Source organism: Silene latifolia, chromosome 10 (assembly GCF_048544455.1).
Source record: "Silene latifolia isolate original U9 population chromosome 10, ASM4854445v1, whole genome shotgun sequence".
NCBI lineage: Eukaryota > Viridiplantae > Streptophyta > Magnoliopsida > Caryophyllales > Caryophyllaceae > Silene > Silene latifolia.
In genome coordinates, this window is record NC_133535.1 from 92882168 (window position 1) to 92950172 (window position 68005).

The window sequence follows — 68005 nt, forward strand, 5'->3', positions numbered from 1 at the left end:
ACGGAAGGCAAGCCCATTCCCCACAATAAACAACCCGTGTTACTAAAGACCAACCCTATTTCACACCGAAGGCTCTTGTCTAACCCAAATCCATGGTAGCAATCAAATCCAAGATGATACGAGCCATGATCAAAGACAAAGGCTCAATCAAGAGAAATGACCAAGATCAATATCCAAGACAAAAGAGTCAAAAGAACAAGGCTCAATCAAATATGTCAAATACCCAAAGTCAAAGTTATCTTCAAAAAACCCGAATCAAGAATCTGAGCAATAAGCCGAGATATATTCCAGACCAAGAATCTGAGTCTAAATCAAGAACAAGCCTAAAATCAAATGTTATATAGAATACTGCTGAAGTCTATATGGTCAGCTAGCACCCTCACTTAGCCTTTCACACATCACACACCCTAAGTCCTTCTCGAGACCGTTACAGGGAGATAGTTAGGAATTTTGAGAATCCTCTCAAGCTCGTCAAGTATACCCATTCCTTTAGGGCCAAGACATGGAAACTTGATCCCACGTCATTTTAACCCACCTTTATGTGCTCAGGCTACATCAAGCCAAGAGACTCCATTTCCAAGCCATATTACAGACCATACCCCCATAAAGCCTTAACTCCACAAAATCAAGCTCCAGAGATCTTGCTCATTAAAGCCTCTCATTTCCGAGCTCCACATTCCAAATATCCAATCCAGTTTCACCTTGACCCATACACGGAGTCTTCAAATACTTTGCTACCTAGGACGGGACGAACCCATATCATCCTTAGGGTCCACTAAGTGTGCTCACACGACAAGGAAACTTTTACAAACTTAATTATACCTCTTTGGTCTATGATCAGAGGGAGTTATCTCAAATCAGTTCTTCGAGTTACCAAGGGAATATACTCTCCTTACCCATGAACTTTAAGGTCCTGACAATATAATCTTAGGCACACACCAGAACTACGAGCATGGTTTGATTTCACCTTTTCAGGTGGATACGTAGGCAGTCTTTTCTACACAAGAAGGATACAACCACAACACCCAAACAAAAATTAACCAAACCTCAGAACTACGATCTGGTTTGATTTCACTTCACGTGAATACGTAGGCAGTCCTTAAGGACACAACCATCCCCACTTCCAACTTTCAATCTCAATCATCAACCACCACAACCATCCCCACTTTCAACTTTCACCTCAATTAACATTCCTTCCACAACCAACACCTCTATACTGGGGGCTCTTTATTGTCGCCCAGTCTCTTTTTTACCAAAGTCTAGAGTCATTTTCTCATCCTGAGGGCTTCTCTTCCAAGATGCCACCCTTCCTTTATTCCTCTAAGTCTAGCTAGTGTGCGGTCAGGACAATGACAAAGATCTTAGATCAATTCTCCAAGTCATCGTGTCTCAAGAGGGGTCTCTTTTACATCAAACGGCAGCAAAAGATGTCCAAGTAGACAGTTGATCCATGGCTCATGCCTTGCCTTTATATGTCCTCATCATTCTTGCAATTCTTATGCCTTTAGAACTGATACGCATTGTCACCCACACTTGGCTAGGGGTTGCGCATACTTAAGCGAAGTTTGTCAAAGTCATCCCTGTGTCGCGTCAAATCTAAGTCAGTGTTGCGTCAGTCTATCATCTTGCATCCTATAAGGTCTACGTCATGTCAAGTCCTATGTCTAAAGCCCATTGAATATGCATAACGCATTACAAACGACAAACTTCTTTGAACAAGTTTTAAACGACTTTTAAAAAGAAACGACTTTTGCAAAACCTATGTGTTTCCTCATTCGAGGTCCATGTGATAATTGCTTACGTGCATATATTAGATTGCATTCTTGTGTGGCTACTAACCATGCAGGTAAGTATCAGAAGCAATACTTTATCAAGACCTCGCTTGCCACAACGAGCGAATATTCTTTGACACGTGTTTCGACACACCTCTATTCTGTTCCCCCAGTGAGAGTACACGGATAGACATTCCCTCTCGAGACATGGAGATTAGTTCCCGATTATGTTCCCCCAGCGAGAGTTCACGGACAGGCAATCTTCCCTCTCGAGACATGGAGATCAACATCAACCCCAAGACTTATCGAAGTTTGTTTGAAGACGACCCAAGTAGATTTCTCCCGGCAGTTTCTACCAACATTATTGTTTCCTTGCGGAGTTCAGCAAAGGTGTCGTTCTCCAGAAGTTCCCAAACCAGCGCCACCTTCCTTATAGGTTCATAAACCCAAAGTTAGGATTCTTACCCCTAGATTCTTAGATCCCAAAATGGCTTCCTTTAGGTTCATAAACCTTTAAGCTCCCACACCAACGATCTTAGGTTCATAAACCCATAAATCCTTTTGGAGTTCTCATACCTCAAAAAGCTTAAACGCACGCGTTTAAAACAAGAATTAGTAACCCATTAGTTCATAAACTTAACCCTACGATCCCATTCCTCTTAGGTTCATAAGCCTTTAAGTTCCCATACAAGTCGCCCTTTTAGGTTCATATACCCAGGTTCGCACACCTAGCTTCTTTTAAGTTCCCAAACCCCCTAGAGTTCACATACTTATACCCTTTAAGATCATATTCCTTAGGATCACCTTTACCCCTTAGGATCACATTCCTTTAGGATCACCTTTTCCTTTTAGGATCATATTCCTTTAGGATCACCTTTTCTTAGAGTTCCTACACCCAAACCTTGGTTACCCCTTAAATTGAACTTATATTTTACCTCCTTCCCGGCGATGCTTTCCTTAAGGGTCCCACACCCTAGCACAATCCTTATATATCTTTTAGGTCTTACCCTTAGCTCCTACGCTTACCCTTAGCTCCTACGCTTAACCTTAGCTCCTACGCTTACCCTTAGCTCCTATGCAACTCCGGAAACATCTCGAGAAAGAAGTCTTAGGTATGGTCTCTTCTTATGGCTGGCGAGCTTCCTTACGTAGTGTAATGGACTTTAAACGACCCTCCCCGATAGTCGACAGACTCTAAAATGTTCCCGACGACAGGTCCTTGGTTCAGACCCCTTGAGCCGCCTCGCGTCGCCATAGTCGTCAGGTTGTAATCTTCGATTGACCAGATAGATATACTTTGACTTTCGGCTTGTCCAAGCCTCAGTCAAAGTGGGGGCTCTATAGACACCTCGTTTCTGCACCTCCCGCAAACCACCCGGTGATGATTGGGCCGCATGTTTGGTATACGGAACGATTTGTGACAGTTCGTAAGTTTATCGTCAAGTGATCGCTCAAACATTTATGTCTACCTCATGGTTGTCATCTAGGTGTCATTACGGTCGTTTTGGCAGTAATTAGAGTTCATTTGGAGTCCGGGTCAAAAACCGTCTTCATTTCCTAAAACCGTCAAATCCCGAGTCAAAGCAATGTGCTTGTCTACCTAAGGTTAGGATGTCATAAAATGTTGAGATTATATCTCATTTTGAGTCACATGTCACTTCTTTGGGCTAAACTAAAAGTTTACATTACAAAATGTGCATTTCATTTAGCTAAAATGATAACCCGACCTTTAGGCCCATTTTACGAGGTGATAACAAGTTTTTTGGGTCAGGCCTATTTCACATAAAGTTCTAGATCTCTTTCTTAGCTTTCCAACGCCACCGAAATCACCTTATTCCGAGTCTTGTAGAGAACGTTATGCCTAAAATACGACAGGCTGTCAAACGCATTTTCTTATGCAGGAAGAAACCGCTAGGGAAAGGACGCAGCAACTGCTGCGCCTCTTCCAAGGGACGCAGTGCCTGCTGCGCCTTTTCCTCAAGGTTTTCTTTTTGTCCAAGTTTCCGTGTTTAACCTAAGTCGGTTGTTTCCGGATTTTTCCTTCCGTATCTTTCTCTTACCATAATTCCTTCACGTGATTAGTATAAATAGGAGCCTTCGCTCCTCATATTTCTCACGCGAGTGTCCGCCCTTCTCTTCTCCCTTTGCATTCTAGACCTTTGTTCTTACTTTTTGGCGTCTACGTGCTTGAACATTCGACCACGTAAGCTCGGATCCTTCTGAGTACCAGCCTCGTTTGCATGACCGACCAATTTGACCAACTCCACATCAATCAACTTAATTAACTTAATCGTTTTCCTCTTACGAGGGCACTTTCGTATTTGCATTATAGTTCGAGTCGAGCATCGCTAATCGATAACTTAGTTCATCTCGTTTCGTCAAACATGTAAGTCTGAGGGTGTAAATCCTTCTTTATTTATTGTTATTTATCTTTTGTATCATCATTAATGTAAGGTTTATGTCGAAAATACCTCCTTAAAACCGATTTCTAAAACCGTGCTTTAAAACCTCTTTTTGCGGATTTCCGTAAGACAAACCGTCGAGAAAGGACGCAGAATCGCCGCGCCTCTTCGAAGGACGCAGCACTGCTGCGCCTCTTAAATGAGGCCGCAGCCTCGCTTCCTTTCTTCTTCCTTCGTCCTCTGTAATTCGTTCTTTCGTTTCTTTTTTGTTTGTTTCGTTAATTCTTTGATACAATCATCATAATTTCATCTGTATAATATTGTTCATTCAGTAACACGTGCAATCCATCATTAAATTCGGCTTAAATCTCTTATAATCTCATATTTGCGGGTTTTTGTCATTAAACTCAATCCGGGTTGTAGAGATTCGATTTGTTCATATCAGGTTTCTGGAATTCGACCTTTGATATATTTCCATCTGTCTTTTGTCATATTCATCGCATGTTCGTCATTAATTCATCATGTTTAACCTAATTAATTTGTTTAATTCACCCATGTCACTAATCAATCATTCGTTCATGTAAATAATCCGTCTTTAATCCGTCTCATCCACGTTTTGTTGCTTTCATGACCATTTATCACATGTAAATAACCTGATAATCACTTCCATCCGAGTAAATATCGTAATCAATCCTTTAAATCATTAATTAATGTTAACAATTTGCAGTTCCGGCTTCACAGCCAGAACTCACCCTTGGAACAGACGCAAAGAATCGATGCGCCTCTTCCGAGGGCGCATCTGCTTGCGCTGTTCCCAGATGATTTCTGTCTCTGAACTCCGTTGTTGCCTGACCTAGTTTAATTATCTTACGTATAATCAACTATTATTCGTATTATCACCTTCTGACTCCTTCGTTAATTCTTTTGATTCATTCTTTTATTCGTTTTTTCCAAATTATCCGTTTTAAAGGTATTTTCGACATAAATCGCCTAATCCATTGTAATTATTGTAATTTTTATTATCGTAATTTTCCTATTGTATTTATCTTATTTTTTCGTATCATTTGTATGTGTTCACATGTAATTGAACATTAAATCTTACTTCGACCCAATTGTTTGCTAATTACGTGTTAACCGACTTAGCCTAATTCTCACATGCTAGGATTAAAACTTGGATGTTGCATTGCATGCATATAATCGACGATATATCAAGTATAGATGATGTCCTTAATCATTAGTAGAGGCCGCTATCGAGGCGGGCGGGATTAGGTGTTCGATCAAAAGAGCTTCCTAATACGTACCCTCACCCCTTACTCCAGATCTCTGTGAACATCCGTGTTCATTGGCATCCACGAGAGTCATTCTAGACATAGAATGCTAAGGGTAACGATTGCTTAGTGTTCATGTCACTACTTTGTGTCTTGACATGGCACGAGGTATTCGAACGGTTTCCAATTTTCCATAATAAATTGGTGGCGACTCCACAAATGCAAACGCTTGTTTACCCAAGCGCCCCCGTGGGCCCATGTCCACAACTGGACCTTCGGGCAGTCAGAAATGTATGGTTGATTGGAGGAGGTGGCGTGTGTGTGTTACTGTATTTGTTGTGTCTACTTTTATATTTAATCCTTCAGTTGCTGACCTTGTGTGGTGTTGTTGTGTTGTCTTCTTATGTTGTGTCTACCGTGATCCACTATGGTGAGCAGTCAGTCTTATCAGGTTGATGTTTGGATCATAGCTGGGTGCTTGGAGGGACGAGTCTACCACGAGTCATGGAAGAGATAGTTTTACATTTTTGATAGCAGTCACGAGTTGTATCTTGTTTTGTTTCAATCACTTGTAAGTTAATATAATTGTTCTTTTATCGACATTTGATTATTGCTGTCCTCGGGCAACCGAGATGGTAACGTCCTTATCTACTAGGGAATGTCTTGTTAAGTCTCCTTCGTAGATGGGGGTGTTACAGAAACCACGACCCCGATCGGGGTTGACCGATCCTATGCTGACTTTTTCGCTTCCTCCGTATTTGATTTATCCCGTCCCGTTTTTTGAAACTTACGTCCCCGAACGTGGTTTTTGCATGCGGAAGCGTGAATTTTCTCCTTTAAGCCTCCTTTTCTTCATTGTTCACCTATAAATCACAAAACAAACATCGTCAAGTCTAGTATTTTATTCCTAACTCTACGAAAAACAATTAAATTACGGAAAATTAAAAACAAAAATAAATAAAAGCAATTAAAAATCTTGGGTTGCCTCCCAAGAAGCGTTGGTTTAACGTCCCGCACGACGTAAGAAGCTTGAGTCGATTTAAGCTTTATTAAGTAGAGGATGAACGGTCACTTCCTCTATTACTCCAACGATCATATTCTCATGGTAGACCTTCAAATGATGGCCATTTACTTTGAATTTTTCGCCCTTGGTTGTCATCACTTCAACGGAACCGAACTTGTTGTCATTTGTGATGGTATATGGACCGGACCACCGTGATCGCAATTTTCCCGGAAATAGCTTATAGCGGGAACTGAATAGGAACACCTTATCACCGATTTTGAAATTCTTTGTTCAAGATCTTCTTGTCATGCCATCTCTTTTTTTTCTCCTTGTAAAGACGGGAGCTCTCATAAGCTTGTAAGAGGAATTCATCAAGCTCATTTAGTTGCAACAACCGCTTTTCTTCACTCAACTTTGGATCCTTGTTAAGCTCCTTAACCGCCCAATAAGCTTTTTGTTCCAACTCAACGGGGAGATGGCATGCCTCTCCATAGACCAACCTATATGGCGAGGTACCAATAGGTGTCTTATATGTGGTAGGGTAGGCCCACAAGGTATCATAGCGCTTCATACTCTAATCCTTTCGCGACTTGGCAACAACTTTCTCAAGTATGAAATTGAGCTCACGGTTAGAAACCTCCACTTGGCCACTAGTTTGTGGATGGTAAGCCAAGCCTCTTCTATGATAGACTCCATATTTCTCCAATAAGGCATCAAGTTGTTTCTCACCAAAATGAGTACCACGATCACTAATGACCGCTCTTGGAACACCAAACCTTGGAAATATGATCTTCTTGAATAAGTTGATCACGACACGGGCATCATTTGTTGGAGTACCAATTTCCTCTACCCATTTAGAGACATAATCAACGGCAACCAAAATATACCGATTCCCTTTTGATGAAGGAAACGGTCCTTGATAATCAATTCCCCAAATATTGAATACCTCGACTTCCAAGATACCATTTAAAGGCATCTCGTGCCTCCTTGATATGGAACCCGTCCTTTGGTAAACATCGCAAGCCATCACGAAATTTTTAGCATCTTGGAACATAGTTGGCCAATAGAAGCCGGATTGCAACACCTTTGCAATGGTCTTGGATGGTCCATGATGACCACCATAAAGAGAAGAATGGCATCCTTCTAGCACCCCTTTCACATCCCAATGTGGGATACATCTCCGGAATAGCCCGTCGGAGCAATGTTTGAATAGATATGGATCGTCCCATAGGAAGAATTTGGCATCATGTAAGAACTTATTCCTTTGTTGATATGAAAGGTTAGGTGGCAACTCTCTTCCAAATAGATAGTTGGCTATGTCGGTATACCAAGGAGTATTGGCTTCCAACATCATCAAAACATCATCGGCGAATGATCATCGATAGATAATTCAATACCTCCATCATTAAACTTCAAACGGGATAGGTGGTCGGTAAGAACATTTTCGGCCCCCTTCTTGTCTTTAATCTCAAGATCAAATTCTTGCAAGAGAAAGATCCATCATATCAACAATGGATTAGCTTCTTATTTGGCTAGGAGGTGCTTTAGTGCGGCATGATCGGTATGGACAATGACTTTTGAACCGATCAAGTAAGAGCGGAATTTGTCTAAGGCATAGACAATGGCAAGTAGCTCTTTTTCCATGGTGGCATAGTTAATTTGAGCTGCATCCAAGGTTTTGCTAGCATAGTAAATAGCATGGAGAACCTTGTCCTTCCTTTGTCCTAGCACGGCATCTACCGCATAGTCACTTGCATCACATATGAGCTCGAATGGCAAGTTCCAATCCGGTGATTGGATGATAGGTGCGGAAATCAAAGCCTTCTTGATCCTAAGAAAAGACTCACGACAATCGTTAATAAACACAAAGGGAGCATCTTTTAAAAGAGGCTCTGTAAGGGGTTTTGCAATCTTAAAAAAGTCCTTAATAAAACGGCGGTAGAATCCCGCATGGCCTAAGAAACTCCTTACATTCTTCACATTTACTGGTGGGGGTAGTTGCTCAATAACTTGGACCTTAGCACAGTCCACTTCAATTCCTCTTTCTGAGACAATATGACCAAGTACCACTCCTTCATTCACCATAAAGTGGCACTTTTCCCAATTCAACACCAAATCAACCTCTTCACAATGCTTAAACACTTGAGACAAGTTAACCAAACATGCATCAAAAGAAGAATCATAGACACTAAAATCATCCATAAACACCTCCATGATAGACTCAATAAAATCGGAAAAGATGCTTATCATGCAACGTTGAAAAGTGGCAGGGGCATTACAAAGACCAAAAGGCATTCTACGGTAAGCAAAGGTACCATAGAGACATGTTGTCTTCTCTTGGTCATCCGGGTGAATGTGTATTTGAAAGAACCCGAAATAACCATCTAGATAGCAAAAATATTTGTGACATGCCAACTGTTCCAACATTTGGTCAATAAAATGCAATGGGTAGTGGTCTTTCTTCGTGGCTAAATTTAGCCTCCTATAGTCAATACACATTCTCCAACCCATCACAATTCTAGTTGAAATTAGTTCATTTTTATCATTTTTAATTACGGTGGTTCCTCCTTTCTTAGGAACCACTTGGACCGGACTCACCCATTTAGAATCAAAAATTGTATAAATAATTCCCGCATCCAACAATTTAAGCACTTCCTTTTTTACTACTTCTTGCATGTTAGGATTTAGTCGTCTTTGACCTTGGACACATGGTTTATGATCTTCCTCAAGATTGATTCTATGCATGCAGAATTCGGGGCTTATGCCCTTTAAATCATCAAGTTTGTATCCAATGGCTTTCTTGTGAGACCTTAAGACATGAAGCTATTTAGACAATTGACTCTCATTCAATTTAGCACTAACAATTACCGGATACATCTCCTCATCATCTAGAAAAACATACCTCAAATTGGAGGGGAGGGGCTTAAGTTGGGGTTTTTTGTTGGAGCTTGTGTCCTCCACAAATTAGTGTGATAACATTTATAAATCTCTTATAGGTTCACAAGGGTATACTTCGTATTTTATCAGTTGATTAACGATTACCTAATAACGGTTGGCTTGCTAGAAAGTTTGACGTTATTATCATACAGATGGCGGTGATCAACTGGTCCCTAAAAGTCACACCTAAAGGATGTGTTTGAGAGATGTGGTTATGGAAATGTAATCACATTGATGCCTTATATGACTAAACAGTTAGTCAATGTGTTGATGAGATAATTATTTAATGCCGATTAAATAATATTAGTTGAGACGAATTAACTGTCAATTCATAAATTGAATATAATAAGTTATATTTAATTAATGTATATAATGTTAGCTTGGACGAATTAATATGTTAATTCGTAATTAAATGTAATCGGTTATATTTAATCAGCAAAAGATAATTATACGATATTGTCATAATAATTATTATTGACCCGTATTAATAAATCAACCGCAAGCTGTTGTGTGTAGACTTGTTAATGCGGAATAATATAAATGACAATTTATATTTAATACATTTTATACATTTTGCATACTACCAAAATAAGAAGATTTAATCTCCTTATTTTGGGTAAGTAGAAAAACCGAAAAAAGAGAAATTAATCTCTCTAATTTCGGTTCATATGGGCTGGAAAAATAAAAAAAGAAAAATCGACCCTCATCACTCCTTATACACGGTTTAAAGGGAGTGAAGGAGAGAATTTTTCTAACCTGATTTTCTAACTCATTCTTGCCTCTCATCTAAAACACAAAAACGAAAAACCCTAGCAAATGCCTTTACAAAATAAAGCGTTCTGTAGACGCGCAACCAGATACCTATAAGGCACGACTAGTGGCAAAAGGTTTCACTCAAGTGCACGGATTGCATTATGATGAGATTTTTGCACCTGTAGTCATGCTACGTTCCATTCGGATAATCTTAGCGATTGCCGCTTTTCATGATTATGAAATTTGGCAAATGGATGTGAAAACCGCCTTCTTAAACGGTTATTTGGAGGAAGAGTTGTACATGGTGCAACCCGAAGGTTTCATAGATCCTGAACATCCTAAGAAAGTATGCAAGCTTAAGCGTTCCATTTATGGACTTAAGCAAGCTTCTCGGAGTTGGAATCATCGTTTCGACCAAGTGATAAAAGAATATGGTTTCACTCGATCAGTCGAGGAACCATGCTTATATATCAAGTCGAGTGGGAGCAAGATTGTATTCTTGATATTGTATGTCGATGACATACTCTTGATTGGGAATGACATTCCTCTCCTATCTTCGGTTAAAGAATGGTTGAAGAACCATTTCCAGATGAAAGATCTGGGTGAGGCACAACGTATTTTGGGAATCCGTATCTACCGAGATAGATCACGACGGACGTTATCACTTAGTCAGGAGTCTTATTTGGATAAGATTCTTGAGAAGTTCAGCATGACCAACTCCAAGAAGGGGAACCTTCCAATGACGTCCTGGGATGCGGTTGAGCAAGTCTCGGTCACCACCCACGACGCCTCAAGGGATTGAGCGCATGAGTCGTGTTCCTTATGCATCTGCAATAGGATCAATCATGTATGCCATGATATGCACACGTCCAGACGTGGCATATGCATTGAGTATGACGAGTCGGTACCAAAAGAATCCAGGTGAAACACACTGGATAGCTGTTAAAAATATCCTCAAGTACCTACGGAGGACTAAGGATAGGGTATTGACTTATGGAGGCGATACTAAGCTATCTTGCAAATCGGTTCTGTGATGCTAGCTTCCAAACGGATCGAGATGATTCAAAATCTCAGTCCGGGTTCGTCTTCACTCTTAATGGTGCTGCGGTCAGCTGGAAGAGTTCCAAACAGAGTGTTGTAGCAGATTCTACCACTGAATCCGAGTACTATGCCGCTTCGGAAGCAGCTAAGGAATCGATATGGATGCGTCAATTCTTACAAGGACTTACGATAGTTCCTAGTTCGAATGACCCGATCACCATCTATTGTGACAATAGAGGTGCCATCTTCCAGGCTAAGGAGCCAAAGTCTAGCAACAAATCTAGACATGTACATCGGAAAGCTCACCTGATCCGTGATTACGTGGAGCAAGAAGAGATAGTGATTGACAAGATAGCTTCGGATGATAACATCGCGGACCCTCTCACTAAACCGTTGAATTTTGATAAGCATGAAGGGCACGTTATTTCCATGGGAATTAAACGTGTTCCTGAGTTGTAGTAGTTGATTATGGATTTGATACATTATCTTTTTCATATACTATTTATAACTTCATCGTTTTTATAATATTTTGTTTTTCATGTGGATTGTACTGACAACTTTGAACGCCACAAAGTGAACTGAATTACATTATATTTTGTTTGGTCCGTAATCGCCTTAATGAGCAGATAACTCTGGCTATTATATTGTGCAGTCGATTGATGGTGGGTTCAACGAGCCATAAGTCAAACGGTTGACTGATCGATCACAGATGCGAGATTATAACGATACCTCGTAGGACAAATTTTTGTGACAACGTAATGGAGTCCTAAATTTTAAAAACATTCAATGCCAGGTCGTGGATAGGACATCCATTGTGTTCCTAGAGTCGATTCTTTTGACTATCGACTGTCTCTTGAGATTAAGGCAGTTTTTGGGTGACTTTGGTTTCTTTCTCACGGTCTGCCGTAACTGGAGGCTAAGTAGATTTTTTTCTGGGTCATTTCATACTGTGCTTACATCTGCAGGATTCGAGTTGAGGAAAATATCCAACCTTTATCAGGTATAGTTATTTCTCAGGGCCACTCGAGGAGTTGTAACTGAAATGCATGGCCATGCTCGAATGATGATTCGTTTATCAGTTAAGTTACTCTCTAGTCGGGGAAACCACTCTTGATACAGAGCGCTTGTAAAATACGACCTTTGTGAATACGGATTTTGCAAATTGTTTTACATTGAGTGGGAGGAATTTTAGGATATGAGAATCGGTTATCGCACATACACTTGTGAGGACAAGTGGGAGTTTGTTGGAGCTTGTGTCCTCCACAAATTAGTGTGATAACATTTATAAATCTCTTATAGGTTCACAAGGGTATATTTCGTATTTTATCAGTTGATTAACGATTACCTAATAACAGTTGGCTTGCTAGAAAGTTTGACGTTATTATCATACAGATGGCGGTGATCAACTGGTCCCTAAAAGTCACACCTAAAGGATGTGTTTGAGAGATGTGGTTATGGAAATGTAATCACATTGATGCCTTATATGACTAAACAGTTAGTCAATGTGTTGATGAGATAATTATTTAATGTCGATTAAATAATATTAGTTGAGACAATTAATCACAATTAAATAAATTGAATATAATAAGTTATATTTAATTAATGTATATAATGTTAGCTTGGACGAATTAATATGTTAATTCGTAATTAAATGTAATCGGTTATATTTAATCAGCAAATGATAATTATACGATATTGTCATAATAATTATTATTGACCCGTATTAATAAATCAACCGCAAGCTGTTGTGTGTAGACTTGTTAATGCGGAATAATATAAATGACAATTTATATTTAATACATTTTATACATTTTGCATACTACCAAAATAAGAAGATTTAATCTCCTTATTTTGGGTAAGTAGAAAAACCGAAAAAAGAGAAATTAATCTCTCTAATTTCGGTTCATATGGGCCGGAAAAATAAAAAAGAAAAATCGACCCTCATCACTCCTTTTACACGGTTTAAAGGGAGTGAACGAGAGAATTTTTCTAACCTGATTTTCTAACTCATTCTTGCCTCTCATCTAAAACACAAAAACGAAAAACCCTAGCAATTTACAGAAATTAGGGATCGATTCTAGCAAGAACACAAAAAGGGCATATCTTATATCATCTTGGGTGCAACTGATAGAGAATATCATTGCGATATTGTTCTTAGGCCATATTTGCTAGGACCGAAGGTTATTTCTTAATTCTCTAATTTTGTTTATGTAATTTCTTTTATGACTAGTTTCATCATTATAAATTTCGTTATAATCCTTAATTTTAAGGGAAGTATACAGATTATTTCCCACAAGTGGTATCAGAGCAAAGGCCACGAATTTTATTTTGATGATTTTCATAAAATTGGATGTAAACATTTATTAGGGTTTCGAAAAAAAAAATTTCGGCTGAAATTTTTTTATGCCGAGATGAATTTTTTTAGCCGAGTTGTTTCGTTTTTTGTTGTTGTTTTATTTCCATTTGATTCTTTCATATTGTTGTTTTAATCAGTTAAGATAATAATATGATAATTTGTAGATGTTTCGATTTAATAAATCGAGATGTAAATGGAAATTGGTTTTGTCGGATTAATGAATTGTTTTTGCTGTTTTTTGGCATATAACGTAATTTAATAAAATTCAAATCAATTATGATAATCGGTTCTATCATGATTCAGATATTCTTTTAACAGGTTAAATTTGAATAATCTAGTTTGAATATGTATTTAAATTAAAAGTTGAATATGTCAATCTTGTTAATAGCAACTTTAAACAATTGTTCGTTTTTCCGATCGAAGGGTGCGGCTGTTTTTCAAAAGAAAAATTTTGAGTTTTTTGTTTAGGGTTTTTCAGCCGCAAAAGAAAAAAAAATTGGGCTGTTTTATTTTTTTTAGCCGAGACACAAAAAATAGGGTTTCTGTTTTTTTTGTTTCGTTTTTCAGCCGAGAAATAAAAAAAGAAAAAAAAAATTGTGTTTTTTTTTTGGGAATGCCGAGACCAAAAATAAAAAAAAGGGGTTGTTTTCGTTTTTTTGTTTTGTTTTGGCCTAGAATGATTATAAATTAAATTTACAATGTATGATAAATTATTGTGAAGCGGTTCATAATTCATAGATACCTAATTATTTTAAAGAGGTTTAAAATAATGATTGGATTAAATTCATATTACTAGTTTAATGTGAATTAAGATTAAAATTAATGTGATTAATTGAGGAATTGTCACTTAATTTGATCATTTAAATAGGTGGTTTGGATAAAATTAATCTACATAATTAAAGAATTATGTCTTGTATGTTTAATTTTTTTTAGTTGATGCGTTTTATTTTAGTTGAATGAATCGTTGAATGGTTTTATTTACGTATTTTTGCAATCGGTTGTCATTTGTAATACCTAGTGTGGCCTTAGTCAAATTATGTTTTCGTAATGATGGGAACATAATTTTTAATGTAATTTGAGATCTCGTATCTCCATTTTGGTTTTCTTTATTAATTACGGTTTTGAAATTAGAATGTAAATAGATTTATTATGTAATTTTTAAATTGTAATTTTTGAGAAGACTAAAGATGGAGATTGGAGCTCACTCCCGCTACATGGATCAAGATGGAACATCAAGACAAGCTTCTCGGGTCCATGGATGGATTCCAAAGTTGTATTAATGTTCATTTTGATAGGATAGGTCACACTAGGACTTTATTTTGTTTTACGTTTTACCGTTCTTATTGCTTTTCTTTCACATGCTAGTTAATGCATCATATTCCGCCTAAAACCAAACCACCTACGAAAATGCATGAAAATTGACACATATAGGTTGTATGTTAGTTTTCATAGACATACAGATGTCACATGTTTATTAAGCCATCATCTTAGTTTATTCATTCACGCATGCTAGATATTAGTTCACTTAAAATGAATTAAAATAAAGTTGATGGGATCTTCCTCTAAAACGGAAATTGAGATTAGTCTTTATAAGGGCAAACAACTATGAATCCCTTCTTCGTCCGTAGGCATAATATGACCCCTTCTACGTTGGGTAAGTAGTTTGTGTTGACTTAGTTTATCTCAACATTATAGTCCGAAGAGTTTCTCGTGATTATGATGGACTAAAGATAGAATTTACAGAAATTTATCGACCAAGAATTCTAACAGTAGAATTAGCCAAAAGGTTGGATTATCAATTTACAGATAATTGAGTCTTCGGATCATTTATATAATTCTTGAGGAAGGTCAATTGTATAAATGCATGAGTCTTCGCGCTATAACAGTATTGCATTAGAATTAAATTAAAATCGATGCACATGCTTATTATTTATTCTTCTTTTCGCAATGTAGAACACGTTTATTTTACTGTTACAACAAATGGCTGGAAATAACGAAATCCCAACGCCAAGTGCCACACTTGGACGCGAGTCCTGGCTGAAAGATTTTATGGACAATATGAATCAGTACACGCGACTGAAGAATGATGGGTCCAACTTTGCGGATCGGGAGGCAAAGACTACGGAATGCTTGCCATTGCTGACGGTAAGATCAAGTACTTAACTGAGCCAATACCGGTAAACCCAGGCCCCAATGCAGGAGTTAACGAGTCACTTGCTTATAGTGATTTCGTCATGGAAGCGGGTGCGATAAAGAACGTACTCATCTTTGCAATGGAAACCAATTTGCAGAGACGCTTCATTGCCCAGGGTGCAAACAAGATTTTCACCACGCTCACTAACGAGTTCTCAAAAGCACCGAGAATCGTTACTTATGAGCATACCTGTCGCTTCTTTGATGCGAAACTCCAAAAGGGCCAACCGGTTAGCCCACACATTCTTAACATGATTGAGAATGTCGAAAAATTGGAGGCACTTGATTGCAAAATCAATGAGAGCATTGTCATTGACCGAATGCTTCATTCTCTTCACGATGGTTTTGCCCTTTTCAGGGCGAACTACTACATGAATGACTTGAAAAAGAGTCCTCATGAGCTACACTCCCTTCTCGTACAGACCGAGAAGGATATGAAATTGAGTGGGAGCATGAAGCAGGATGTTCTCATGATTTCCAACAAGGGTAAAGGTAAGGGCAAAGCTCCAGGCGACCTAACTATAGGTAAGCCAAAATTCAAGAAGCCAGAAAACGGTAAGAGTGGGCCTGGTGAGACTAGTGGCTCACAGGGCAAGGCAAAGAGCAAGAGCGGTGACATTGAGTGCCACCATTGTCACAAGACTGGACATTGGAGGAGGAACTGTCCCGTGTATCGTGAGGACATTAAAGCAGGTCGCGTCGTTCCTGTTGGTATGTCATCTTATATTCATATGATTGAGATTAACCATGCAAGTTTCGGAACTTGGGTACTTGATAGTGGTTGTGGTTCTCATCTGTGTAATCATTTGCAGGGCCTAAGAAATATCACACCTCTCGGAAAGGGTGATGTGGACCTGCGAGTCGGGAATGGAGCTAGAGTTGCTGCTGTCTCGAAGGGAACATATGTAATCCAACTCCCTAGTGGTTTTGAGTTATTTTTAAATAACTGTTACTATGTACCCAGTTTGTCTAAGAACATTATTTCAATTTCCGTACTTGATAAAGACGGATTTTCATTTTTAATAAAGGATAATAGCTGTATTTTCTCTTTCAATGAAATGATTTATGGCAAAGCAGTTTCCATGAATGGAATTTACATCTTAGATCAAACCACGGAAGTATTACACGTGAATAATAAGAAATTAAAGGTTGGTGACAAAGATTAAACCTATCTATGGCATTGTCGAATGGGACACATAAATGAGAAACGTGTAAAGAAACTCGTCGATAATGGGACTATTCCCGCATTCGAATTTTCTACATATGGCACGTGTGAATCGTGTCTCATTGACAAAATGACTCGAATTTCCTTCAAAGGTGTTGGAATGCGCGCTAGTGACCTATTAGGACTCATACATACTGATGTTTGTGGACCTATGTCAATTACCGCTAGAGATGGCTATAGATATTTTATCACTTTCACGGACGATTTGAGTAGATACGGATATGTCTACTTAATGAAGCATAAAAGTGAGTCCTTTGAGAAATTCAAGGAATACTAGAACAGGGTTGAAAACCAACTGGGTAGAAAGGTTAAAGCACTCCGTTCAGATCGGGGTGGCGAATATCTTTCAAATGAGTTTGATCAACACCTTAAAGACTCGGAATCGTTTTGCGCTTAACTCCACCGAACACCTCAATTAAATGGTGTGTCCGAACGGAGAAATCGAACCTTACTTGATATGGTTCAATCCATGATGAGTCACACGGTAGTGCCTGATTCATTATGGGGTTTTGCTCTTTTGTCAGCTGCTCTTATACTTAACCGAAGTCCGACTAAAGCTGTCGACAAGACTCCATATGAAATGTGGAAGGGAACGGTCCCTAACTTGTCCTTTATTCGGGTTTGGGGCTGCGAGGCTTATGTCAAGTGGAGACACGAGGATAAGCTCGGCCCGCGATCGGTCAAGACATACTTTATAGGTTATCCAAAGGGAACATTTGGTCATTACTTCTATTCGCCTACCGAACATCGAGTTTTTGTTGCGGCTAGTGCGACGTTCTTAGAGAAAGAATTTCTAGAGAACAAGACAAGTAATAGAACCTTCGAGCTGTCGGAGATTCCAGAACCAACAACCGAGAAACAGATGGAGGAAGTGGTTCCTCCAACTGATGACACGGTTAATATTCCCGAGGAACCTAGGAGGTCGGGTAGAGTCTCTCATCCTCCGGACAGATACATTGGTATGGTCGAGGAAAATGACGTTTTACTCCTAGAGAGTAATGAACCCGCTACCTATAAAGGTGCTATGGCCTGTTCCGACTCAAAGCTATGGCTCGAAGCCATGCAATCCGAGATGGACTCTATGTATGAGAATGACGTATGGGATCTAGTTGATTTACCTAATAAGGTAAAACCTCTACAGTGCAAATGCCTTTACAAAATAAAGCGTTCTGTAGACGCGCAACCAGATACCTATAAGGCACGACTAGTGGCAAAAGGTTTCACTCAAGTGCACGGATTGCATTATGATGAGATTTTTGCATCTGTAGTCATGCTACGTTCCATTCGGATAATCTTAGCGATTGCCGCTTTTCATGATTATGAAATTTGGCAAATGGATGTGAAAACCGCCTTCTTAAACGGTTATTTGGAGGAAGAGTTGTACATGGTGCAACCCGAAGGTTTCATAGATCCTGAACATCCTAAGAAAGTATGCAAGCTTAAGCGTTCCATTTATGGACTTAAGCAAGCTTCTCGGAGTTGGAATCATCGTTTCGACCAAGTGATAAAAGAATATGGTTTCACTCGATCAGTCGAGGAACCATGCTTATATATCAAGTCGAGTGGGAGCAAGATTGTATTCTTGATATTGTATGTCGATGACATACTCTTGATTGGGAATGACATTCCTCTCCTATCTTCGGTTAAAGAATGGTTGAAGAACCATTTCCAGATGAAAGATCTGGGTGAGGCACAACGTATTTTGGGAATCCGTATCTACCGAGATAGATCACGACGGACGTTATCACTTAGTCAGGAGTCTTATTTGGATAAGATTCTTGAGAAGTTCAGCATGACCAACTCCAAGAAGGGGAACCTTCCAATGATGTCTGGGATGCAGTTGAGCAAGTCTCAGTCACCCACGACGCCTCAAGGGATTGAGCGCATGAGTCGTGTTCCTTATGCATTTGCAATAGGATCAATCATGTATGCCATGATATGCACACGTCCAGACGTGGCATATGCATTGAGTATGACGAGTCGGTACCAAAAGAATCCAGGTGAAACACACTGGATAGCTGTTAAAAATATCCTCAAGTACCTACGGAGGACTAAGGATAGGGTATTGACTTATGGAGGCGATACTAAGCTATGCGCAATCGGTTACGCAGATGCTAGCTTCCAAACGGATTGAGATGACTCAAAATCTCAGTCCGGGTTCGTCTTCACTCTTAATGGTGCTGCGGTCAGCTGGAAGAGTTCCAAACAGAGTGTTGTAGCAGATTCTACCACTGAATCCGAGTACTATGCCGCTTCGGAAGCAGCTAAGGAATCGATATGGATGCGTCAATTCTTACAAGGACTTACGATAGTTCCTAGTTCGAATGACCCGATCTCCATCTATTGTGACAATAGAGGTGCCATCTTCCAGGCTAAGGAGCCAAAGTCTAGCAACAAATCTAGACATGTACATCGGAAAGCTCACCTGATCCGTGATTACGTGGAGCAAGAAGAGATAGTGATTGACAAGATAGCTTCGGATGATAACATCGCGGACCCTCTCACTAAACCGTTGAATTTTGATAAGCATGAAGGGCACGTTATTTCCATGGGAATTAAACGTGTTCCTGAGTTGTAGTAGTTGATTATGGATTTGATACATTATCTTTTTCATATACTATTTATAACTTCATCGTTTTTATAATATTTTGTTTTTCATGTGGATTGTACTGACAACTTTGAACGCCACAAAGTGAACTGAATTACATTATATTTTGTTTGGTCCGTAATCGCCTTAATGAGCTTATAACTCTGGCTATTATATTGTGCAGTCGATTGATGGTGGGTTCAACGAGCCATAAGTCAAACGGTTGACTGATCGATCACAGATGCGAGATTATAACGATACCTCGTAGGACAAATTTTTTTGACAACGTAATGGAGTCCTAAATGTTTAAAAACATTCAATGCCAGGTCGTGGATAGGACATCCATTGTGTTCCTAGATTCGATTCTTTTGACTATCGACTGTCTCTTGAGATTAAGGCAGTTTTTGGGTGACTTTGGTTTCTTTCTCACGGTCTGCCGTAACTGGAGGCTAAGTAGATTTTTTTCTGGGTCATTTCATACTGTGCTTACATCTGCAGGATTCGAGTTGAGGAAAATATCCAACCTTTATCAGGTATAGTTATTTCTCAGGGCCACTCGAGGAGTTGTAACTGAAATGCATGGCCATGCTCGAATGATGATTCGTTTATCAGTTAAGTTACTCTCTAGTCGGGGAAACCACTCTTGATACAGATCGCTTGTAAAATACGACCTTTGTGAATACGGATTTTGCAAATTGTTTTACATTGAGTGGGAGAAATTTTAGGATATGAGAATCGGTTATCACACATACACTTGTGAGGACAAGTGAGAGTTTGTTGGAGCTTGTGTCCTCCACAAATTAGTGTGATAACATTTATAAATCTCTTATAGGTTCACAAGGGTATATTTCGTATTTTATCAGTTGATTAACGATTACCTAATAACAGTTGGCTTGCTAGAAAGTTTGACGTTATTATCATACAGATGGCGGTGATCAACTGGTCCCTAAAAGTCACACCTAAAGGATGTGTTTGAGAGATGTGGTTATGGAAATGTAATCACATTGATGCCTTATATGACTAAACAGTTAGTCAATGTGTTGATGAGATAATTATTTAATGTCGATTAAATAATATTAGTTGAGAAGAATTAACTGTCAATTCGTAAATTGAATATAATAAGTTATATTTAATTAATGTATATAATGTTAGCTTGGACGAATTAATATATTAATTCGTAATTAAATGTAATCGGTTATATTTAATCAGCAAATGATAATTATACGATATTGTCATAATAATTATTATTGACCCGTATTAATAAATCAACCGCAAGCTGTTGTGTGTAGACTTGTTAATGCGGAATAATATAAATGACAATTTATATTTAATACATTTTATACATTTTGCATACTACCAAAATAAGAAGATTTAATCTCCTTATTTTGGGTAAGTAGAAAAACCGAAAAAAGAGAAATTAATCTCTCTAATTTCGGTTCATATGGGCCGGAAAAATAAAAAAGAAAAATCGACCCTCATCACTCCTTATACACGGTTTAAAGGGAGTGAACGAGAGAATTTTTCTAACCTGATTTTCTAACTCATTCTTGCCTCTCATCTAAAACACAAAAACGAAAAACCCTAGCAATTTACAGAAATTAGGGATCGATTCTAGCAAGAACACAAAAAGGGCATATCTTATATCATCTTGGGTGCAACTGATAGGAGAATATCATTGCGATATTGTTCTTAGGCTATATTTGCTAGGACCGAAGGTTATTTCTTAATTCTCTAATTTTGTTTATATAATTTCTTTTATGACTAGTTTCATCATTATAAATTTCGTTATAATCCTTTATTTTAAGGGAAGTATACAGATTATTTCCCACATTTTTGTACCTCAAGGTCTTGAGGTGTAGAAACCAAACCTATAAAGTCTGAGCTTTCCTCCAATGATAGCTCTTCTCCATCCAATTCATGCTCCAAAGTATCTATCTCCTCATTTCCAATCTCATCATCACCTGCAAGTGATTCCAATAGCAAAAGTGCCTCTAAGGGATCTTTAAACAAAGATCGAAGTGTAGAGTCTTCTATGACAATGTCAACAACATCCAAAATATCAATAGAATAACAAGACTCTTCTATCATATGACTCTTCTATCATAGGACTCTTCATGGTACTATTCAAATTATATGTGACCTTATCGTCACCCACTTCCAAAGTGATTTTACCATTCTTGACATCAATTACCGCACCCGCGGCATGTAAAAAAGGTCTTCCTAAAATGATTTGTATTTGGGCATCTTCGGCCATGTCAAGAACAAGAAAATAAACCGGAATGAAAAACTTACCAACCTTCACGGGAACATCTTACAAAACTCCCAAAGAGCGTTTTATAGAACGATCCGCCATTTGCAATATGACTCTAGTATATTTTAAGACTCCCATATTAAGCTTAGCACAAATAGAGTAAGGAATTACACTCACACTAGCACCTAAATCACATAAAAGCTTTATTAATTTGATAGATGCCAATTGTGCATGGAATGGAAAAACTTCCGGGATCTTTTAACTTAGGAGGGGACTTGTTTTGAAAAAGAGCACTTACCTCGGCAGTGAAGGTTATTGTTTCAACTTCGTCAAAAGTCCTCTTCTTAGTTAAAATTTCTTTCATGAACTTAGTATAAGACAGAATTTGAGCGATTAATTCGGTAAAAGGAACGGTTACCTGGAGATTCTTCACAACTTCCATGGACTTACAGAATTGAGAATTCTTTTGATGCTTTGCCAATTTATGAGGGAATGGCACTTTGATTTTTCCCGGCACCTTTGTGTCAACATCCTTCTTTGGAGGAGCATCCTCCACATCTTTGACTTCTTCAACAACAAGTGGATCATCCACCTTCTTTGGAATATCTTCACCTTCCTTACCATTAGGAGAAATCTCCAACTCAAAAAGTACCTCATCATCTTCTTTAGGCATGGGTGGTCCATCATATTTCGTACCACTTCTTAAGGAGATGGCATTAAGGGTAGCATGTGGTTGCTCACCTTGAGGTGGTAATTGGCCCGTTTTCCTTGAAGAGTTAGATGAGGCTAGTTGAGCCATTTGTTGCTCCAACATCTTGATTGCGGCCTTGTGAGATTGGTCAATCTTTTGTATTTGAGCCAACATTTCCGATTGGGTCTTAGCCATTTGCATTACCAATGCCTCAAGTTTACCTCCTCCTTGGTTGTTTGGTTGGCCATTTTGAGGTAGTGGCCCTTGATTTTGTTGGTAATTTTGTTGAGGTGGTCTTTGTTGGTTTTGATAACCCGGTGGGGGATTGTACTTTTGTTGTTGAGGGACATAGGCATTTTGTTGTGGTGGAGGTTGAGGTTGAGGGTTAAGCACATTATTACTTCTATAAGACATATTTGGGTGGAATCTTGAATTCGGGTTATATGTATTTGAAAATGTACCTGGTAGATAAGAACTTTGTCTAATAGCTTGAAAAGCATTTACCTCCTCAATAGTAGCTTGGCATTGAGCGGTGTAATGACCCGCACCTCCGCAACCATCGCAAACAATGATTTGACTCGTAGAGGACATGTCATTGAGTTGTTGAAGAGAATCTCTAGCATCTCGTTCCGCCAATTGTTATTAGAGTAAGGCAATTTGAGCTAATAAGACGGGATTGTCGGAGGATTCTTCTTTACCTTTGAGTGGCACACTTCGGGAATTGACATATTGCGCGTCATGGATAGCCATTGATTCGATCGTGACATGAGCAATATTGGTGTCAATTTGATCAAACCGCCCATTGTTGGCGGAATCAAGAATCTTTCGGGACTCGGCACAACATCCATTGTAGAATGTTATAGCTAGAAACCAATCATCCAACCCATGATGTGGGCATTGTCTTTTCAACTCCTTATACCTCTCCCAAGCCTCATATAAGCTCTTAAGAGCTTGTTGACGGAATTCGGTGATTTGGCTCCTCAAGGTTTGAGTTTTCTCCGGTGGAAAAAACTTTTGATAGAACGCAAGAGCCAATTTCTCCCAATTTGTGATTCCCATAGCGGTGCGATCAAGGCTATTGATCCATAACTTTGCCTTGTCCTTCAAAGAGGAAGGGAAAAGTATTTCCCTTATTTGGGCTTGGGTGACGCTCGTTTTTCGGATCAAGGAGCAGTAATCGCAAAAATTTTGCACATGCAAATTGGGATCCTCCAAAGGACATCCCCCAAATTGCTTCCTCTCCCCAAGGCTAATGAAAGCCGGTTTGATCTCGAATTACGGCGCGGTAATTTTAGTAGTTGTAATACCGGCCGGAAGCATGGTCGCGGTGGGCTTTGAGTGATAGGAAAGTTTCACCATCTGTTTAGTTGGAAATGGTGGTGGTGGTGGAGATGATGAACTTGAAACCTCCTCTTCTTCAAGAGCTTTTAGATCGTCTAGGTAAGACTTCCTAGCACTTTCAACTTGCACGGGAGAAGCAGCTTCTTTCACTTCTTTCCAAAAACGTTGTCTTCTCCTAAAGGTTTTCTCGGGCTCGGAATCCGGTGAAAGCAAATCTCCACTACGAGAAGACCTGGGCATAAGATAACAATCTCTAGAAAATGATAAGTAACGGTCTCAAGGAACAAGTGTTCCTTAAGACAAAAGAAAACAAGATAAAAATCGACAAATCAAAACGCAATAAAACCGTGCTCCCCGACAACGGCGCCAGAATTTGATAGGCTATCGCACACCTATACAAAGATAATTACCCTAGACACAAATTAATGTAGTAATAGGGGTCGAACACAAGGAGACGAGGATTGCGTTATGAAATGCTATGGAAATATTTCTATCAAGGTCGATTACATTTGGTTTGGTTTGTTGGTTGGTTTGATGATAAGCAAAAATAAAGATGTAAACTATATGATAAAAGGAGTCTAGGGGAGTCGGGTCACACATGCAAATGTAAATATATGTTCATGCTAAACTCGATAATAGTAACATTGTCAATTATTTAGGCTTAAAGATACCCACCTCACGATATTAGTGTCAACCATAGACCGGGTCCTAGAGAAACTCTCATTTATGACTAGGTCGTCCTACTACACATGCTTAGTCTAATCCGATTCCGTGCCTCTTGACTTATAGAACAAATTAACAAACTTAATCTACGATTACGGCGAATAACCAAAGATTAAACGTTGTGACGCAAACATGTGGTAGAAACAATTAGACAATATTAAATCAACCTAATTTATCATTTTATATATATTAGATTTTGCATGGCTTCCCTAGTCCCTAAACTAAGGAATTTAGCTACTCATGGCGAAATATAAACTACAAACTATATTGTATGAAATGTTAGACATATTTATAGAAATGATATGAACTAAGTGGTAAAGCATATAAAGTAATAATAAACTATGTGGTATAAAGTTAATACTAATGATAAAATGATGTGACAACAATATGGAAATGAAACTAAATAAACAAGAATTAGAATTACCGAAATAGAAATGGAACTTGCAAGGAACAATTGAGAACCAAATGCTTGAATAAAATTAGAACCAAATGTTTGACAACCAAATGCTTAACAATATTAAAACTAAAGATGAAAACTAAGAGAGAATTTTGTGCTTAAGGCTATTAGAGTGTATAAGAGACGTAAAATAAGATGTAAAGAAGATATCCCTAATGACGGATTAAGACCCTTATTTATAAGAAAATAGGGGCATAACGTAAAACCCAAAGAAGGGGTCAACCCCGATCGGGGGCGTGGTTACCCGGCTATTTTCCTTCACTTCTTGCTTTAATGCTCCAAGGAATCCCATGCAACGTAATTAAATCTCCTTAATCACCCGGTTAAATGTGGTATCTAGCATCTTGAAACCTTCCAAAGAGCATTCTAAGCTGAGCATCTTATGTAGAATTTTGTGGACTTATAATGTGGGCTTCATTTTGTGATCATTCTACTTTTCACATTTCTTCATGCTTGGCCTTGTAATTTCTTCCATGGTCCATTTAGCTTTCATAATTAGCTATATGTTTTAGTGCTTGCAAATATGATAGAAAAAAGCCTCTAAATGCTTAGATTCCTACAAAATGTAACAAATAAAAACAATACACCTAGAACACAATATTAGCTCACAAATATACTAATTAAAGTATGATGTGCTATCAAAACTGAGCTAGAACGAGGGGTAAAAGTATATATAAAATGAACTCATTAACCAGAATTGTAGGCATGGCATGTCCTAGACTTCTGAGTAAGAACATTCAGCCTCTCTAATATATTGGGACATATGCCATCATCAGGCCAGGTGGTGAGGTATAGTCTCGTCGTCAAAGCTATTGTAATACCCCGTATTTTTATATAATAAATTAAATGGATATTATTATAAATTAATTATTATACAATTTGTATTACTAATTATATCGTGATAATTGTTGAGTCGATAATTACGCTAAACTATCGTAAGTTAATTAAGACGGGTTTATATTGAATTCGAAAGGTGAGCTAAACAATTAAATATCGACCCATTTGAGCTGGCCCAATAACATGTCCAGCCCAATTACCCTAAACCTAATAACCCTAACCCTAATAAGCACCCTAACCCTAATAGTACACTACCCTAAACAGCCTCCCTCAACCCGCCTCCCTCATTCACGCCCCTCCCCTTTCATCAACTCCAACTTCAACCCTCACGCAAAACGAGAGAGAGAGAGAGAGCAGGGGTGGTGACGGCACTGCAAGGAAGAGCTAGGGGTGTTTGGCGACGACCTAGGGTGGCCCTAGTGGCTGTTTTGGTGGCGGTAAAGGTAAGAACTCAACCTCTTATTCCTCTGTTTTGTATTTATGTCGTGGGTGTTGGTTGTAGTTTCGTGTCTTAAGGAGGGGATATGGGTGGTTGGTGTCGGGGTATTGGTAATGGGTGGTCTGAGTCGCCCCTTTTGGTGGTGGTTAGGTGGGTGTTAGGCGGTGGAAATGGCGGCAGAGGGTGCTGTCGACATGGGTAGCTGAAACGGGTTTGTGTATGGTTTCAGACGAGTTTTAGACGACTAGGTTTGGGGTGGCACCACCGTGGACTCGGGGGAGGTCGAAGTGGTGGTGCCACGGTGTCTGGATTCGTGGGTTGACGGAGTACAACACGGTGGCGGTTTGGGCAGGGGATAGGCAATAGGTGCGGTGGTTGTGAGTCGAGGAAATGGGATGTTTGGTGTTGCGTGGTGGTGAACCAGGTGTTTTGGCGGCCGTGGTTCACCTCGCCGGCGGGAGTCGACCCTACTGGCGGTGGTCTCTGGTGGCTGGGATGAAGTGGGTGTTGGGGCTAGTGGTTGTCACGGCCTTGTGGTGGCCGGTGGTGGTGCGTGGGTGAGAGTGAAGGGGTGGTGTTAGTGACGGGTTATTTTAGTGTTTGAATCGGGTTTTTTGTCATTGTTTAATCTTTAGAATCCGTTAAGTTATCACATGCTTAATTAATTAATTTAATTACCGAGTTAAGTAAATGATTAAAGACGGGTTTTGAGTCGGGTGTTGAGTTATTCAAATAATCGATTCGGGTTTTTATTAAAATCGCATATGACGTTTAATCCTTTAATTATCAATTGATTTTAGTTCCGAGTTATTAAAATAAAATAATAAGTAATCATAATTAATTATTCTGAGTCGGGTTTGTTAAAAGAGAAAAGTTACTATATCGGGAAAGTTTCCATTTTAAGAAATTCTACTTTAATAACCTTCTATTTTGGGAAATTGGGTCAGATACTAATCGGGTTATTTTAGTTACCAGTTGGGCATAAGTTGGTGTCGGGATTGTATTTCGGGAAAGCTTCTATTTTGGGGGATTGCTATATTTAGTAGTTAGTAATTATAAATATTATAATTGTTTTAGGTGACGGATTCGTGAAGGATCGATAGTCAGATTCATTGCTTTATTTCTGGACTGCTTAACTGCTTAATTGGATTGCTGGCACTTGAGGTAGGGAAATACACTTGTCCTATTATCGTTATTGATCGAATTGTGTTAACTTGTTTCATGGTGGTTGAGTTTCGTTATCATTTATATTCGGGAAGGGTGATTGATTGATTTGATCGTATCGAGTATGATATCACAACATCGGGTAAATCGGATGACTTTATGATTTATCGGTTCGATGATTTATATACATATTGCATTGCATTAATTACATGTGAGCATTTCATATGCATTGGAGTTGGAGGATGATGTGGCGGTGACGATGTTGAGATGCGATGTGATGTTGTGATAAGGCCCAGGCGGGTTTTGCAGGACTTGCCCTGGTGTCCTCAACAAGGAGTGCGCGGATCGGCTACGGTCGATATATATAGTCTACCGGGGATCGGTATGGCTGGGTTGTCCGGGTTATGAGATGTGTGTGATGAGTTGAGATGGAGATGGAGGTGACGGAGTATCATGCATATCATATTTTATTGTTTTATTGTTTTCCCTACTCAACCTCGTGGTTGACCCTGTGTATTCGTGAACACCTGTGATGAACCATTTTATGGGGAGCAGACTTGACAGGTTTAAGAGATAGGACGGGAGCTTAATGGGCGTGAGACACTGGATCAGACGACTTAGTAGCTAGATCATCATCTAGAAGACTTTCACTTTTATTTATGTCAGTTCTTGTAAATTGAGTTGAAAAGAGGATTTGTAATAATTAAGTTAAAATATTATATAAATTGCCTTGGAGTTTAATTTGTTATTCACTACCTCGGGAAACCGAGATGGTAACGGTCCGTTTTATTAGAGAATGTCTTGACGAGGACTTCTTTTATAAACCGGGGTGTTACAAAGTGGTATCAGAGAGAACGATCCTCAGGCCTAAACCAATGAGCCCAATGAACATAGGATGTGTCTAATTAAAATGAACCCCGGGATAGAACTGTTAGGAGCACACTACGGTAAGGTATGAGTTAGGGGCCCCCTCACACCGAACCAGTGGTCCTCTCAGTTGAACCGGAAACCATGAGTGTATACGAGAGAAAGGGTAGAATAGTTGCCTAAGGTTGAACCTGAAATTCATATATCGTTGCCAAAGTGTTAACTGATTGATACATTGATTATTGCAGGACAACGCTACGGTAAGTAATTTGTATGAATGATGTGTTGATAACACTATTATGACTAAGTAATATGCGGTTATGTGATCCCAAAGCCATGCTAGTATAGTCTTGTGATAGTAATTAGAAACACTATCGAATTGCATGTTTATAGTCATAACAATCGTGAGTTAGATATACGGAGTAAGATTGAGATGCGAAGGGATTCTATGGGGTAGATGTTACGAATTGTACAGTGTGAGATTTAAGTTATGATGGAGTAGTATCGATAGTATAGTTGTGAGAGTTTGGAACATAGGAAATGAAAGACTTAGTGATGAAACTTGTTTTGGTTGATGTTACTCTTTAATTGACCTTGTTGCCATTTCTTCTCTGTTTATTACCCATCGATGAAAATTTTATGAGAGATAGCCTCGTGAGTTAGTGTTCATTTGACGTTGGTTTCATGCTTATATGATATACGGGTTAGGAGTAATAAATACTTTAGTGAACTGTGGTTAGGAAGTTCCCGTGTCGTGATGTTTGACCAATGATTTTATAAAATCCTCATTTAAATTGTATTAATAATTTTCGCATAATCCCAACTCCATCGATCATAAAATTTGCATAAGTTTTCAAATTAATAAGCCACGAAAAATCTTGATGTTTCAATATTAAATAATAAATTTTGCAAACTGACCCAAGTTTTGAACCAATAACTGTCACATGTTTGTTTGGACCAACTGAGTTGTAAAATTCTTTAAAAAATGAAATTTTGTGCTGTAGACCTAATTATTTTTCCCCTGTGTTTTTAACTCTCTGTGTTTTATAAAATAATATGAATTAAGTTTTAATCGAACGGTTATTTATTCGTGATCCTTGAAAGTTACAACGTGAATCATGACTTGTAAAATGTGTGTTCTAGGTTGAGTTTTCAGATAGTTATTTGAGTAATTCATGAGTCTTCGTAATGGGAATTTATAATATTTTATATAACAATAGTAGCACGCATGTTCAGTAGTTATGTATCTTAACAAGTGATAAAATTAAAACTTAGTTGATAACATTGTTGGCATGATAGTATGAGTAAAATTGAATAAGCTTAGATTGATTTCTAATCAAGGGTGAAATATGTTATACGAGTCCAGTTGTTTGCATATTTTATATACATTTGGCATGTTGTATTATTTTATATCATATTTGCATAGTGGTCGGATATATATAAATATAAAACAATATTGTCATATCTTTGTAAGTTAATGGCGTTAAAAGTTAATTGATTGTTCTAATATACTCGCATGAATAATTATAATAATTATGTCTAAATGTTCCCACATGTAGGATGTCATCTGAGTTTTAAAGACTTTCATGTGAGTTGTGTGCCTAAAGTTATACTTATTACTTTCATTGCATTAAATTATTTCAATTGAACCTAAAACCTATAACATGATAATAAACAGTGTTGTTAATTCTTAGTGGATATGTTCATCATTATATCGTCATAAAATACTAAAGGGATTCTTGCAATTGTAAGAGCATGATATAAAGGAAACTGTTTGATATAATACGACATTTAGCATATCTATATTCCCGAGTCATCACTAACAATTATATTCTAATAAGGATTGTTTATGATAACTATGTTGACAATATTATAATGGGATAACCCTTTTATGATTCACATGATACACGTTGGTTAAATGATAGTTGTTATAGTTACGTTTAATTGAGCCGTGAATATAATTGAGTAAAGAAGTGCAACTAAAATCCTGATGTTGAGGTAATAGTCGTTCATTAGTAAAGATAGGAATGAAATGAATAAGACGAACCTGTAAAGTACGATATATGAGTCGACACCTAAGCTCGTTTGGTTGGAAGGAATTAAATTAAGTTATCTGATTTTAAGTTTCGTAGTAAGCTGTAAATGGATTCTATGACGGCCCTGTTATAAGATTTATGTTAAGAAAATTTTTCACCGTTCAGTATGAAAGTAAAAGTTTTGGAAATGAAATTAAATTTTGTCGTGTGAGTATAAATTCGGAATGAGATTCCAGCCAATGTCTGGTGGTATGGTTCCATGATAATTGCTAGTCTGGAGGAATGAAACTAGAACGGAGTCATAAGTAGTGGGATGATTTAGTCCTGTGGTTTGTTCATGTAGCGAGTTGGTGGGTTGTGATTAGTTACAAATGTCAAAACGGGAAAGGTAATGTGGTGATTTAAGGGAGTAATGTGTTAACATGGTAAGTTGATATTAGCATGACATATAATGAATATTGTAAAATTGGTATAGTTAAATACATCTAATCTTTTGTCATTGTGTTGGATACAGTCTAAATATAATTAACACCAAGAACGAAATTTTGTGTATAATAATCTTGTACGTTAACTTTCCAATATCGTTGTGTACTCGCTTGTTTGACTCGACCAATAAGTTGTAAAAATTGTCAATCAATATGCATGCGTCATTCGTGAATAAATCTCAAACCCTTGTGTTGATGAATAAAAATATTTCTAGGACGATAAGTACTACGAAACTGGTTGTCTTCATTTTATCGGTGATTCTGTGTCTTGACCTAAATCTGTACAATTAAGTAAAGGAAAGTCAGACTGGACCTATTAGGTTATAAATTTTCATAAATCGAACTATTAAGTTCGACCCTAAGATCCCCTATGATTCTAAGGTATGAGATTACAATGATTGGTAAAATGAATAATTACAAATGATTTTTACTGGTAACGGTAGCTTCCCTGAGAGAGTTTGTATATTGATTGTCTTTGGTAAGGATTAGTTACCTTGAGCGTGAGTTGTGAATGTTATATCCTCTTTCAGTTGTTAGCAGTAGTTGAGAACTTTGGTTATAATAATGAAGGTTACGAGGACGTAACCATGTTTTTAGTTGGGTAGGATTGTAAAATCTTAATGCTTAAATTGCACTTGTTTGTAGATTGTAATTTGACCAAGTTGATGTTTAGTTGTGGGGTACCTATACAAATGAGTTCTATATGTTTTGTTCCTACTTCGGTTAGTTGGTTGATGTGAAAAAGGAGAGTGTGATTAAACTACTGGTAATGAGTTATGAGTTGGCCTATGAGCCGAGTGATGATTACGGGAGTTATGTTTACGGTCCAGGGTGACCATGATTATTGAGTTACTTGAGTTGAGATCGGAAATTAGATGGAAGATGACGGTGTTCTCAGATGATTACTTAGTTGTTATACATTTGTGTTCTCAGGTAGTTATTAGTTGCAGTTAGTTGGGTTAAGAAAAGACGAGTTAAACTTCGGGACGAAGTTTATTTTTAGGAGGGAAGAATGTAACATTCCGTATTTGTTATGTTAATTGGTGTGTCAAAAGTGTGTGTTAACCGAGTTAGAAATACGTGACGTCCGTAAGTACGATATACAATACCCTTCTGTTGTTTGAGTATGGGAGCGAACTTCGGGACGAAGTTCATTTTAAGGGGGGAAGACTGTAATACCCCGTATTTTTATATAATAAATTAAATGGATATTATTATAAATTAATTATTATACAATTTATATTACTAATTATATCGTGATAATTGTTGAGTCGATAATTACGCTAAACTATCGTAAGTTAATTAAGACGGGTTTATATTGAATTCGAAAGGTGAGCTAAACAATTAAATATCGACCCATTTGAGCTGGCCCAATAACATGTCCAGCCCAATTACCCTAAACCTAATAACCCTAACCCTAATAAGCACCCTAACCCTAATAGTACACTACCCTAAACAGCCTCCCTCACCCGCCTCCCTCATTCACGCCCCTCCCCTTTCATCAACTCCAACTTCAACCCTCACGCAAAACGAGAGAGAGAGAGAGAGAGCAGGGGTGGTGACGGCACTGCAAGGAAGAGCTAGGGGTGTTTGGCGACGACCTAGGGTGGCCCTAGTGGCTGTTTTGGTGGCGGTAAAGGTAAGAACTCAACCTCTTATTCCTCTGTTTTGTATTTATGTCGTGGGTGTTGGTTGTAGTTTCGTGTCTTAAGGAGGGGATATGGGTGGTTGGTGTCGGGGTATTGGTAATGGGTGGTCTGAGTCGCCCCTTTTGGTGGTGGTTAGGTGGGTGTTAGGCGGTGGAAATGGCGGCAGAGGGTGCTGTCGACATGGGTAGCTGAAACGGGTTTGTGTATGGTTTCAGACGAGTTTTAGACGACTAGGTTTGGGGTGGCACCACCGTGGACTCGGGGGAGGTCGAAGTGGTGGTGCCACGGTGTCTGGATTCGTGGGTTGACGGAGTACAACACGGTGGCGGTTTGGGCAGGGGATAGGCAATAGGTGCGGTGGTTGTGAGTCGAGGAAATGGGATGTTTGGTGTTGCGTGGTGGTGAACCGGTGTTTTGGCGGCCGTGGTTCACCTCGCCGCGGAGTCGACCCTGCGGCGGTGGTCTCTGGTGGCTGGGATGAAGTGGGTGTTGGGGCTGGTGGTTGTCACGGCCTTGTGGTGGCCGGTGGTGGTGCGTGGGTGAGAGTGAAGGGGTGGTGTTAGTGACGGGTTATTTTAGTGTTTGAATCGGGTTTTTTGTCATTGTTTAATCTTTAGAATCCGTTAAGTTATCACATGCTTAATTAATTAATTTAATTACCGAGTTAAGTAAATGATTAAAGACGGGTTTTGAGTCGGGTGTTGAGTTATTCAAATAATCGATTCGGGTTTTTATTAAAATCGCATATGACGTTTAATCCTTTAATTATCAATTGATTTTAGTTCCGAGTTATTAAAATAAAATAATAAGTAATCATAATTAATTATTCTGAGTCGGGTTTGTTAAAAGAGAAAAGTTACTATATCGGGAAAGTTTCCATTTTAAGAAATTCTACTTTAATAACCTTCTATTTTGGGAAATTGGGTCAGATACTAATCGGGTTATTTTAGTTACCAGTTGGGCATAAGTTGGTGTCGGGATTGTATTTCGGGAAAGCTTCTATTTTGGGGGATTGCTATATTTAGTAGTTAGTAATTATAAATATTATAATTGTTTTAGGTGACGGATTCGTGAAGGATCGATAGTCAGATTCATTGCTTTATTTCTGGACTGCTTAACTGCTTAATTGGATTGCTGGCACTTGAGGTAGGGAAATACACTTGTCCTATTATCGTTATTGATCGAATTGTGTTAACTTGTTTCATGGTGGTTGAGTTTCGTTATCATTTATATTCGGGAAGGGTGATTGATTGATTTGATCGTATCGAGTATGATATCACAACATCGGGTAACTGGCATGACTTTATGATTTATCAGTTCAGTGATTTATATACATATTGCATTGCATTAATTACTGTTGAGCATTTCATATGCATTGGAGTTGGAGGATGATGTGGCGGTGACGATGTTGAGATGCGATGTGATGTTGTGATAAGGCCCAGGCGGGTTCTGCAGGACTTGCCCTGGTGTCCTCAGCTGCGAGCTGGCAGATCGGCTACGGTCGATATATATAGTCTACCGGGGATCGGTATGGCTGGGTTGTCCGGGTTATGAGATGTGTGTGATGAGTTGAGATGGAGATGGAGGTGACGGAGTATCATGCATATCATATTTTATTGTTTTATTGTTTTCCCTACTCAACCTCGTGGTTGACCCTGTGTATTCGTGAACACCTGTGATGAACCGTTTTATGGGGAGCAGACTTGACAGGTTTAAGAGATAGGACGGGAGCTTAATGGGCGTGAGACACTGGATCAGACGACTTAGTAGCTAGATCATCATCTAGAAGACTTTCACTTTTATTTATGTCAGTTCTTGTAAATTGAGTTGAAAAGAGGATTTGTAATAATTAAGTTAAAATATTATATAAATTGCCTTGGAGTTTAATTTGTTATTCACTACCTCGGGAAACCGAGATGGTAACGGTCCGTTTTATTAGAGAATGTCTTGACGAGGACTTCTTTTATAAACCGGGGTGTTACAGCTATCCACCAAAACAATATTTATAACTTCACAAACTACTCTTAGTAAGGAGGTAAGTAAAGGTCGGATCCCAAGGACGGGTATTGATGTAGGATTTTCAATTGCAAGTAGCGATGTCTTAGGGTGTCACAAATTGGGTTGAGATGAGGTGTAATCTAAACTAATCAACAAGATGAATGCAAATTAATGAAAACAAGGTAAAGCAATTAAAGGGGTTTGTAAACAATTGATTAAAAGCACTAGGGTGTCATGGGTTCATAGGGGATTCATGGAAATAGATCATACAAACATATTCTCAATTAAAAGCAAGCACTTATTGTTGTGATGGGATCGAGTTAGTGTATATCTTACAATCCCTAGGAAGATTTAGGTCCCGGACCCGAATCGTCTAGACTGTACAACACCTACAAGTCAACTTAGTCTCCTCCTATTTCACTCTATGCATGGTCTAATGAGGCTCGAGTTGGTTTATGTCTTACAAGCCTCATTGAAAAGATAAGGGATGGTAAAAAAATGCAAGGTTTCATAGTCTAGCATTTCATCAAACATAACATGTGCATAAATTGAAATCACAACAAGCAAGCAATTTAATTATGAAAACATATTAGATTAAGCATAGATCAATCCCCATGTTTGTTTCCCCTAATTCTCCATTAACCCTAGCTAAAGGACTACTCATTCATGATCAAGTTTAACATGCTAATAAGGTTGTCAATCATACTAACAAAGCAAAATATTATGAATAAATGATATAATTAACAATAATTAAACAAGGGTAAAAAGGGATTATACCTATATGAGATGATCCAAATAATAAAGCAAAGAATAATAGAAGTACTTGATGATTGATGGAAGGTTGTCAATCTTCCAATAAACCCAAATAATCTTCGAAATTACCCAACTAAACTAAGAACAATTGAGAAATTAAGGAAAGGTTAAGATGTGATTAATATTGAGAAATGTATTATAACTTTGATTAAGACTAAATTAAGAGAAGATTAAGATGATATTAAGAACTAATTGTTGTATGATTAAAGCTTGATATTAATCTAGGTAGTACAATGGGGTATTTATACTAAAATTAAGTACAAGGATTAGAGTTACTAAGGGCTTAAATGACTATTAAGACCCGCAGAAAAATTAACAATCTTGCTCATCCCGAGGGACATGCGCGCATCGTCATGTAACTCCCACTAGGATCCGCTCGTCCTCTCCTGAAGCACGGCCTGTCCTGTAAGAAGATCCGCTCGGATCACCATGGAGATGCTCGGATTGTGGCTCTTCAATCCGCTCGTCCCTAGATAAGGACGCTCGGATCCTGGCACTTTGGTATGCTCGTCCTGTGCTCAGGATGCTCGGATCCTGGCACAGGGTTCTCCTCTTGTTTGGCTAATTGGCAATACGCGGGGATCGTGTTGGGGATGCAAGGATCTTTTCATCATTGCCCATTACACTTCATTTGTTTGCTTAGGCCTCTAGTGTCGGTCTTCTCTTCGATGCTTGTTCATTGGATGCGATCCATTTAGCTCCATTTTGCTCCATAAATGCAAGGTTAGCGATCCTCTCATACCAAGGACACAAAACCTTAAAGAATATGCAAAATGGGAAAGTAAAGGTAAGAAATGACCCTAATATATGCTAGAAAGCATGAAAACGGGGCTAATTCGGGGACTAAATGTGCTCAAATATGAGTCACATCAAACATCCCCAAATCGAACCTTTGCTCATCCCGAGTAAAGAGGTGACTAAAACTATGACCTTTATTTAAACTAGCCTACTAATATAGCCGATATGAGATAATTAACGGGTCTCACTCCGCCCCTTCAACTCACAACAAGACATCCATGAGGTAGGGTGCCTTCTTGCAAGGCAAGGTAGGGCTTGCCAAAATGGCGATACATCCAAGCATTTGGCATACAAAATAAGTAATGGATGCATCTAAAAAAATGAATAGCCATTTTCCTCATCTAAGTGGCAGAAATTATCTAGAAGGGAAGCAGTCTAAGGGTACACACTCCATTATAGATATGGTTTCTTCAAGTCACTAAGCCTAGGAGGATACCAATAAATCACCTCCAAGTTGTGTCAAGCTAGGGTACCTTCGTCCTCAATCGCTAAATGATTTCGTCAAGAGTAGACTCCTTATGGTGTTAGAAACACTGTAAGATCGCAGAATTCCCTATGTGATAGAATTGGAAGATGGTTGCATGGTTTCAAGGCTCACCTTGGAATAAACGGTAGCCAAGGAGTTATCACACCACAAGGTACTCTTGACAAGGCCTTAGTCCATGGGTCAAACGATACTAGCATGACACATCCTAGGGTGTTTTAGAGGTATTCTAATGAGCAAAGTCTCAAGAAGAACAATTATCTACAAGGACCTTATATACACTTGTCAAGTTTCCCAAATAGATGTTTTCACAAATTGTTTTCCTAAAATGCAACTACATGCCATGATGCAACTAACATTTATACAATTCTAAAGCATATGCTTCTATCAACTAGTATGTCATATAAACTACATGCAACTCCTAAGATCACATTGGTTCATACCGCATCAATCAAAATAAAGCCACATAGTCATTAACATAGAAAGGAAAAAGGAAATAGGAAACATCATACCATGCGGTCTTCATATTCCTCATGCCTCGGATGTGGCGTAGTCGATCCAATGTGATAGGAGGACAAACAAACACAAGTATAAACACAATATACAATTCTATACTACAAAGGAATGAACATGTTTTTGGATTTTCAAATTTTTATGGTTTTTGTTTTTATGAAATCAAAGAACATATTTTTGTGTTTTTCGAAATTTTTCAATTTTTATCATTTTTGATTTTAAAAGTTAAGTTAGAATTTCCCATCCCCACACTAGTATGGGCATTGTCCTCAATGGCCAAAACGATAAGAAATTATGCAATGCAAGCTAAATGAAAATGCATGATTTCTACACTAATATGCAAAACTATATGACATATATAACAAATGAATACAATCTAATCTACCCTATATGATGCATGATTTTATTGGTTGGAGAGATAATTTAAATTAACTCCCATTCCTTGTGTTTGAACTTCCCCAATCCAATCAAAACACTATTTCTAATGTCAAAATAGGGAAGTTCATGCACAAGGCAAGAATGCAATGCATGATTCTAATTGTCATTTTGGATTTTCAAATGTGGGAATAATAAATGAGACACCTCCGTGGAACCGAGCTGGGAGTCCTTTAAGTGTTGCTAGGACTCAAAACTACCAAGAGTCAAGATTGACTCAACAAATGACCAAGATTAAATTTTAAAACAAGAGATATAAACAAAGCTAAAGGAGGTGTAGGAAACTCACAATGGAATAGGTTGAAGTCAAGTAGTCAACCCCGCATATGTGGTATCCTTCAAAAAAGCTTGTCAACCCTCAATTGTCGCTCATTGCGACATCCTCATAACCGGCCTCATCGCCGCCATCATCATCATCACTTTTATCATCAATTTCTTCATTATCTTCTTCATCATCCACCTCCATTGACCCGGAGGCTTCACCACTCTCATCATCATCATTGGAACCTGAACCTTGCTCTTCTTCTTCATGGCATGAATCACTACCTTCTCCGTCTTCAAAAACAACAACCTTCTTTCTATTAGCCACCCGACTATCCATTTCAGCATCTTGAGAAGCATTTGGGAAGAATGCCTCCTTATCCGCCTAACTTGGCAAAGGACATGAAGGATCAAGTAGTCCTTGCCTAGCTAGATATAGTAGGGGTGGATATTAGGCACGGTAAGCATTCACCCGATCTTTGTGAGCTTCTTTATTCATTTATTGCATTAGTTGGGTCAAATATGCCTACCATGACATTAGAGCCACTTAGTTTGAATTCTTGGTAGGCAAAGGGATATGGTAGAGTCACAATGGTGGAGGAGGAGGGCTTTGCATTTGGTTCCCTATGTTGCTTAATTATCAATTCGGCTTCCTCGGAGATGGGCAATAGGTAGTTTGGTCTACGGATAGAGATACGGCAAATCTTGCTAGGCAAGACAAAGGACTTAGCTTCTTTGATGAACCACTCATATTTGTTGTCAATATTGTAATTCTTGACCCAATGGAATTTGTTGATCATAGTACTTGTTGGGCCTGGAATTCCGCACTACTGACAGGATAGAATTCTACCCTCGCCTGACGATCAGGGCAGGTCCGTCAGGGTAGTCCAAGTTTGGCACCAGTTGATGAGCCTAGACTCCCGCATCATCTTCAGGGTCAAGTTCAACCCTGGCCTGACAATCAGATTGTCAGGACGTCAAGCCACCAGGGTGTCAGGACGTCAGGCTATCAGGGTACAAGAAGACAGGCGCCAGGCTGGAGAGGACAACGGTCAAGTGTAAGGTCAACATTTGACCAAGTCATGGATAATTATATATAATATTTCTACAACATAAATATGGTCATTAAGAGGAAGATTTGGTCATAAAGAAAGAGCATTAATAGGCATTAATGCGCAATCAAGACAGCAATTAAGGAGGAATATTCAACATTAACTACAAAGATTTGGCAGCCATTCAGCTTGGCTATATAAGGAGCATTTGAAGATCATTTGGCAAGAACAAGGCATACTCTAACATGCACAACACAACTTATCACATTACAAGCAAGACTATTATAATACTTAGAGAAAATATTATACTTTGTGCTCATTATATTATAATCCTCTTAAATCATAGTGAAATCCTCTCCTGGCTTGGTGCCCGTGGTTTTTTCCCATTCAAGGGTTTTCCACGTACAAATTCCTTTGTCATATTATTTACTTTATTTGCACTACTTTTATTATAATAATCAATCCTGCCTAGGTACTATTACGATAACATCAAAATAGGATAATACTAGTTAACCCCCATACTATTCTACCCTGGTCATATTTCCAGCCCTGCGCAAAATATGGACAAAACAATTGGCGCCGTCTGTGGGGAAAACTAGTTTATTAATCCCACAAGAATGTTCACAAGATTTTCTCTTCTCACAAGTTTGAGAAACTTGGGAAAGATTGATACAAGAGTTTCTATAATTCCCAATTCAAATGAAGAAATGCGAGATCCAAAGGAAAAATTACCAAAACAAGTCAAAATTCCTTCCAACGATCATAAGTATAACAAGCTTCAGCGTTGACCAAGAGAATGTGGATTTCAAGGACATATTTGTCACGAAAGACATTCAAAGATAAGTTTTTCCTAGATCTAATACAAGTTTTGCAAAATGTTAACAATATATCTTAAAATTTCGTTACTTAGGCTTTTATTTTACGGTGAATTTTCTTAATTCTAATAATTTGATGTTTTTAGGAAATAAAACCTTGAACTTTGAATATTCAAGCCTGGCAGGGCAATCCAGTCCTGATAGTGACAGGCTTCAAAGTCAGTTCTGGTCAATATCAGGGCAGGCCTCAACGTCATTACAAGCCTGGCCATTCAGTTCAACCCTGAACGGTTGTACAAAGCCTGAGATTAGACACAAGGAGATTTATATCACTCAACGTGGTACATTCTTAGTGGAATGAGATAGAGGAAGAAAAAAAAAAGTGAACAACATCAATGAAGAAAGAGCTCTCAAAAATAAAGTTTCTCGCTTAATCAAGCCTGACCGCCTTTAAAGATCGAATCAGGACCGACCAGACAGGGAATGCTGATTGACAGTATGAAATGAACTAACACAAAAATACATCATTAAAGGTATTAAGTAATATTCTTGCACAGGTAAGTCGTATCCTTCGCATAACTTATAAATAAATATGGCATCATAAGTACATATTCCAAGGTAGATATGAATTAAATATTTTTAGTAATGACCATATTACATATGATAGTTTTTGGACAGTCCTGATATGCCAGGGTCAGGCAAACCTAACCTGACCTGGCTGATCAAGGAAAAATAAATCGACCAAGCCTGACCTGGTTGAATTTTTGAAGGATGAATTAACCTGTCATGACTAGCCTGTCCTGATATACTTAGATCTATTATCATACTACTGTTATGAATCCTCACATGATTACTCATTAACTTTATCTTATTATATATCAAGCATGTCTAGCATGATTTTAGAATCTTTGATCAATAGAATTTTTATTATTAACATGTTACACACATTACACAACATGAACGTTTGGAGACATAATCTATCATGGCCTACTAGTTAACGTGGTTATGATTTATAATTCATGTGTATCATTTATAAGCTACTTGTGATATCCTTGTAAGATATTTCGGTCCTGCCAAGTGCAAATTTATGTGACATGTGGTAAGTTTATGAGTTACATGGTGACCAAAGGAGACATAACAGTCAGTCCTGAACGGATTAAAGCAATACTGGAGTTACAATTACCAATACTAGTCAGGGGCATCCAAAACTGACAGGCCGGATTCTGACCTGAACAAAAATCAGCCATGGATTGTTATATTGAAACCTTAAAGCCTTCTGAGTCAGGTAAGTTCCTCACCTAGTAATTATAGTACCCAGTTAGGGGCACATGTGTAGCATCATCCTGCATGGAAATAGATCAGGTATGAGTACCCTGACATGCATGTCCTAATAAGATCTCACTCCCCTGATTCTATCAGGCCTGAATTAGTAAGTTTCTATATATATATATATATATATATATATATATATATATATATATATATATATATATATATATATATATATATATATATATATATATATATATATAGCTTTGCTTGTTCTCATTTTTTATACAATTGAAGTAAATGCTAATGTTATCACCTATAGACTCAATATTGACACATCTTTGAAGTCTGTGCGGCAGAAACAGCGCAAATCCACCCCTGAAAGAAATATAAACATCTACGAGGAAGTTAAAAAACTCCTGAATACGAGGCAACATTATTCAAGGATTAGAAGCTATATTTATCATCGTCTCCATTTTTACTTGCCAAGCCAGGCAAAGGAAAACCCCTGCCGGTTTATCTCTCTCTCATTGACACTACTGTCAGTGCCTAGTTAAAGTACAGGAAGGTCAGCAACATCATGTCTACGATGTAAGTAAAAGTCTACTAGATGCTGAAATGAGGTATGATTTACTTGAAAAATATGTTTTAGCTTTAATTATATCGTAAACCAAGTTGCACCCTTATTTTGAGTCTCACCCTATATTAGTTAAGTCTAACCTACCCATAAAAATTGTCCTGCGAAAGCCTGAACTGTCAGGCAGGGTGGCCAAATGGTCAATCCAGCTTAGCACCTACGATATTTCCTTTGAACCCAGGACAACGATCAAATCACAGGCCTTAGCAGACTTTGTGGCTGATTTCAGCCCTAACCTAGAATCTGACCTGGAAAAAGAAGTTAACCAGTTAGAAAATAAGACCTCAGACCAAGAATGGACCTTGTTCATAGATGGGGCATCCAATGCCAGGGGGACAGGGTTAGAATTATTGCTTAAATCGCCACAGGGAGACACGATAGCTCAGGCTGTAAGCTGTGAATTCAAAGCCACCAATGATGAGGCTGAGTATGAAGCCCTCATAGCAGGACTCAAGGTATGTTTAGACCTCGCTGTTCAAAACCTAAACGTAAAAACTGATTGACTTTTAATTACAAATCAAATAAAAGGAATTTATACAGCAAAGAATGAAAAAATTATTTTATATTTAGAATATGCCAAAATACTTTGCGATAAATTCATTTTATTTGATATTGAGCAAATACCAAGAGACCTGAATACCGAGGCTAATGCTTTGGCCAGCCTTGGTTCAAATTTCACCCCTGCTATGATAAAGTACCTATTGTATATTTACTTGAACCTACCATCAGCAAGCCTGAATAGGTAAACCTGTCAATACTGACAATGATTCATAGACAAAGCCTTATTATGATTGGTTCCTGCGAGATATACTACCGTAGGGCAGGCATAAGGCTAAGAGCATTTGGAATTAGAGTTCTACCTATTTTGTTATCAATGACAAGTTGTTTAAAAGATTTCAGGTCGGACCATACTTGAGATTTCTCGTACCACATGAAGCAAAGCAAAGTTCTCAAGACTGGTTATTATTGGCCAACCCTGAGGGCTGACTGCCTTAACTACAGCATGAAATGTAAAGCCTGGCATAAGCATGCTCCGACTATTCATCAACCATCTAAGTTATTGCATCCAATATTTACACCCTAGCCATTTGTGGACCGGGGCATGGCTACCCTAAAGCAAATGGTCAAGCTGAAATTAAATGAAAAGGTGGTCGTCAAAAAGAAAACAAAAAATTGCCAGCCTGGCCAAACTCCTTATTCATTAGTTTAGTGTTGTGAAGAAGTCACCCCTGCTAAAATCCATGTAGATATGGTTTGAATATCTTTGAAGCAAATATCAGCCTGGCCCCAACAGATTGAAGAATCTTACATGCTCTAAACATTAGAAGGAGAAATGATCCCAAGAGCTTGGAATGAAACACATTTGAAATTATTTCATGTATAAGAATCTATATCAGCCCTGAATCAGGTAAAAACTATATCTTTGCTATCAGTGTTTCAACCTGACGTGCTATTTGAAAAATTACGTGCTTTACATGTCCTATGTGCAATCCATGTCTATATATATGCAACTAACCTAATTTCTCTTATTTTTTAATCCTGAAAAATTATACATGATAAATATTTATATGCATAAATATTCAGGATTGAGGGCTACTCTACTATACATTAGTTTTTAAAACAAAAACTTTGCACTTAACTGTGCCTAACGAGTTGGTAACCATCACCGGATACAGTAAATGTCGGGACTAATCAGGCATGAAATAATTGCCTGACTTGACTAGGTTTACTGCACATATTTATAACCGGCTGGACGCAGCAAGACGGTGCAAGGGTGTTCAATCCCGACCATCAGTCTAAAAAGCTCTCCTGTCAGACCGAGTACCAAGCCCTCCAACAGCGGGGACATAAGCCCTCCCGTCGTAGGTTTTTTCCCACCCTTTCAACCACTATGGCAAAAACCATACATGGTTGAATTACTTACGATGGCTTAACCGCAAGACAGGTTCAAAAATCTAACAGGTTAACAAAATAAAGATTTTAACAGGTTAATAGGTTTAAAGAAAACAGGTTAACAGGTTTGAAGAAAACAGGTTAACAGGTTTGAAGAAAACAGGTTAACAGGTTTAAAGAATGACAAGATTGAACAAAGCAAGCCTAAAAGACGAAGTTTATATCATTAATAAAGCCCTTACCCTCTGGGGCAAAGGTAACCAAATGTATATTCATCCTATCAGGGATAACCTCCCTGACTAGGACCAACGAAATATGAAATTGCCTTTACAAGGACATTCCCCCTGGGCAAACGTACAAAATGATTAATGATTCTACCAAGGACATTCTCCTTGGTTGGACAAAATACCATTGCTTGACGTTTATGCGAATGACATCCCTCTTGTCAGGGCTAGATACTAACGCCGATCAGAAATTATTCCTCGCCTGGCCGAGCGCCATAATTCTTCTTTTCACGAAACATATTAGCCTCTATCGGCTCAGGATACTTTTCCAATTAATCCTTGTCTTACCTTGCCTTATCGCAGTAAATGAACATTGAATCACACACTCCGTGAATACACTTTATAAAAAAGCAAACATTACTGATTCATATAGTGGGGCAAAGACAAACCAGGTCAACTGTACGCAGGCTACATGACTGAATCAGAGGTTCAGGGTAACATGTTGAATATAGCGAGCAGGAATGGTAGGGGCATCAGTTAGATCAATTAGCTTATCAAGATCAGCTCCAGTACTAGAGACAGGCCAACCACCTGTGAACTTTCCTACTTGACTTTGGCAAGCCCGACATTCAAGTTTTACCACCAGAAGTTAAAGCCCAACAGCCTTAACATGCTTAAAAACCTTGAAGGAGCCCCCAGCCTTCACACAGCAAGAAAAACGCTCTACCCTATAGCAGAATGGCCATGACCTCTCCGCAGGAGGAATAGCCAAGAAAACAGTTACCCACGCAGAAGGATACTTAATATTTCTCACCAAATCATCCACAGCAAAGAAGGTACATCCTGTTAAATATTTCCTGCTTTCCGTTGAACTAATAGAATATGTGCCGGACAAGCAAAAGTTACAGGATACTTACCACCAACGCATGCATCATGATTGAGATACGTCAAGTCAGGCCCAACCAAATTGGTCCTGATAAATATGTAGCCAGTCCACCCAGGTGGGAGAATTTGCAGGAATCCATATGTCAGGATCAGCAAGTAATGATCCCGTTATCCTTCAAACTTTTCTCAAACTCAGGTTTGAGACGATTGGGGAAAGAGTGTTGTTCGTCGAGAGCATTCATTGGCTTAAACTCAATTTTTTGTAGAAGATGGTGAACTTATCAACAGCTATAGCATGGGATGTATCTCCAATAATGATGGGTTGATTTCCAAAAGATTGGGCTTATTTTTAGTGTTTGGGACGAAAGGTGTGCCAGGAGCAACATCAACCCCGGTCGATTTTCTTTTTACAGCTGCAGTTAGCTTTTCTGGTAATTTATGGGAAAATAGATGAAGCTTGAAGATAAAGATCGAAGAAAGATTGAGATAGATATAGAGGAATTGATCAAGTATTGGTGGATAGTAAAGCATGAAGTGAAGAAGTTATTTATAGACAGTAAACATTAGGATTTACTACAACTAGCCGTTTTCTTAATGATAAAGCACGTTGAATCGTCCTGGAGAAGTTATCCAAAGATGAAAATAGAAGGTTATCTCCTTATTTTTGGCCTGACCCAACGATAATAAGGAGATAAGGGGCAATTGTTGGGCCTGGAATTTCGCACTACTGACAGGATAGAATTCTACCCTCGCCCGACGATCAGAGCAGGTCCGTCAGGGTAGTCCAAGTTTGGCACAAGTTGATGAGCCTAGACTCCCGAATCATCTTCAGGGTCAAGTTCAACCCTGGCCTGACAATCAGGGTGTCAGGACGTCAGGCTATCAGGGTACAAGAAGACAGGCGCCAGGCCGGAGAGGACAATGGTCAAGTGTAAGGTCAACATTTGACCAAGTCATGGATAATTATATATAAGATTTATACAACATAAATATGGTCATTAAGAGGAAGATTTGGTCATAAAGAAAGAGCATTAATAGGCATTAATGCGCAATAAAGATAGCAATCAAGACAGCAATTAAGGAAGAATATTCAGCATTAACTACAAAGATTTGGCAGCCATTCAGCTTGGCTATATAAGGAGCATTTGAAGATCATTTGGCAAGAACAAGGCATACTCTAACATGCACAACACAACTTATCACATTGCAAGCAAAGCTATTATAATACTTAAAGAAAATATTATACTTTATGCTCATGATATTATAATCCTCTTAAATCATAGTGAAATCCTCTCCTGGCTTGGTGCCCGTGGTTTTTTCCCATTCAAGGGTATTCCACGTACAAATTCCTTTGTCATATTATTTACTTTATTTGCACTAGTTTTATTATAATAATCAATCCTGCCTAGGTACTATTACGATAACATCAAAATAGGATAATACTAGTTAACCCCCATACTATTCTACTCTGGTCATATTTCCAGCCCTACGCAAAATATAGACAAAACAGTGCTCATATCAAGGAGGTTTCTCCCTTTAACCGGTTTGTAGGTGTTATCTTTGTTGAAATTTGGATCAAAGTGCTTAGCTAGCCTCGTTACCAAGCCCATGTTTACAATGAAGGCCGCTCCATCATTCCCATTATCAATCTCAAGCCACCGATCAAGCAATAGTTGGAGAATGTTGTACTTTTTGGTGAACTTTCCATTGATATTCATGGAGGACTCAAGGTAGACAAAATCAAGTTCGGTGAAGTGATTGGTGCCTTTTCTAGCAATCAAAGTATTGCCCACAAACTTCTGCCATACTCTTATGCCTGGATGGTGAACATATAAAGCATGGCACTCCCGGAAAGAGTCAAATTTTCGCCCAGTAATAGCTTTCCAAAGGGGTGCGACATCATACTTCAAAGGCTTTTTCTCAAATTCATAATATTGTAAAAGACCAAACACTTTACCAAACTCACTCAAAGCCATTCTTCTACTCTTGTTCTCAAGACAGAATTCCACATAATGTCGAGTCTCTATCTTACACGCCTTCAAGGAGCTTATGAACTCCATGGTCAATGAAGAGTAAGTCAATTCTTCTATTTCAAAGAGGGTTAACAACCCCATGGACTCGAAAAATGCTCTAATTCGCTCAAGCACGCCCAATTTTTCCAAGGCATCTTGACAAATAAACTCCGGAAAATTTGGCAATTGTTCTATAACCGGAGTAGGTGTGGTAGCTTACTCAATAAGAGTTGCGGTTTCTTGGATTTCCTCCCTTGGTTGAATCACTACCAAGGCCTTAGATGCAAGAAGAGCTTGTTGCCTCTTTGATAAATTTGGAATTTTGGGTCCCTTGGTCCGCCTTTGGTCCTTGCCATTGTATTCTCCTTCTCAAATTAGTATCAACAAACCAAGATTTTGCTTGAATGTTCCTTGTTTCCTCAAACTTCAACCAATTCCTCAATCAATTTAGGATTTTTTAATTTTTGCCCAAACCCTAGAAAATTGTTTCAATTTGTGAGGAATTTGATGTTTAGATGGTCTTTTGTTGATAAAGGAGTGATTTAATCTTGTTTTGAGCAATTTTTGTGTGGATGGTGGTGAATTTTGTTGAGAAATTGATGTTTTTGAATGGGTTGATTGAGGGTTTAAGTGGGAGAGAAGATGTGTGTTTGTGTTTTTGACAGGTAGAAATGAATTAGGAAGAAGGAGATTGTCCCGTGTTTTGTTTAAGTACAAGGCTAGGAACGCTCGGATCAGACACGGGATGTGCAGATCCTCTTATAGGATTTCCTGAAATTGCAAACCAGTGCCAGGACTCGCGGATTCGTCTCAGCTCGAGCGGATTTTTTCTGGGACGCTCGGATTCTCCTGGGGACGTGCATATTTTCCTTCAGCAAAAATTCATTGACTTGAAGCATGCCAGGATGCGCGGATTGATGCCAAGACGAGCGTCTTAAAGATAGGGACGAGCGTCCTGAAGTTGGCTTGCGCAGATTTCCTTACAGGACGTCTCCTTTAGCTTGAAGTTTCCCAGGACCCGCGTCATAAGATCAGGACACTCGGATTGTCTCTGGGGACGCTCGGATCATCTTCAGCTCCCACGAGCTCAGGTCCGCTCGTGGGGATTCCTTTTCCCATGTCATTCTTTCTTCTTTTTCTTTGTTAATTGTTGTGGGTGCACTACAAAAGCTTGGTTAGCCTAGGCATTTGCCATCCCCACACTTGGTTAAACACTACACATCAAAACACGTTAAAATACCTCCCTTACTTGCTCTCATGTCAAAAATATTGATCAAAGCACAAAAATGCAAATCCAGAAATGACAAAGATGCAATAAAGGAAAGGAAATACTAGTTAAGGGGTTAGAATATTTACAAATGGTGGTTTATGGAGGACTCCACCAAACTCTCATTCTTGGATGAGATGTCAAGAGGCCAATGCCAAGGTGTTGTTGATGTTGCTCAACACCTTGTAGAAGTAGTCGAAGGCTTGCTCATTTTCATTAAAAGATCTTGCATAGATCTTTGTGCATTGTGTTCTTCATTATGGTACTCCGAGTCAAGTTGATGACAAGGATCACCAAAGCCTTGGTCTAAGGTCATAGCATTTCCAATATAAGGATTGACTAATCCTTCAAATTCGTCATCCCATAGACCACAAACTTCACTAGCTTGTTCCCCAATAATGTCATGAGTTGACAAGAGCAACTCTTCTTTCTTGTTGTCATGGCCAATGAGGCCTTCTTCATTACTTGTCAATTTTCACGATGGGTGAGCTATTCAAGCTCTCATTGTTATTGAAAATTCCTTGCTCTCCGAATAGAGCTACTTGAAGGTCATCCACTTTCTTCTTCCATATGGGTGGTGTTTCTTTACCCATAGCTTGATCTTTGCATAGAGATTCTAACTTCTTCCTATCACTTTCTCGGCTATAGTGATCGACCATGAAGCATGGCTCATGTGGTCTGGGAGCTCTCATTGTTTTGTCAAGATTGAAAGAAATTGTCTCGTCCCCTACTTCAAGTGTTAGTTCTCCATGTTTCACATCGATTACCGCTCCCGCGGTATGCAAGAAAGGTCTTCCTAAGATGATAGGAATGTTGGAATCCTCCTCCATGTCTACTGTTTTGTCCATATTTTGCGCAAGGCTGTAAATATGACCAAGGTAGAATAGTATGGGGGTTAACTAGTATTATCCTGTTTCGATATTATCGTGATCATGCCTAGGCAGGGTTGATAATAATAATAAAAGTAATGCGAATAAAGTAAATAATAATAAGACAAAGGGATTTGTACGTGGAAAACGCTTGAATGGGAAAAAACCACGGGCACCAAGCCAGGAGAGGATTTCACTATGTAATTGGGAGAATATAAGTATGATAATGACAATGTTTGTAATATTTCTCTAAGAGTTGTGTGGCTTGTAATCTTGTAGTGCGTGTTGTATATGTTGGAGTATGCCTCCTCTTGCCAAATGATCTTCAAATGCTCCTTATATAGCCATGCTGAATGGCTGCCAAATCTTTGTACTTAATGCTGAATATTCCTCCTTAATTGCTGTCTTTATTGCGCATTAATGTCTATTAATGCTCCTTATTTATGACAGAATCTTCATCATCAATATGCTCTTAATTACCATATTAATGTGGTAATAATCCTATATAATTATCCACGAATTGGTCAAATGTTGACCTTACACTTGACCGTTGTCCTCTCCGACCTGGCGCCTGTCTCCTGATACCCTGATAGCCTGACATCCTGATACCCTGATGGCTTGATGTCCTGACACCCTGATTGTCAGGCCAGGGTTGAACTTGATCCTGAAGATGACGCGGGAGTCTAGGCTCATCGGCTGGTGCCAAACTTGGACTACCCTGATGGACCTGCCCTGATCGTCAGGCCAGGGTAGAATTCCATCCTGTCAGTAGTGCGAAATTCCAGGCCCAACATCTACAATGACTAAAGTCTACCGGGATGAAGAATTTGCCAATTCTCGCGGAAACATCCTCCCATACCCCTAGAGGTATCTTTGTTGATCGATCCGCCATTTGAAGAGTAATGTTGGTGCATTTGAGCTCTCCTATTCCTAGCCTCTTACATATCGAGTATGGCATGACACTTACACTTGCTCCAAGATCACATAATGCTTTGTTGATTGTAGTGTCGCCAATGGTGCATGGAATTGAAAAACTTCCCGGATCTTTGAGCTTTGGAGGGGAACTTCCTTGAAGAATAGCACTACTCACTTTGGTAAAGGCAATAGTCTCTAGCTTTCGGATGGATTTCTTCTTGGTAAGAATGTCCTTCATATACTTTGCATAAGCCGGAACATGATTGATCAATTCCGCTAATGGGATTGAGACTTCTAAGTTCTTTACAATTTCCATGAACTTTCCAAGTTGCTCATCAAACATAGGCTTAGCTTGACGACTTGGGAATGGAAGTCTAATCACAATAGGCTCTTTTTCCTTAGCCTTCTCTTCATTCTTCTTCTTTGAAATTTCATTGGAGAATGATCTACCTCCTTAGAGTTCTCCACAACTCTTTGCTTGTCACTAGCATCCACAATATCTTCATCAATTAACCTCTTTGGTCCCTCATATCTTGTACCGCTCCTCAAATTGATGGCACTAACCATCTCATGTCTTTGGGAATTACCTTGAGGTGGTAATTGCCCCTTTTGTCTTTGAGAGCTAGAAGATGCTAATTGAGTCATTTGAGTTTCCAACATTTTGGTGTGGGCAAGTATGTTGTTGATGGTGATTTCTTTGGCTTGGCTATCTTTTTGCATTTGGGTGAAGAATTCTTGTTGGTTCTTTTGCCTTTGGAGGACCGCTTTTTGAACATCAAAGTCTTGGTCATTGGATTGGTTGTAGGGAAGGTTGATTTTGATAACCTTGGCTTTGGTTGAAAAAGGGTCTTTGAGCTTGATTTCTCATTGGAGGTGGGGTGTATGTTGGTTGGGGGTTTTGGACATTTTGGCTCTTGTATGAAAGATTTGGATGAAATTTGGTATTCTCATTATAGTAGTTGGAATAAGGGGTGCCACGCTTGTATGCTTGGAAAGCATTCACTTGTTCATTTGTTCCCCTACATTCACTTCGCTCATGTCCCAAAGTTCCACAACTTTCACATACTCCACTTGGAATTGAGGATGATGCCACCATAGCATTGACATGTTGTTTAGGTGATTTGGAAGCTTCATCAAGCTTAGCCATGGCCTTCTCAAAATTCAAATTGATGGTGTCGATATGAGCACTTAGTTGAGCACCCAATTGTGTGATGGAATCTACCTCATGCCTTCCTCCTCTAGTGGCCTTTCGAGGCCTACTATATTGGGAATTATAAACCGCCATCTCTTCGATTTTGGCCCATGTTTGATTGTCATCAACTTCGGTAAACATCCCATTGGATCCCATATTGAGCACATTTCGTGAATCTTCATATAAGTCGTTCCAAAATTGTTGAACAAGGAACCACTCACTAAGCCCATGGTGTAGACAAGAACGACAAGTGTCCTTAAATCTCTCCCATGCTTCATATAATGATTCCTCATTCCTTTGCTTGAACCAGGTGATTTGGGCTCTCAACATATTAGTCTTCTCCGGAGGATAGAATTTCTTGTAGAAGGCAAGTGCTAGCTTCTTCCATGAATCAATACCAAGGGTAGCCTTGTTTAGGATCTTCAACCATTGCTTTGCGGTACCGATCAAAGAAAAAGGACACAATACCCATCGGATTTGGTCTTGAGTAACTCCGGTTTGATAAATTGCATCACAATAGTCGCAAAAAGTCTCCATATGTGAATGAGGGTCTTCACTAGGCATCCCTCCAAATTGACTTCTCTCAACTAGTTGTATGAATGCGGATTTGGCAATGAAATTACCGGTTAAATGTGGTGGTGTAGGAGTACCATTTGGCAGGTTCTCCTCGGTTGGTACGGAATGTGATGAAAATTTAGGCATTTTGGGTTGATTTTGTGGTTGGTTTTGAATTGGGTTATCCTCTTCTTCTTTTGCAAAAGGGTTGACAAACTCAATGTTATGTGGTTGTATGTCCACAATCTCACCAATACCTACAACTCTTGAAGTACCTCTAGCAACTCTTCTATTGTTGGTTAAGGTCCTTTCAATCTCGAAATCAATGGGTAATAAATTACCTTGTGATCTCCTAGTCATGCAAAATATCAAACAACTCGAAAACAATTAGAACAACCTTGAGGAGATTGACTTCCCCAAGGTAAAGAAAGACACAACTAAAAACAATTAACGAAAATCAAATCAATTGAACACCGTCCCCGGCAATGGCGCCATTTTTGGTGAGGTATAGTCTCGTCGTCAAAGCTATCCACCAAAACAATATTTATAACTTCACAAACTACTCTTAATAAGGAGGTAAGTAAAGGTCGGATCCCAAGGGACGGGTATTGATGTAGGATTTTCAATTGCAAGTAGCTATGTCTTAGGGTGTCACAAATTGGGTTGAGATGAGGTGTAATCTAAACTAATCAAAAAGATGAATGCAAATTAATGAAAAAAGGTAAAGCAATTAAAGGGGTTTGTAAACAATTGATTAAAAGCACTAGGGTGTCATGGGTTCATAGTGGATTCATGGAAATAGATCATACAAACATGTTCTCAATTAAAAGCAAGCACTTATTGTTGTGATTGGATCGAGTTAGTGTATATCTTACAATCCCTAGGAAGATTTAGGTCCCGGACCCGAGTCGTCTAGACTGTACAATACCTATAAGTCGACTTAGTCTCCTCCTATTTCACTCTATGCATGGTCTAATGAGGCTCGAGTTGGTTTATGTCTTACAAGCCTAATTAAAAAGATAAGGGATGGTAAGAAAATGCAAGGTTTCATAGTCTAGCATTTCATCAAACATACCATGCGCATAGTTTGAAATCACAACAAGCAAGCAATTTAATTATAAAAACATATTAGATTAAGCATAGATCAATCCCCATGTTTGTTTCCCCTAATTCCCCATTAACCCTAGCTAAAGGACTACTCATTCATGATCAAGTTTAACATGCTAATAAGGTTGTCAATCATACTAACAAAGCAAAACATGATGAATAATCGATGTAATTAACAATAATTAAATAAGGGTAAAAAGGGATTATACCTATATGAGATGATCCAAATAATAAAGCAACGAATAATAGAAGTACTTGATGATTGATGGAAGGTTTTCAATCCTCCAATAAACCCAAATAATCTTCTAATTACCCAACTAAACTAAGAACAATTGAGAAATTAAAGAAAGATTAAGATGTGATTAATATTGAGAAATGTATTACAACTTTGATTAAGACTAAATTAAGAGAAGATTAAGATGATATTAAGAACTAATTGTTGTATGATTAAAGCTTGATATTAATCTAGGTAGTACAATGGGGTATTTATACTAAAATTAAGTACAAGGATTAGGGTTACTAAGGGCTTAAATGACTATTAAGACCCTAAGAAAACTTAACAATCTTGCTCATCCCGAGGGAAATGCGCGCATCGTCATGTAACTCCCACTAGGATCCGCTCGTCCTCTCCTGAAGCACGGCCTGTCCTGTAAGAAGATCCGCTCGGATCACCATGGAGACGCTCGGATTGTGGCTCTTCAATCCGCTCGTCCCTAGATAAGGACGCTCGGATCCTGGCACTTTGGTACGCTCGTCCTGTGCTCAGGATGCTCGGATCCTGGCACAGGGTTCTCCTCTTGTTTGGCTCCTTGGCAATCCGCGGGGATCGTTTTAGGGGTGCAAGGATCTTTTCATCATTGCCCATTTCACTTCATTTATTTGCTTAGGCCTCTAGTGTCGGTCTTCTCTTCAATGCTTGGTCATTGGATGCGATCCATTTAGCTCCATTTCGCTCCATAAATGCAAGGTTAACGATCCTCTCCTACCAAGGATACAAAACCTCAAAGAATATGTAAAATGGGAAACTAAAGATAAGAAATGACCCTAATATATGCTAGAAAGCATGGGAACGGGGCTAATTGGGGACTAAATGTGCTCAAATATAAGTCACATCACCAGGAGTCTGCTATATGCTGCCTAGTTGCATGCCTGACCATAACAATTCTCCTAACACCTAAGCCAAGTTTCAGCAGTCAACAATGTGCAAGTAATAAAGCACTAAAGATTGAAATAAGGTACATCTGTGAAATAAAAATGCAAATAAAGTAAGTAAGTAATACATTCAAGCATACTAAGCACAGGGTTACATCTGTGTATCCCTAATGTTGCATTGAAACTTTCCACAAAATTAGAAGTGTTTTCATCAGATGATAAAGTAGGGTCAAATTTATGCTTAGTCCACATTTCCTTGTCACCTAAATCAAGTAACCACCTATCAGCACCTAACCCTCCATGTTGTACCACAGCCTCCATAGCTTTCTTGAATATGTACTCAGAAGTTGCATTGAGAACCTTCCAAAACAGCTGATGCATAAGAAAACCAGGGTATGCTGTACTGTCTTGAAATTCTTGCATAAATGTCTAGCACAGAATCTCCTATAAGATTCAGGCCAGATTGACTCTAATGCAGGTTCCACTCCCTTGCATAAAAAGTACATTATTAGTTTACACAAAAATAGTGAAAACAAAATTAGTAACAAAATTAGTACAATATTAGCTTATATAATTAGTTTACCTTTTGCCTGTCTGAAATAATTGTCTAGTTATTCCTCCCACTATCTTTCAGAATTTGCTTTAAATGGCAAAAGAATTTTCTCCATGTTTCTTTGTTTTCTAACTCAACAACAGCTATAGCAACAGGGAACAACTCATTGTTATCATCCATAGCAACTGCAGATAAAAGAACACCACCATAATTCCCTTTTAAGTGTGTCCCATCCACACCAATCAAACTCTTATACCCTCTTATTGACCCTTCACATTGTGCTTGGAAGGCAATGAAAATGTTCTTGAATTGCAAGGGTCTCTCTGGACTGTCCATAGGTACTAATGCACAATGGGCAACACTGCCAGGATTTGTTGATTTTATAACTTCACAGTATCTAGGAAGTTGCCTATAAGAGTCATCATGGCCACCATTGATTTCCATTATGGCTATGTCTTTGGCTTTATAGACACTGGAAGTTGCCATTTCAATCCCATATCTTTCTATCAGAAGGTCATTAATTGACTGAGTTGAAATTGCATTATTTGCCCTTATATCTTCTAACATTTTTCTTGCTACCCACATACAGTTGGCCATTGAATTCTGTTTCTTAATCCCTACACACCCCATATTGAGGATTCCTTATAGACTTGATAGCCCAATTTGTACCATCAGGGAGGACTGAAGCATGAATTCTCCATTGACATGTCAATGTTGCACAATCTGTTGTGTACCTTTTATTGTCAGGCTTGACAACAACAGTAAAGCCTTCCTGAACACAATAGTCTCTCAACACATCTTTAAAATGATCCTTGTCCATAAATAACATCCAAGCTCTAATCCTAATATTTCCAACTTCCTGATTATCATATACTTCACAATTCTCACAAACTTGACCACAATAGCAGTCCTCCTCACCTGACCACACATGATTCTGAAATGGTATATACCCATCATCAATCATACTTAAACTGGACATGATAATGTTGTCCTTAACCTCCAAGTCACTCAAGTCAGCCTCATCATCACCCACCTCTTCATCAGTGGGTATATAAGATCCATCACTCTCTGAACCATCACTTATGTTATCATAAGCACCTCTTACATTTCTTCTACACCTTCTACTAATTCCTTCACCCAAATTACTCCCTTGACTTTGAACCTTTGACACATATACCCCTTTTTCTCAATGCAGTTGTCTTGGGAATTTTAAGTCTACTTTTAGTCAGAGGGGTTGGCTGAGAAGGAGTCATAGTCACAGCTGAAACTTGAATTGAATTGGTTGAATTTAATCTTGTACTTCTTCTAGGAGAAGCTGAGTGAATGACAATGGCATTATTAACTTGACTGGCATGGGTTTCTGTCAGTTCTTGACTTTTAACAGGGGAACTAGCTGCAGTTAGCCTTGCACTTCTTCTAGGAGAGGTTGAGGCAATTATAGTTATAGATTCTTGAGTGTTAGGATGAGATATGATCAGGGTAATATCAATCTGAATTTCAGGTTGGGGTTGGGGTTGGGGTTTGGGTTTAGGGTTTGGGTTTCTTATAAATGGTAATTTCTCCCTAAATGGGACATGCTTATCAGCAGAAATGGACACTACTTGCTCAACAGGTTTTGCCCCATTATTACAAGCTCTCACTGATCTTGCCATTAGCAGAGTATTACATTGCACAGTCTCTGACCCAAGCCAAATATCAATTTATTTCTTATACCCAACCCTATCAAACATGGTCATAGGGTCTTTGTCTTCTCTTAGGTTCACATGTTTCATTTTGAAACTATAACCTAAGGAAGGGTGCTTGGGTAAAGGAACCCCATGTTTCTCTGCCTCATCATACATGTCATTATACACATCGATAAGCAAACATTTGTCTGTATCCTCAACCCTAACATCAACTAACTTGCCCATATAATGCATTTTCAACACAATATTTTCCATTCTGCAATTTTATTTTACAAAAAAACATGAAAATTCAAGATGGTACTATACTAAAAACCAATAATATAAAGGTAATACACCCAACAATAAACATGCTATATACAGTTACAACTCTCTAATACACAAGATTCAAACGTTGGCGCTTTTTTGACATAATTCATCAATTAAATAACACAACTATTATCAAATTAAGGTTCATGCAAAGATTTAACATCAAGCAAAATGACAGAAAAATTAGGGCATATTAAAAGGCTAAAAAAAGGAAGATTATCAACATACCTGCTTCAATCTTAGGTAGAGAATAAGAAATAAGCAGATGGAGAGGGGGATTGATGAAGGATGTGAAGGTTGCAAGAGATGGACGAAGGAGAAAGAGAGAGAAACAGAGGGAAGTTGGATGGTTTTTGATGTGGTTTTGATCTTACTGTGGATTAAAAAGAAAGAGGGAGATTTTACTAGGTTAAGTAGATAAATCCAACTCATTAAAAAGTCATTGCCATGTCATTGCCAAGTCAAGCAAACAATGTCCAGTCATTGCCAAGTCAAGCCAACAAATCACACTTAACACAATACTTAACAGCACTTGACGGTAATTAGAGGTAAGGTCACGCCTAATGCTTTTTGATTAAAGTTAGGGGTATCACATAGGTTTAAAAAAGTATAGGGGTACCATGTAGAAAATTAAAAAACACAGGGGTACTATATAGAAAAACCCTTTACTTTTTTTTGGTGGGGCACTAACTCAATTATCATTCAATGTGTGTTTTTTTAGTAACAATTATCCATCAAGACGTCAATATTGTATTGTAATTTGTCACTAAGTAAATATTATATAATCAAATACAAAATACAAATTAATTGTAAAAATGGCTCATGGAATAAAATTTAATATTTTATGTAGTCTTTTAAACTATATTGTATAGATTGATAATATGTGAATTATGATATTGCTATGTCACATTTAATTTGCCATGTCACATTTAATTTTGCCTTGTCACATTTGCCATGCCACATTTAATTTGTCATGTCACATAAGCTTTTTAAATATATTTGTAGATACCTCATTTCCGCACCTTCCGCCAACCACCTAGTGATGATTGGGCCGCATGTTAGGTACGCCGAACGATTTATGACAGTCCGTAAGTTTATCATCAAGTGATAGCTCAAATACTTGTGTCTACCCCTTGGTCGTCATTTACGCGCTGATACGGTCATTTTGACAGTAATTAGAGTTCATTTGGAGTCCGGGTCAAAAACCGCTTCATTTTCTAAGAAACCGTTTTAAAATGCCGAGTCAGAATGTCCTAGAATATTCCGGATATTTATTCCATAAATTAATTTTATATCTTTTGGTAAAACATATCCCATAAATCTTATTTTAAGGAATAAGGAAGTAGAGATCCACCGCAATTCCCTAAAAGAAACGCGGAAATCTTTCTTCCGTAGGAGGAAACCACTGGGGAAATGATGGAGCAGATGATGCGCCTCTTCGAAGGATCGCAGCAGCTGCTGCGCCTCTTCCCCAGCTCGTTTCTGCCTGTTTTCAGATTTTTCCGTGATTTCTTTCCAAAGTTTGAGACATTCTATAACTCTTCATATTTTTTAGTATAAATAGGGACTTTCGTTCCACATATTTTTCACGCGAGTGTCCGCCCTTCTCTTCTCCCTTTTGCATTCTAAGACCGTGCTCTAAGCTTTCGATGCCTACGTGCTTGATCAATCGACCACTTAAGCTCAGATCATTCTGAGTTCCAGTCACGTTGCATGATCGACCAATTTGACCACTACACATCAATCAATTTAATCTAAATCCTCTAACGAGGATACTTTCTACATACATTCGAGTCGAGCAATCACTAAACGTTAACTTAGTTAATCTCGTTTCGTCAAACATGTAAGTCTGAGGGTGTAAATCCTATATTTTTTATTGTATTTTATTTTTGTACTAATTATTGTAAGATTTACGTCAAAAGTATGTTTAAAACCGACTTCTAAAATCCTATTATCAAACCGTTTTTACGGATTAGCAGTAACCAGACGTCGAGAAGAAACGCAACAACAAAATGCGCCTCTTCCGTAGGTCCGCCATTTTTTCGCTCTTCTTCTTCTTCCTCGGTTTTTCTGTTGTTTCGTTCCTTTTATTTTTACTTTCTTATTTTCTCTCTTTTCTCCGTACATAAATAAATTTTAATACACTTTTTAATAATCACGTTATATTACGACTTAGATCCCTTATAATCAATATTTGCTGGTTTTCGTCATTAAATCAAACCCGGATTTTAGAGACTCCATTCGTTCATATCAAGATTCTGAAATTCGTTCTTTGTACATGTTTTCATTGCTTATTTGCAGCTTATTACGTCCTTTCAAGCTTCGTTTCCGTCTTCGTATATAAACCTAATTAGTTTTAACTCGTTTTAATTCGTTTTTAACCCGTTTTGATCCGTTTTAATTCGTGTTTATCGCTTTTATGACGGCTTTATATGTAATTAACATGTTAAATCACTTTCACTTGAGTCAAATATCGATAATCAATCATTAAACATACCAACGAATATTAACTACCCGCAGTTCTGACTTCACAGCCAGAGCTCACCCCAGGAACAGACGCAGTGATAGCTGCGCCTCTTCCAAGGGATGCAGCAATGTTGCGCCTGTTCCGGGATGAGTTCTGTTCCTGAATTTTCATTCTTGCTTTGACTTAATCCTTTAGTTACGTAATTAACTGACTATTAGTCGTAATATCACCCTTAATCTGTCCATATTTTCCAACCTTATTTATTTTTCCTTTATTTTCCTCAAATCCTCCGTCTTAAGTATATTTTTGACGTAAATCAATTAAATCATTGTAATTCATTGTAATTTTAATTATCGCTATTTATTTCTCGTATTTAATTATGGATGATTTATTTGTTTGTTTTTCACATGTAATCAATTCTAAACCCTAATTCGACATTAATAAGTGCTAATTATTTGTTCACCGACTTAGTTAATTTTCACATGCTAGGATTAAAACGTTGGATGTTGTATTGCATGCATATAATCGACAACATATCGAATACGAACGATTTCCCTAATCATTAGTAGAGACCGCTATCGAGGCGGGCGGGATTAGGTGTTCAGTAAAAGGACTTCCTAATACGTACCCTCACCCCTTACTCCAGATCTCTGTGAACATCCGTGTTCATTGGCATCCACGAGAGTCATTCTAGACATAGAATGCTAAGGGCAACGAGTTCTTAATGCTCATGTCATTACTTTGTGTTTTGACATGACACAAGGTTTTCGAACGGTTCCAATTTTCCATAAAAATTGGTGGCGACTCCACAAATGCACGCTTATCGACATATGATATTGGTTTGTATGAACTTTGCCACGTTCTTGGCTGTAACACTGGTGTAGGACGCCGCTTCTACCCACTTGGTGAAGTAATCGATTGCTACTAGGATGAAACAGTGACCTCCTGTTCCGACTGGAGTGATCTTGCCGATGATGTCAATTACCCAAGCATAAAATGGCCAGGGAGATGTCATGGTGCAAAGCAATGAGGGAGGGACATGTTGTACATTCCCGAAGATCTGGCAATTATGGCAATGTCTCACGTATTTGATGCAATCAGATTCCATCGTGGTCCAATAATATCCTAAACGTGTGATTTTCTTTACCATCATGGGTCCACTCATGTGAGGGCCACATTCTCCATCATGGACTTCTTCCATCACTTTTCGTGCATGTGAATGATCAAGACAACGTAGGATTACACCAAGAGGTGTTCTTTTGTATAGCTCTCCTTGCATGAGGACGTATTGCGAAGCTAGTGAACAGATAGCGTGTTGTCCCCTTTTGTCCATTTCCGGTGGATAGGTGCCATTGAGTTTGAAGTTTAGGATTGCTTGGAACCAAGGCTCCTCCGTAATTTCCTCTTCATCGGTGATTTGGTGCACATAAGCTGGCTCTGATCGTCGTTCGATGCATAAAGGCATTTCTACCATACTATCCGGCATGTAAGTAGGTTACTTGATTTTCTTCTCGAGGTAGATGTAAGTAGGTTACTTGATCGAAGAATTGGGCTACTTGGTCTATTCTGGCTTGATAAGGTGCCAAGCTTTCGCTTCGTATTTTCCAAGATCCCGTAACTTGATTGATGATCAAAGAGGAATCCCCATGTACTCGAAGATTCTTGATGCCTAAACGTACTGCCGCTTGCAATCCAATGAGACAAGCTTCGTATTCTGCAGCGTTATTTGTCACCTCGAAGTCGAGTTTGACAGAGATTGGTGTATGCTCGCCTTCAGGAGAAATGAGCAACACCCCTATTCCAAATCCTCTTAAGTTCGATGCTCCATTAAAATAGAGGTCCCAGGAGTCTACATCTGTTTGGAGTATATCCTCATCCGGAAATGACCAAGTGTCTATCGTTTGTGTATCATTGATGGGATTCTTTGAGAAGAATTTAGCAACGGCGCGCCCCTTTATGACTTTCAAAGGCACATATTTAAGATCGAACTCAGAGAGCATCAAAGTCCATCTCGCTAGACGTCCATTGAGAACGGGTTTCTCAAAGAGGTATTTGACAGGATCCATTTTGGCGAATATTTTGACGGAGTAGCTAAGCATGTAGTGGCGTAGCTTCTTCGTTGCCCACACAAGAGCGAGGCATGTCTTCTCGAGTGGTGTGTATTTGCACTCGTACTCCAAGAACTTCTTACTAAGGTAGTAGATGGCTCTTTCTTCTTTTCCTACGGTTTGAGCTAGCATGGCGCCCATGGCCGTTTCAGTTACCGTGAGATATAAACCAAGAGGTTGATCTCGTTGGTGTGGCATGAGCACTGGCGGTTTGGCTAGTATTTCCTTGATTCGATCGAAAGCCTTCTGACAGTCATCATCCCACATGGTGTGATCTGTTTTCTTTAACATTTTGAATATGGGTTCGCAGATCATGGTGAGTTTTGATATGAATCGACTGATGTATTGTACCTTGCCTAGGAATCCCCTAACTTCTTTCTCTGTTTGAGGTTGCGGCATTTCGATTAAAGCTTTGATCTTTGAAGGGTCTATTTCTATACCTCGTTGGCTAACCACGTATCCCAGGAGTTTGCCAGATGTTACTCCGAATGCGCATTTCTGAGGATTGAGTCTCATGTTGTACTTCCGTAGCCTCGAGAAGAATTTGCGAAGGTTCGCAATATGTCCCTCTCTTTCCTTGGACTTGACAATCATGTCATCTACGTATACCTCAACTTCTTTATGCATCATGTCATGTAAGAGCGTAGTTGCGGTGCGTTGGTATGTAGCTCCGGCGTTGATTAACCCGAACGGCATGACCGTGTAACAGTAGGCCCCCCATTGAGTGACAAAGGCGGTCTTATGCATGTCCTCTAAGGCCATCTTGATCTGGTTATATCCCGCGTATCCATCCATGAAGGATAGCAACGCGTGATCTGTTGTATTATCCACTAATATGTCGATATGTGGTAGAGGAAAGTCATCCTTAGGGTTTGCTTTGTTTAAGTCTCTAAAGTCAACATAAACACGGATTCTCCCATCCTTTTTGGGTACGAGTACTATGTTAGCTACCCAGTCTGAGTACTCGGAAACTTTGATGAACTCGGCTTTGAATTGTTTATCGACTTCTTATTTGATCTTGAGAGCCCATTCTGTCCTCATTCTTCGAAGCTTCTGTTTCACGGGTTTGAACCCTGGCTTGATTGGGATTCTATGCTCTGCAATCTCCCTGTCGATCCCTGGCATATCTTTGTAGGACCAAGCAAAAACGTCTTTGAACTCGTGTAGGAGGTCTATGAAATTGGCCCTTTCGGTGGGGTCAGGGTTGTCCCTATCCTAAGTTCTTGGGGTTCTAGTTCAGTTCCTACGTTGATGGGTTCAGTATCTTCTATCACTGGTCCCCCTTCCCCCTCTTGTAGTATTTCTTTGGCTATGTAGGGAGGTATCTCGATTGAGTCAGGGTCTTGGTCATCCTCATCATCATCGTAAACAGAATTGCATTCAAGATAACACGAAGAGTAAGCAGAACCTGATTTATTCATATTAATATTTGAGAAAATTTGAAACAAAGAAGCCATCTGATCTGTGGTCAATGGCGGTAAAGGGACAGCAGTTGGGACATTTCCCGAACTACTGTTGCTATTCGATACTAGGCTAGGAGAAACGAGGGGAGTGGGAATGACGACAGGAGGAGACTCTCTAGGAACCTCTCTAGACTCCGACTCTGACTCCGACTCTGACTCTGACTCGAATTCATCGTCTTCTGGTTCTCCTTTGAACATCTCTCCTTCTCCAGTAGTGAGCTTGAAGAGTCTTCCTTGATTGTTTGTCCATTTGATCAATTTTCTCCATCCTTTATGCTGATTGGTGTTGATTTTTGTCATTAACGCGGTAGGGTTGAAGTGATCATCTTGAAGTATCATAGTAATGATCTCGTCCTGCGCGGCTCTAACAAATCGATCTTCCCCAAATAGTAGACTCACGACTTGTTCGTCTAGGCAAGGTGCTTGACGAGTCTTGACGGTAGGAACCGTTTCTGGAGGAATGAAGTAGCAATCGTGAAAGATCTCGATTCCGGCTAACTTCCTTTCGAGATAATGCCAAGGTTCGGGAAATCCATGAAAGAGTTCTTGATTTCCTTCCCTAACGAAGTATCCATTTAGGGTGGGGAGATAGGGTCGCATTTGGATTCCCACATTCTTACGGTTTTGAATTTGAGCGAGCATCTCGAGAACTTCCTCTTTGGTGGGTTTGTATCCTTATCCAAGGGGTATTCTTTGTGAATTACCCTCCTTGCAGGGGGCAATGGTGCTCCTTCGGATAGGATTCAAAGGCATTCCCGGGAACTATCCCTGGGTTTTGAGTATGTGGTTGACCACTAGGTTAGAGTAGGGATTGAAGTATAATGGTGCCAATTCACTCTCTATAACGTTTATGATATGGAAGCCCCCAAGTTCATGTACTGGATCTGTAGAGACTTGATTGATTGACTTCTTTTCGATGATTGCCTTAATGGGCGACGAAGTGATCGTCACCACCTTATCATTTAGTGGGATTTTGATTTTCTGGTGGAGTGTGGATGTTATCGCCTTGGAAGCATGAATCCAGGGTCTTCTCAGAAGTATGTTGAAGGATGCCTCAATGTCTACTATTTGGAAATTGACCTTTCGCTCAATCGGCCATGTGGCTATGGTTAGGTCAACAAGTCCCACCACCTTTCGTTGTGTACCATCGTATGCGCGAACACCTTGATTGGTAGGAGTCCAATCTGATTCTTTCATGCCTAATTTATATGCCGTTTTCAAGGGTATGACATTGACTGCGGAGCCATCATCTACTATGGTCATTGGCACATTCTTCTTTAAGCAAATGACGGTGATATAAAGAGCCAAGTTATGACTAGCGCCGAAGGGTGGCAAATCCTCATCCGAGAAAGTAATAGGATTACTTAGCTTTGGTGATTCTTGGAAGATCAAGTTGACCACGTCGTCGGGTGTGGAGTTATGTGCCACATTTAGTTTGGCCAAAGCTTGCAGCAAAGCTTGGCGATGTGGGAATGAGCTTGACACTAGTTGCCAGACTGAAAGATCAGCCTTTGTCTTTTGTAGTTGCTTTAGTAGATGGTCGGTAGAGCCTTCTTCATTATCACTTGGTGTGACTACATTGGTCGGACCGTTTGCTATGGGACCATTTTGGGAAGTATTTTGGTATGGGCGCCCTGAATGAGTGAGGTGATCTACATCTTGATCTTCACAATTCTGGACTATTTCCTCACTGACTTTGACTAAGTAGTGTTCAGTGAGATACAGATCTTCGTCATCATCGACCCATATTCCATTGATAGTAGCAAGCTCCCTCATTCTTATGATTTTAGCTTCTAATTGGATAATTTGGTCGACTAGTTCATCAACCATGGCTACTACTTCTTTCATTGTGGTGTTTTGAGAGAAAACTAGTGGTGCACGTTCTTTAGGTGTGGCGTTGGGGCCACGTAAGGTTTCCACTGCACTCTCTAGTTCCAAAACTTGGCTATCCACACTTTTTGCCCATGCGATGAAATCAGTGATGGTTGGGGAAATGGTGGAGTAGTTCCCTTCATTTTCTATTGCATGAACTTCATCTTCGACTGGGGAAATGACATGTGACCAATCTATGGTAGATTCTTCATTTGTAATCACTAGAACTCCAAGAGGATTCTTAGTGTTGTTAGGCTTACCTCCAGGTGGTATTGGTAGGCGACCGTCTTCAATCATGTCTTGAAGTAAGTTTTTCAGTTTGTAGCATTTCTCTGTATCATGTCCCTTACCTCTATGGTATTCGTAGTATGAATTCTCATCCCAGAACTTGGATTTCTTTTCTGGTTCAGGCGTAGGGCCTATGGGTTGAAGTTTCCCGAGTTTCATCAATCTTTTCAAAGCGTTGGAATATGTGTCCCCTAGATTTGTGAATTTCCTTGGAGGGGTACTCTTCTTAGATGGCTCAAGGAGGTTGACTTCATCAGTCTTGCTAGTAGAGCCGTAAGAACGACTTGTTGAGCCTTGATATCCACGACCTATCGTTTTGGACAAGAGCCCTTTACGAATGTCATCTTCGATCCTTGTCCCTAGTACGGTCAAATCTTTGAAAGTCTTAATGTTTTGATACCTCAAATGATTTGCATAGATGGGCTTTAGGTTGTCCACGAATTTCTCCACAAGGGTAGCCTCATCCGGACGTTCAACAAGTTGAGTACTAGTCTTCCTCCACCGACTTAGGAAATCGGTGAAACCTTCTTTGTCATTTTGGGTAAGAACCTCTAAAGTGCGCATGTTGACTTGGATTTCAGCATTATCCGCATATTATTTAGCAAACTCGATTGCGGCATCATCCCAAGTAACGATTTTCTTATGATCTAGTGAATAGAACCATTGTTTTGGGATGGTGTCAAGAGATGAAGGAAAGATCCTTAAGAACATCTCGGGTTTAATGCCTTTGATAGACATGTAATCCTTGAAGGCACGGATATGGTTCAAAGGGTTTTCATGTCCCTTGAATTTAGGGATATCCGTCATGTTGAAGTTGGTTGGCAACTTGGAACTTACAGCCTCATACTTGCGATTATTCTCCCTATAAATGTCATCCCCTTTAAGATACATCAATTGCTCCTCTAAGTATTGGAGTCGTTTCTCAGCTGCAGTCATACCCATGGAAGGGTTTTCATCCCCGAAGTCATTCACGAAGTCATCAACGATTTCACTTTCCCGAGGAGGCATCCTCGTTTCCACGGCATATATTCGGCCCTCAATGGTGTCAAGGCGATCATACACTTGGTCTTGAGTAACTTGGAGATGAGCTAGCGCGGTTAGGATTTGATCATTACTATCCTGGAGTTGATTGAAGTTCATGTCGCTTGTTCCAGACATCTTGGAAACTGAATAAGAGATCGACGATGAATCAAAACACGATCGACCACTCTAGCACACTTACTTGAAAAGAAATGTTTTGACTCGTGAAGTGGGAGTGTGCCACTTGTGTCAGTGAGTTTTGAGGAAATGACAAAGTTTGAAAAAGGTTGGTCCTAGTCAACTTTAGTGTAGTTGTAGGAGTGGACTCGAAGTGAGGTTTTGAAATGGGTTTTGAGGCCTGAATTTTGACTCGACAATTGGACAGAGTTTCGGCTTGTTTTGCGTTAACATTAGGCCCAAGTTCGAAATTTTGCATGTTAAAGAAGGATTTTGAATTTTACAAAAATCGTCATGGTTTTGTTTAGAAAAGGGTGATCACGTATGGTACAAACAATATACAAGCATTATAACGGGATGATGAGTGCATTTAGAAGGGTTTTGGTTTAAAGGGTGGGTTGCCATACCGAATAATCAAACCCGAAGTCTGTGGAGAGGCTCATACCAAACAAGAGTAAGGCCGATTCCTAGTCCATTTCCTCAAGTAGTGAAGGTCCTTGATACAAACAAGAGTAAGTACCATGGTATGGATGACGTCAATCGCTATCCATCCTTAGGCCCAAATAAGAATTAAGACCGTTTAGACGGGACGATTGGTCGAATGGGTTGGGTTGGGCCTAGGAAGGCCGAATGAACCGATCTAGGAAGACCGAGTTATGAAAACCGACAATTGTCTTGTACAAACTATTCCCTAACCTTGTTCAAGTTTCACCCTTTTGGCTACACGTAAGTGTATTATCCCCAGCAGAGTCGCCAAACTGTGGACATGGGCCACGGGGGCGCTTGGGAAAGAACAAACGTTTGCATTTGTGGAGTCGCCACCAATTTATTGTGGAAAATTGGAAACCGTTCGAATACCTCGTGTCATGTCAAGACACAAAGTAGTGACATGAACACCAAGAACTCGTTACCCTTAGCATTCTATGTCTAGAATGACTCTCGTGGATGCCAATGAACACGGATGTTCACAGAGATCTGGAGTAAGGGGTGAGGGTACGTATTAGGAAGCTCTTTTGATCGAACACCTAATCCCGCCCGCCTCAATAGCGGCCTCTACTAATGATTAGGGAAATTGTCTATACTCGATATATTGTCGATTATATGCATGCAATGCAACATCCAACGTTTTAATCCTAACATGTGAGAATTAATACTAAGTCGGTAAACAATTAATTTAGCATACAATTGGGCCGAATCGGGATTTAAGTTCAATTACATGTGAAGGCATACAAGCAATAAAAAGGTACAATGATAAATACAATAAAGGAAATTACAATAATTACATCGGGTTTAATGATTTATGTCGAAAATACATCTAAAACGGATAATTTGAGAAAAAGAAAGAATAAATAAATAAACGAACAGATTATTAGGCGATAATATGAATAATAGTTAATTAAATACGTAAACTAAACTAGGTCAAGGCAACACGGGAGTTCAGAGACAGAAGTCAGCCAGGAACAGGCGCAGCAGAGCTGCGCCCTTTAGAAGAGGCGCAGCAGTCACTGCGTCTGTTCCTTGGCTCATTTCTGGCTGTGAAGCCGGAATTGCAAATCGTTAACGTTCGTTGGTTAATTTAACGCTTGATTATATTATTTACTCGGATGGAAGTGATTAATAGGTTATTTACATGTGATTAATGGTCATGAAAGCAATAAACATGGATGAAACTAATTAGAATGAATTATTTACAAGGCTAATGAGGATTAACAAATGAATTAAGAAACTAACTAATTAATTAGGTTAAATACGATGAATTAATGATGAACTAATGATGAACATGATAATAAACAAGTGGAAATATATCAAAGATCGAATTCCGGAAACTCAACATGAATGAATCGAGTTTTTACAACCCGGTTTGACTTTAATGACGAAAACCCGCAAATATTAATTACTTGGGATTTACGTCGGGAATTAATGAGATGAATTAATTATGAAGAATTATGAATTACAGGTTAAAATTATCATGCTTAAATTGTCGTGTTAATGAAACAATGAACACTCGAAAACAAAGTGAAAAACAGAAGGACGAACAAAAGACGAAGGAAGAAGAAAGGAAGCAGGGACTGCGGCAGCCTCACGAAGAGGCGCGGCAGGTACTGCGTCCCTTCGAATAGGCGCGACAGTTGCTGCGTCCTTTCTCGACGGTTGTCCTCTGATAATCCGTAAAAAGGGTTTTAAACAAAGGGTTTTAGAAATCGGTTTTAATTGTATTTTTGACATAAATCTTACAATATGATTACAACAATAAATAACAACAAACAAAAGAGAGATTTACACCCTCAGACTTACATGTTTGACGAAACGAGATGAACTAAGTTTACGATTAGTGATGCTCGACTCGAATGTAACGAAAGTGCCCTCGTAAGAGGAAAACGATTAAGATTGATTAAGTTGATTATGGTGGAGTTGGTCAAATTGGTCGGTCATGCAAAACGAG

At 39.0% G+C, this 68005-nt stretch overlaps 1 protein-coding gene, 2 long non-coding RNA genes and 2 other non-coding genes across 5 annotated transcripts; 4 read left to right on the forward strand and 1 right to left on the reverse strand.

Annotated features, from left to right (window-relative positions):
• Positions 1-23359: 23359 nt before the first annotated feature.
• LOC141610100 (small nucleolar RNA R71) lies at positions 23360-23467 on the forward strand. The gene has a single exon (XR_012527994.1). It is a non-coding gene; the product is annotated as a small nucleolar RNA R71 (small nucleolar RNA).
• A 2665-nt stretch (positions 23468-26132) lies between these two features.
• On the forward strand, positions 26133-28212 carry LOC141609074 (uncharacterized). The gene is made up of 3 exons (XR_012527185.1): positions 26133-26280; positions 27354-27440; positions 27996-28212. It is a non-coding gene; the product is annotated as an uncharacterized LOC141609074 (long non-coding RNA).
• Positions 28213-32373: 4161 nt separating this feature from the next.
• On the forward strand, positions 32374-34359 carry LOC141609075 (uncharacterized). The gene is made up of 3 exons (XR_012527186.1): positions 32374-32467; positions 33537-33623; positions 34179-34359. It is a non-coding gene; the product is annotated as an uncharacterized LOC141609075 (long non-coding RNA).
• Positions 34360-51032: 16673 nt separating this feature from the next.
• LOC141609776 (small nucleolar RNA R71) lies at positions 51033-51139 on the forward strand. Its single transcript, XR_012527687.1, has one exon. It is a non-coding gene; the product is annotated as a small nucleolar RNA R71 (small nucleolar RNA).
• A 3091-nt stretch (positions 51140-54230) lies between these two features.
• LOC141607898 (uncharacterized) lies at positions 54231-54773 on the reverse strand. The gene has a single exon (XM_074427247.1). The coding sequence runs from the start codon at positions 54771-54773 to the stop codon at positions 54231-54233; it is 543 nt and encodes a 180-aa protein (XP_074283348.1).
• Positions 54774-68005: the final 13232 nt, after the last annotated feature.

Bases quoted from the DNA above. Each gene is read 5' to 3' on its own strand.
- LOC141607898 (XM_074427247.1), bottom strand. From the start codon at position 54,773: ATGGCCAACTGTATGTGGGTAGCAAGAAAAATGTTAGAAGATATAAGG.